Consider the following 67,664-nt stretch of genomic DNA (forward strand, 5'->3'; position numbering starts at 1 on the left):
AAAATTCTTAAAAAAAATATAAATAGAACTCAAGTTTATAGATTACTTCGAAGTACTTTTTAGTAAACTACTAAACCTAAGTTTTTTTATTGATAGGTTTACGCTAAATAACAATACATGTACACAGGAGTGTACTAATGTCTACTTTGAGACATTCATCTGCCTCTGCCACTAGTTGGCCCGTCGATCCCGAGGACGGTGTGGATTTGAGGGAGCAGGTGCTGCTCCTCACCCAGAGCCTTTACCAACAGACTTAGCAGTTGTGGGAGTCTGAGGAGAGGTATCAGACGATCCTCTCACGTATGACAAACACAAATGACCTCATGCTGGAGTGGAGGCAGGAGCTGGAGTGACTTCAGCAGATGGAGTAACACATGGCGTCGTACGAAGATCTGATGTGCACTGGTGGCAAAGGCATTGTTGGTGGAAGCGGCACTAATGGAGGGGCACAAACATCACCGCCTAGGCCGCCGCCTCAGCAGCGGGACGACGACGACGATGACTTTCAATGACTAGGATTTTTTTATACACTGTTTAATTGTATCATATCCTCTGTTATTTAACTTTTTATTTTATCTGTACACTTGGTAATTTAACATATTTGACTTCTATTATTTAGAATTTGACTACTAATTATGCAAAAAATAAATTTAAATAAAAAATTTAAAATTTGACCACTAATTTCATCAAAAAAATATATGAAAAGAACTGAACTTACCGTGGGATTTTTCGAAGAAAATATCCGACAATAATAATGCGGGAACAAAACAGTTTGGCGCCAAAGTTGTCATCGAAAAAAATCCATTGGTAACTGACACTAGATATATTCATAGCTTAAAAAAACTAATTCTATCGCAAGTTACAGGTGAAGAACAAAATCCGATGGTAAATATTTATCGGCAGATTATTTTTGTTTTTTTTGTCGATAAATTCGATGGTACTCAGTGATTTTTCTATAGTGTGGAATGCTCCCTTTAATGTAGATGCATTGCTTCTAAAACTTTAGACTTGAGTGGTGAGAGTGCCAGGTATGGTCAAATTGGCGGGTTCTTTCTCTTTGCTTAAATCTTTGGCTGGTTACTCCCTTTTGTATGGAATAATGCCTCTAAAACTTGATTACAGGTAAGAGTCAACATCTTAAACAATAAACTATCTAAGTTCTTCTTCTTCCAAAAAATTGAAGTAGAAAATTAGGGTTGAAAATTAGAGTTGAATAGCGTAGAGGAGATATGGACAACAGCGGTGATTGTGACAAGGTCATAAGACCTTTAGCATGTTTACAAAATTAACACCTTTAATCTTGTACTTTAATCCCAAATTTCATTTCAAATTCTTGGATGTGAATTAGAAAAAGCAACTTCTATTTTTCTTCTTCTTACTAGAATGGTGTTTCTTCTCTAAAGTAGTTTTAACAAGTTATTGTGTATGCACAAAAATGATAAATTTGCTTTACCTTTTTCTTCTGAATATTATTGACTTAAAAATTTAATTTTTGCTCTATTGATTTGACTTAGTGATACGAGCAAACCCACTCATAATGGGCCGAATACAGCAATGGCAGAACCGACAACTCATGATGGGCCAAATGTATCAATTGCAGATCCAACAAGCAAAAGAATAAGAAAACCACCTGTGTGGATGAAGGATTATGATGGGTGATATGAGGGTACATCACAGGGGATTCTTATAGTATGCTGAGGTGGAGAGTTAGTTACAACAATAGAGAGAATGCATGTGTATAAGGAGAGAGGAGTGTAATGAGGGAGGATATGTATATTTCATATGGAAGGTTGCTATAGGAGGTTTCCCTGAGTCAGGGGTGCTGCTGTTGTTGATTTACTACAATTACATTCTCACTGTTTCAATGATTACTTGATATTTTCTTACATTGTTATATATCTTCACTTGCTGCATTTGTTCTGGTGTGTATTGTCTTTTGGTTACCTATTAATTGGTGCTTTCATTGAGAGAATCGGAGCCATGGCGGAAGGATCACGTTTGAACTGATTAGAGGAGCTCACTTTGTCGAATAAGCAAGAGGTCACCACCCTTAGCCGCGGTCTCGTGGAAGCTAACGAAAGGATCGCCGATACGCAAGCTCAGCTCACGAACATAGACTCTTCCTTACGATCCATTGAAAAACTGCTTCGTGAGAATTTGAAATTGAAGCTTAAGGTGAATAATTATGGCTTCAATGGTGACGACACCATGGAAGGTGGTTCAGGGGCAGGGTCTGTGAGTGTGGGGGCTGAGCAACCGTGGCCCCGACTCAGAGTGAAAGTCTCCGATCTACCAATGTTCGACGGTGAGGGGGTGGAGGATTGGGTGTTTCGAGCCCACCAATACTTAGAGACTTTTGAGATACCCATGGAACAACGAATCAGGGTATTGTCATTTCACTTGGTAGGGGCGGCTTATGCTTGGTACCGGCGGGGATCAACAACAACATGGCATATACATGCGAAGCGTTTCTGGAGGCGATGGTCCTCAGATTTGGAAAGAACCTCTATTATGATCCCCGAACCGCCATTAAAGAGTTGAAGCAGAGTGGATCGGTGGAAGAATATCAGTGCCAATTTGAAGAATTGACCAATCGAGTCAACGGATTGAGTGAAGAATGGATAATCTCACTCTTCGTAGCCGGACTCAAAGAGCCATTGAAGTGTGAATCGCTCTTGGCCCAACCTACCTCTTACGTACAAGCTGTCTCCATCCCCAAACTACATGAACAAAAAAATGCGGTAACTGCGGGCCTAGCTAGAAGCACTGGTAGTAAGCCCATTACTCAACAAGCCCCAACCCGATTTGCACCCAATCGCACTCTCAACCCCATTTACACTAATCAGAAAATTCAAACTAACCCCACCTCTACCAACCCTGCAAACCCTACGATTCTTCATTCCACCAACACTCCCACCAAGACACCCCAGCCACCATTCAAAAAATTAACAAGTGCTGAGATTCGGGCTAGACGAGAAAAAGGATTATGTTACTATTGTGATGACAACTATGCACCGAGACATCGTTGCAAGGCTTCATATCAATTGCTCATTGGGGAAGAGGAACTTCAGGAGTTGTTGCAAGGAACGACAGAGGGTAATAGAGAGGTACATGAGTCAGACACCGAAGAAGAGGAGGAAGAGGGTGAACAACAGAATCCGCAAATTAGCCTCAATGCTTTTGAGGGCGAATTTTACCCTGAGACCTTGCGTGTGAAGGGTACCCACGCCAACAAGCAACTGCTGATTTTAATCGATGGGGGTAGCACCCATAATTTTATTAAGAGGTCCATAGCTAAGAAGCTCAATTTGTCTCTCACTCCTACACCTGCATTAAAGGTAATGGTGAATCCATAAACTGTGCTGCAAAATGTCGAGACCTATCACTATTGGTGCAGAGATACAGATTCTCCACGGACATGTACGTCTTGGACCTTAAAGGAGCAGATGTTGTGTTGGGTGTACATTGGATGATGAGATTAGGCACCATCCGAATTAACTACATGGAGCTGTTTATGAAATTTAAGGAAATGGGGACATGGATCACATTCAAGGGTGAACGATTGCTGCGAGAGACCGAGCTTAATTTCAAGGAGCTACGAAAACTCAGCGGAAGTAGTAACATTGCTTCATTGTTTCAATTGGCAGCGATTCCATCGATGGAAGAGCCCGTTCTGGAGGTAGAGGAAGTGGCTATCCAAACAGTTATTGAGGAATTCAATGATGTTTTTGAAGAACCGAAACAACTTCCCCCGCATAGAGCTATTGACCACCCCATCAACCTTACACCGGGTGCATCGCCAGTAAGCATTCGACCATATAAATATCCCCATTTCCAGAAGGAGGAGATGGAGCGGTTAGTGTCGGAAATGTTACAAGCGGGGCTGATTAGGGATAGCCAGAGTGCATTCTCAAGCCCAGTATTACTAGTAAAAAAAAGGATGGTGGTTGGCGATTCTGCGTCGATTATAGAGCTCTGAACATGATAACAATTAAAGATAAATTCCCAATCCCTACTATTGATGAGATTCTCGATGAGTTGCATGGAGCTAGGTTTTTCTCCAAAATTGACCTCAGGAGTCGGTACCATCAGATCAGAATGCGTGAAGAAGACATAAGCAAAACAGCATTTCGTACTCATATGGGTCACTATGAGTTTGTCGTGATGCCTTTTGGGCTTACTAATGCACCTTCCACCTTCCAAGCGATAATGAACAGGATTTTCCAACCATACTTGAGGCGATTTATTGCTGTATTTTTTTATGACATCCTGGTTTACAGCCCGTCCCGAGGGGAGCATCTGGATCATTTAGTTCAAGCTTTACAAATCTTGAAAAGAACCAATTCTTCGCCAAGCGTTCTAAGTGCACCTTTCTGCAACAACACATTGAGTATTTAAGGCATGTGATTTCGGGCGAAGGGGTTAAGGTGGATCCAGCCAAAATCGAAGCAATTGTAGCATGGCCTGTTCCTAAGTCTTTAAAACAATTAAGAGGATTCTTAGGGCTGACGGGGTATTACAGGAAATTCGTGGCACAGTATGCGCAGCGAGTGTTTCCATTGACAGAACTTCTCAAGAAGAATGCATTCCAATGGAATATCGCTGCTGATCAGGCTTTCCATCAATTGAAGCAGCTGATGGTTCATACCCCAGTGTTGGCTCTCCCTGATTTCACACAGCCCTTCATAGTGGAGACTGATGCCTCGAGTACTGGCGTCGGGGCAATTTTATCCCAAGGGGGACACCCCATAGCCTACTTCAGCAAGAAATTGGGAGCTCAATTATCTCAAGCATCTGCATATGTCCGAGAGCTCTATGCAGTAACTCAAGCTGTGGCGAAATGGCGACATTACTTATTAGGGCGGAAATTCTTAATCAGAACTGATCACCAAGGTTTGCGGGAGCTAACGACGCAGGTGATCCTTACCCCGGAACAACAACACTACCTCTCTAAATTGCTTGGATATGAATTTGAGATTGAGTACCGCCCTGGAAAGTTTAACAAGGTTGCAGATGCGCTATCCAGGCTAGGGGATGATGAGCATCACACACAGCTCCAAGCATTCACAGCAGTGCAGTCCAATCTTTTGCCAACCCTGCTCCAGGCTAATAACGAGAGTGAGGAGATGCTTCAGTTGCAAGAGAAGCTACAGAGGGGTACATTACCTTCTGAATATGTATTCAAAGATGGGTTGATGACACACCGAGGTAAAATTTGGGTTCCGAATGTTGCTAATATACGCGAGACGTTGTTGCACCAGTTCCATTCAGCCTTGACTGCAGGGCATGGGGGTATTTTGAAAACGTATAAAGGGTTGGGTGAGCTGTTTTTTTTTTTTTTTTTTTTGCCAGGGATGCGCCAAGATGTGGTTCGATTTGTCAATCGTTGTGTGGAGTATCAATGTACAAAGTATGTCACTGATAAGCCACAGGGACTCTTGCAACCGCTTTCGGTTCCGGCAAAGCCTTGAGAAGAAATTAGTTTAGACTTCATCACCAAACTACCAAATTCCAATGGTTTTACTGCAGTGTTAGTGGTGGTGGATCGGTTCAGTAAAACAGCTCGGGTTGCGCCGTTAAAGATGGGGTTCACTGCCAAATTGGTCGCTCAGAAATTCATCAATTCCGTGGTGAGGTATCATGGCTTCCCAGCCACTATTGTCTCAGACAGGGACCCTCTTTTTCTTAGTCGTTTTTGGAAAGAATTGTTTTAGCATTGTGGTACTAAGCTGCTCTATAGCACGACTTATCATCTTCAGACGGATGGGCAAACCGAGGTTGTTAATAGGACCCTGGAGCAATATCTGCGTGTGTTTACACATGCTCATCCAACCAAGTGGTCTTCCTACCTCAATTGGGCAGAGTTCTGTTACAATAATTCTTTTCACTCCACCATTGAAATGTCACCACATGAGGCCTTGTATGGGTTTGCTGTCAGAACTATACCTGGCTATACTAGTCGCTCTTCTTTGGTCCAAGACGTGGATGATCTATTGCGAGTTAGGGAGATTCTTGACATGGAACTCCGATTTCGCCTCCAACAAGCCCAAGAACGCATGAAACGCCAAGCTGATTCTCATAGACGCAATGTTAGTGATTTAGTTCTCTTAAAGCTTCAACCATATCGGCAGGGGTCCGTAGTGATGCGAAGACATTTGAAGCTTGGTAAGAAATATTTTGGACCATTTAAGGTGCTCCAAAGAGTGGGAACTGTCGCTTACAAACTGGAGTTACCAGTTGGAAGTGCCATTCATCCCGTTTTTCATGTTTCACTACTGAAGGAGTTTAAGGGTGAGTCCATTATGGCAGGGGGCATCAACGAGCTTCCTCTTTCTCTGCCTTTTGAACCAGTGCCGGTAGCCATTATTGATAGTAGAACCTTGTAGCTTGATGATGGGTCTCAAGATGTTCAAGTGTTGGTGGAATGGCAAGGAACACCAAGAGAGGAAGCAACATAGGTGAGTTGGGCTGAGTTGGTGAGAATGTATCCTGGGGAAGACCTTGAGGACAAGGTCATTGTAATGGGGGGAGTGATTGATACGAGCAAACCCACTCATAATGGGCCGAATACAGCAATGGCAGAACCGACAACTCATGATGGGCCAAATGTATCAATTGCAGATCCAACAAGCAAAAGAATAAGAAAACCACCTGTGTGGATGAAGGATTATGAAGGGTGATATGAGGGTGCATCACAGGGGATTCTTATAGTATGCCGAGGTGGAGAGTTAGTTACAACAATAGAGAGAATGCATGTGTATAAGAAGAGAGGAGTGTAATGAGAGAGGATAAGTATATTTCATATGGAAAGTTGCTATAGGAGGTTTTCCTGAGTCAGGAGTGCTGCTGTTGTTGATTTACTACAATTACATTCTCACTGTTTCATTGATTACTTGATATTTTCCTGCATTGTTATATATCTTCACTTGCTGTATTTGTTTTGGTGTGTATTGTCTTTTGGTTACCTATTACTTAGCCTCCAATCTTTTGCTTTTCCCTTCTTTTCCTTTTTGGTACTTAATCAAAACAAGCACTTTCATTTCAGCTTGAATCACTTCTGAACTTGCTTATTTGCTAGTGAAGTATAGCAATGTTGGGCATAGTTCAGCAACAATTTATTTTTTTGCCCCAAAACTAGCAGCAATAGACCTTTTTTAAATGTCTTTGTTGGGCAAGATAATCCAGCAACTTGTTCTTTTGTTTAGTGTCCAAAGTTCAGCCAAATATTTTTAACATATTAATACCTATTATGGGCCTGCACAATAAAACACACTTCAAATAATTTTGGATTTTTAATCCAAACAAAAATAATGTGTCATCACAAAAAATATGATTATTGTTTTCATAATTTCATTTACTTTAACGAGACATTAATCTACTACTAAAGGGTATCTAAAGAGAGTGCTATGTATTGTTATTAATATCCTAGATTGCAAGCATATTTTAATAGAATTCATCTCTTTTTTTTTTTTTTATTCTCTCTCTTAGTCTCTTCTTCTCTAAACCATAATGTTTATTTTTATAACAATTATTTTATTATTTTAAAAAAAATTTATTTTAGAGATTTAAAAAAAAATTGAATAAAGAAAAAAACTCAAAAAAGAAAAAACGAATTTGAGGGACGGAAACACGGTGTCGTTTCAAGAAGATCCCTTTCCTTTTGAACATTTCGTTCCTCAACTATTACCACGCCACCACTCTCTTTGCGCTCTCTGTCTCTCTCTCTCCGAAACTCCGAAGGCAATGGCGTCCGTAGCAGCAACCGCAGCTCGCCGAGCAGCATCTCTCACTCGTGTTTCTATTTCCACTTCCAGAACTCCGATTCAACCTTCCTCTCTCGTACCCCGCCGCAATCTTGCGGGAGCCGCCGGTAATTTCACATTTCTCTGCCTTCTAGTGCCTGCTTGGATTTAGCCGTATAATCAAAATCCCTCTCTTTTAAGCGATTATTTCTCCGATCTCATTTACCTACAGCGCTTTGATAACAATATATCAATAATGCCCCCATTTCTCTGCATTGACGCACCACTACAGCTTCCGGTTTTAAGTTTCATGTATGGCCAGATTCTTCGATATTTACGTAGAGTGAAATCGAAAGTGCGGAACTTTTGGTTTCCCATTCTATTGAGACCACTAATTTTTAGGGATATCTAGGAAATTATTGGGTAAATTTCACTTCTGTGAGATTTTGGAGCTATAATTTTTGGGAGTATTAATTGTGAATTGAACATTAGGTTAAGTAGTATGTGTGTGGTTTGGTAGTGTTATATTTATAAAAAATGGATGAAATTATTCTATGGCTCTAGGTGTCTAAATTTTTGTTTACATATCTCGTGATGGTAAACAAGGGCTTTGATGCACTCTGGCTTAATGAACCTAAGTGAACCTCATTGAAGGGATAGATGTTTGGTTGATCCTTTATTCTATGTCATGTGATGAAATTGATTTTCTAGGTGTCTAAATTTTTGTTTACATATCTCGCGATGGTAAACAAGGGCTTTGATGCACTCTGGCTTAATGAACCTAAGTGAACCTCATTGAATGAATAGATGTTTGGTTGATCATTTGTTCTATGTCATGTGATGAAATTGATTTTCTACTTGTGTAGAATGTTTGTATGCAGTGCAGACTTCTGACATTTGTGAAATGGCTCTATGATCGTTTGTTTACTGCAGATCACCATGGTCCTCCAAAAGTTAATGCCTGGGAAGACCCGATGAGCCCATCTAAGTGGAAGGAAGAGCACGTGAGTAGAATTTTTGGGCTTGAGGATGAGATGATTGGATCATTTTCTTGGAAACCAAATGTGTTTCCGGATATTCTTTTTCTGACTGGTTTATTTTGCACGTGCAGTTTGTGATTGTCAGTTTAACTGGGTGGGGACTGTTCTTCTATGGGACATACAAGTTCTTCACAGGAGGCAAGGGAAAGAAAGAAGAGGTACTTTCAATTTTCGATTCCTTTGTTACAAGAGTATCATTATTGGCTTGTAGTTAAGATCATTGTGAATCTGCATGACCTTGTTTGTTATAGCTGTTTCACTATAAGTTATGCAAGGCCTTTCTGTTGGCAGTGAGAGGCATCTTTTTTCCATTTCCTTTCTCCTTTACCATTTTTGAAAAATTGCATGGAGGTCATTGGTTAACACCTCCAGAATTATTTTTGGGTTCCTTATTTCCTGTTGAACGCTGATGACAATGCTGCATTTTTCATTTGACAGTCAAGATCTGATTGTTTCATTAAATTTTTGGTTTCATGTTTCTACTTAGTTGTCACTGAAGACAGTTTGTTCTGTTAAGAAATAATTATTGCAAGATGACTATCATATGAGGTTGGAATAATTTAATGTAGTCGGAGAAACTGATAGACTATACTTCCTCCATCCACTTTTAAGGGTATGTTTGGTTGGGAATAAAATTGTTAGCGAAATTTTCATGGATGAAATCCATGTGTTGCACGTTCAAATTCATCCATTAAAGTTTTCAGCCTATTTCTTCCTTCCAACCAAACTACTCTAATTTCATTTTTGGAATGACACTTATAAGTATGTTATTTGTACAATGTTCAGGTCTTTTAGCATGTTACAATGATTAATTTAGAAGAAACGATTAATCCTTCCTAAGATATATTACTCTGCAACATCCTACTCATTACTAAATTAAGAAAGAGTTGATTGCTTTTTAAAATTTCAATACATTAAAGTACCTATGGTTTACTTCATTTCAGGAGGATGTTTAGAACGATTTTTGCAATGTTATCTTTCACAGTCTAGTGTCATGTCAGTTACATGTGTATTATTTGAGTGGTTTCGAGCTTCTAGTCTTTGCTCACTGAATGTTCTGTATATTTGCAGAAATTGGCGGAAGCATCTCATTGAGGCTTGGAGCATGTTAGTTTACATCCGAAAGTTTTCCCCTTAATAATTCGTTGTGCCAGGAATTCTCTGGGACTCTGTTATTTGCTGGTAAACAAATGTTTGGGCTAGTTATCCATTGTTCCTTGAAGAAATATTTGGGATAGTTATCCATTATTCCTTGAAGACAGTGAAAGTTGGGAGATGATGATGATGTTTTTTTCCAGAAAAAACGTGTAAAATTTTATTTACATTTAACATTAGCTTGTGTTAAGCCAGTTCGTGAATTCCTCTACATTTGCAATCAATAAGTATATTCGCAGGATCTTTATCGGTATTCAAATGATTCTCGTACTAAGACGACCAGAGCAAATAGTGTTATTTCCAGCAACTGTTTCCTGTATAATAGCCATTTTCCAAAAGTTGGTAGAATATTTTACACATTTTAGATGTTAATGGACACTATATCATATTTAAATCTGAAAGCAATAGAATACGTAACAAGATTTTATCATTTGGTTCAACTTTGGCAAGATACATGAGTTGAATCCCATTGGGAATGCTTGAAAATTTCAAGCATCGATCCCAACCGGGATGGCAAACTTGTTAGATTTAGTGGCAATTGATTTGATTATTTAAACTGATATCAGCAAGCTAGCAGCTCCAACTTCCATTGATAATGCAGAGTTTGTGTAGTAAGAAGAAATTACTGCAATATAAAACGAAAATTTGGTGACTAAATAGAGAGGAATAAAGTTCACCGAAACCTACTTGCTACTTGCTAAGATGTTACACACTTGCACCCTCTCAAGCCAGTGATTTGAAGTGTTCCTACTTCCTACGAAACCAAACACACTACTCTAATTTGCGTATTAAAGATCATGCAAATACAGCTAAATCACAAATCAGGCTGAAACTCTGACTCATCTATCTCTTCCTTGTACTCCTCCTTATCATCTTCAACATCAGATAGGGAATCCCTGAAGAATTCACCATTATCTTCCTCATCATCATCCCTGTTTTGAACATCTGAAATCTCTATTGCTTCTTGCTCTTCATCTAACAGCTTGGATTTTGATTGTGCACCATCCTTGGTAGCTTTGTTGATATGCCTCCTGCTCCAGTTTTGTTGAGCAACAGTGTCTTCATTATTTTCTGTCAGTCTTTCTTCATCCACTCCCTCTTGTTCCGGGTTGATGCCCGTGCCGTTGTTGTTTGTCACCTGATGATTTGTATCATTCACTATCATGTTTCTAACATCTTTGCTGATTTCATGATTTTCAGGCTTAAGTAAATTGGCTTGTTCCTTCTCCCTTGCAGCATTTTCCTTCAACTCACCTTCCACTTCTACATTAGCTTTTTCGTTGCCTTTGCTTATCTCGGCATGACTTGCAGAAATTCCATTTCTCTCCATTAACTTGTTCTTCACGATTGTTTTCCACCGTTTCCCCTTCATTCTACTTACACGTACGTGTTTCTTCTTCGTTCCGGCACTGTCTGCCAGTTCCCTCACCTTAGATTCCTCATCTCCAGCATTTGCATTGCTCTCAATTTGTCCTGGCTTCTCTTCTCTGATTGCGTTCTTTACTTCACTATCCACCACTTCAGCTTCAACATCTTTCGTCGTGACACCGCCACCATTATCATCTCGATGGCCCTCGGTTCCTTCCCCTGCTCTCTCAGTATTCTGAATTTCATCTTTTACTTCAGTTTTAACATCACCATCCCCAGTTTTTGTAGTATCAAGTGAATGTTCTTCCTTCTCAATTTGATCCTGTGCTTCTACTGTTCCATTTCCTATCACAGTTTTCCTAATGATGCCTGGATCATTGAGGGTCTTAGCAGGGATCTCAAGACGGCCTTTCAAGTTCTCTATTTCTTCCTCCTTCTTCTTCAGATCCTCCCTCAGTGCTGTTACTTGAGAGTTCCCTCCTCCTAAATTGATCCCCTTCTCCTGCATTGTTCTGAGCTCGTTCTGCTTCTCCTCGAATGCCGATTCCATCACTTTCTGCTCGTCTCTCAGGGAATCCATGGTGGATTGCATCTCCACAACCTTTCTATCAACCTCCATCTTTTGAATCCTTAAAGCGTATAGTTTACCCTTCATTTCTTCATTCTTATTACTCAGTTCTTTGGTGTGATCTCTTTCCTTCTGTGTAATTGAAAACAACCAAGGTTCACATAACAGACTCATTGCACTACTAATATCAATGAACCACACTTCCTACACATAAATCAATTCAAATTTCAAATGGAACTAAAACGTTAATATCTATCATCCTCATCCTATAATCAGCAACATTAATTAGCAGATAGTTCAAGAAAATTTGATTCAGTTTATATTGCACCCCAAAAAAAAAAATCCTTTTTTTAACTAAAAAAAGAAATTTTCATATATTAAGAATTTAAGATGAAGTTTTAAAGACATTTAGAAAAAGAGGAAAAAAAATTTTTAAGAGACTAAAAATATTAGCTTCTCGGTTCTGCTTACTACCAAAATTTATTTTATATGATTAAACAAATTTGGTCAAAGTAGAAAATGATTTAACGAATTTGGTAGGTAGCTAGAAAAGGTTGCTTCATCTTGGTGCAGCTTTGGAGCTTTTGATTAATGCATGTTGATGTATACGTGTGATGAGGACTGCACGACACGTGTATATGAGAGAGAGAGAGAGAGAGAGAGAGAGAGAGAGAGAGAGAGAGACCTGCAAGAGAAGCTTGAGGGAAAGAAGTTGATGATCTTTGTCTTTGAGAATGAGGGTGTAGATGCGCCTCTCCCTGAGCTTGTGAAGGAGCATGACACCAAGAAGTGCAGCCCCAAATGCAATGAGCAGCATCAATGCATATGGCCTCCCTCTATGACTATGACTGTGACTCCCTCCTCCTCCTCCTCCAATGTTTCCATGCAACCCTTTATTGTAAGCCATCATATGATCTCTCTTTCTCTCTTCTGATCAACAATACCTACCAATGACGGAACATTAATGAATGAATGAATGAATGAATGGCTTTTATTATTCTTTCTTTACTTTGTTGCTTCTCTCTATGTTTCTAGAGATTTGAGACTTTTAGAGAGAAGGGAGAGAGAGTTAAAGTGGTGAAGGGTTTTACGGGTTGGGTTGCTTGTCATGCAAAAAGAGCATGACACCTACTCCGTCATATATACCTGGCACTCTCTCTCTGGTTGCGGACTTCACTAAGCTCACTTGCTCACTTACCTCACCATGCGCCCAAAAATGTATTAAAAATATGTTTCCACAAAAAAATTAATTATTATATATTTTTGCATAAATATATGTATTATTTCACTTGTCAATTGTCATTCTCCCCCTCCCCTCCAAGGCTCCACTTTTTCACTTTCCCTTTCCCTTCGTTATTATTCTCATTTTTTCATACTAATTTAACACTAATAATAATGCTATAATTAGTTTGTACACTTGTTAAATTTAAAATCAGAGACACTAAATGAGTTAAAGTCGTGAGATTCACAATCTACAGTTAATCTAATGATAACAACATTTGTATGAAGGAAAAAAAATATTTTCTATTTAAATATGCATATTATTTTTAATAAAATTGTGAAAGAATAAAAAAAAGAATAGATCAAGAAATTTTATTGATTGTTAATTGATTAAATTGTACTGAAGTGAAGTTAAATTAGAATAATTAATCAACCTAGACAATTAATTAATTAATTATAAAACCTTGCTCTAATAAGCATCATCATCAAGAACAGGCAACGAAAACCTGAAAATAGCGGCAATACCGGTGAGTTGCTGCAAGCCTGCAACTGCTCTACCAGAACATTCATGGAAGAGTACACCAAAGCGTCCCCACCACTATCCTTAACCGCCTTCATCAAACAACCGTACCTCTTCCTTGTGGCAACCTCATCGCTCCGATACAGCTCATCACTGATTAGAAGCGTTTCAATGGCTCCCATCTCCTGAGCACTCTCCACGCTCTTCAGTCCGTAGCAAGCGCGATCCGAGTCACTCGAAACCATGTCCCAAACCTTCCTCAGTACCATAATCTGCAACCCTACCTTGCTGTCCTTCATAAGGTTCATATCCGTGCTTTCTCCCAAAAGATCCTTCAAATCGTCGTTGCAACCACCACCAGCAGCCACCACGATCCTTCCTATATTCTCTTCTACGCTTCTCATCTTCATCCTCTTTGCCTCCGATATCATAAACCTTCGAAACTCATCCTTTTTCTAATCCTCGCTTGCGATCACAGTGTTTTTAACCTTGTTCAGATCCACGTGCTTTATGAACGCCGCGAAAACCTCGCGGAAGAACACGTTCTTAGTGTTTGAAGAAGGAGATGAAGATGAAGGCTTTCTTCCTCCGATCCTCGAAGAAGAGGTTTCAACCTTGGAAACCATGGCAGTTACGCCTTTTCCAATCAGATAAATCTCAGCATGGTCTTGTTGAAAGAGAGTTACTGCGAGTTTCGCGGGACAAACTTTGTGATTCTCTCGTTCTTGGAGATCCTCGATGACGTCGTGCTTCCAGACCTTCTTGTGGAGCTCGAAGGGTTTGTTGCACTCCAACGTGAGGGTGTGGAAGGATCCGACGGCGACGTAACTGTTGGGCTCGAGGTTGCGGCCTTGGATGCGAAGGGTGGAAGAGTCCTTGTCGAAGTCGCGGCAGGTGACCTTGAGGCGGACGGAGAGCCTGACACGTGAGGCGGTGGTGTTCTTGCCGTCGTTGAGTTGGTGGTGGACCTTCCGGGAGGTATCGGCCGTGACGTAATCGCCGGGGTTGATGATGTTGTAGAGGATCCATAGGTCGTCGGATTCTTCAGGGATTATGGTCACTCTTCCCATTTGGTTCACTGTGAAATCTTTTTCCTTCAGTTTCATTCTTCCTTCTTTGCTTAGCTCACAATTTCTGGTGAATATTGGAACTTTTTTTTGGTGAATAATGTGTGTTGTGAACTATGAGGGTAAAACTAAATATATATAGAGCATTGTCCTATGAAAGATAAAAGCAAATAAAGATAAGATAAGAACAACTAAAGATAAGATAAAGATAAGATAATAAAGACTAAAATTGTAATTGAATTTATGTATTCTGTTGGGTTGAATTTGTGGGCCACGAGACTTCTTTATTGTTGTCATGGACTAAGGTGGAAGAGTAATTTAATATGCCCCCGCAAGCTGGTGGATGGAAGATGTCAATAATCCACAGCTTGGATAAGTTCCGATGAAATTGTTGAGAAAAGCGCGTCTGACGTGGTGACGCGGAGGAAGATGCGTGTGGCGGAGCTTGAGCTGTCGGCGGCAAAAATATAAAAGGAGATGCTGTGCTTGAGCAGCGATCTTCAAAAAATGCGTGCGGTGGAGCTTGAGCTACTGGCGGCAAAAATATAAAAGGAGATGCTGTGCTTGAGCAGCGATCTTCAAAAAATCGTGCGGCGGAGCTTGAGCTGTCGACGGCAAAAATATAAAAGGAGATGCTGTGCTTGAGCAGCGATCTTCAAAAGAAAAATGAAAAAATAAGTGCGTAGAGCGCAATAAAAGAGGGCGCGTAGAGCGCGATAAGAAAGAGGGCGCGTAGAGCGCAATAAGAGTGCAGATGGAACTGCTAAAACAGAATGCAGACGAAGCTGTCGGAAAAAATGAGGCGCAGACGGAATTGCTGGTAAAGAACTGAGGTAACCAAAATTGGGGTAGGATTTTCACTTGGATGCATTTAACAAAGATTGGTTGGATCTTGAACTGAATTGGAAGATTGATTATTCATTGTGAGAGGAGATTGAAAAAGAAGCATGGTGATTTCTCACCGAAAAGATGATAACTTATATATCCTCCTCAAGGAGGATACCAAGACTCTGATATCATAATAAAATTGTAAAAGAATAGATCAAAAAATTTTATTGATTGTTGATTGATTGAATTGTACTGAAGTGAAGTTAAATTAGGATAATTAATCAACTTAGACAATTAATTAATCATAAAACCTTGCTCTAATAAGCCTCATCATCAAGAACAGGCAATGGAAACCTGAGAATGGCGGCAATACCGGTGAGTTGCTGCAACTGCTCTGCCAGAACATGCATGGAAGAGTACACCAAAGCGTCCCCACCACTATCCTTAACCGCCTTCACCAAACAACCGTACCTCTTCCTTGTGGCAACCTCATCGCTTCGATACAGCTCATCACTGATTAGAAGCGTTTCAATGGCTCCCATCTCCTGAGCACTCTCCACGCTCTTCAGTCCGTAGCAAGCGCGATTCGAGTCACTCGAAACCATGTCCCAAACCTTCCTCAGTTCCCTAATCTGCAACCCTACCTTGCTGTCCTTCATAAGGTTCATCACCGTGCTTTCTCCCAAAAGATCCTTCAGATCGCCGTTGCAACCACCACTAGCAGCCACCACGATCCTTCCTATGTTCTCTTCTACGCTTCTCATCTTCATCCTCTTTGCCTCCGATATCATAAACCTTCGAAACTCGTCCTTTTTTGAATCCTCGCTTGCGATCACAGTGTTTTTAACCTTGTTCAGATCCACGTGCTTCATGAATGCCGCAAAAACCTCGCGGAAGAACACGTTCTTAGTGTTTGAAGAAGGAGATGAAGATGAAGACTTTCTTCCTCCGGTCCTCGAAGAAGAGGTTTCAACCTTGAAAACCATGGCAATTACGCCTTTTCCAATCAGATAAATCTCAGCATGGTCTTGTTGAAAGAGAGTTACTGCGAGTTCCGCGTCGGGACAAACTTCGTGGTTCTCTCGTTCCTGGAGAGCCTCGACGACGTCGTGCTTCCAGACCTTCTTATGGAGCTCGAAGGGTTTGTTGCACTCCAACGTGAGGGTGTGGAAGGATCCGACGACGACGTAACGGTTGGGCTCGAGGTTGCGGCCTTGGATGCGAAGGGTGGAAGAGTCCTTGTCGAAATCGCAACAGGTGACCTTGAGGTGGACGGAGAGCCTGACACGTGAGGCGGTGGTGTTCTTGCCGTCGTTGAGTTGGTGGTGGACCTTCCTGGAGGTATCGGCCGTGACGTAATCGCCGGGGTTGATGATGTTGTAGAGGATCCATAGGTCGTCGGATTCTTCAGGGATTATGGTCACTCTTCCCATTTGGTTCACTGCGAAATCTTTTTGCTTCAGTTTCATTCTTCCTTCTTTGCTTAGCTCACAATTTCTAGCGAATATTGGAACTTTTTTTGGTAAATAATGTGTGTTGTGAACTATGAGGGTAAAACTAAATATATATAGAATATTGTCCTATGAAAGATAAAGCAAATAAAGATAAGATAAAGATAAAATAATAAAGACTAAAATTATAATTGAATTTATGTATTCTGTTGGGTTGAATTTGTGGACCACGAGACTTTTTTATTGTTGTCATGGGCTAAGGTGGAAGAATAATTTAATAGTTTTCATTAATAATTATTCTGAGACATATCTAAAATAGACTATTAACTGATTTGGACTTAGCAAAAAAATCAGAGATAATGACAAAAATATTGAAGATGTTTTCACGTCAATTTTAAAATAATAGTGAGATTATCTATTATTAAAAATTCCAACGCTTAAATTAACAAGAATTTTAACAAATTTATATAAATTGTAAAAATAAAAAAATATTCGAGCGTGATAGAATATTTATGAAAAAGAATGATGACTTGATCATTATTTCTAAACCTTTCCATTTACAAATGTAAGTGATTTCTTTTTTTTATTATATGAGAAATTAACCCATCTTGTATAGATGTTTTTTTTGTGAATTAATAATCGAAACAGTAATTTATTCTTGAAATCAAGTTGGGCATGGGTCATGATACCTGTGCCCTAAGCAGGTCGGGTGGAGTGACCTGCACTCCTCTGAGCGCTTTTTTGGGCCAACTTCTTTGTTTCATTGAGCCTCTAGTTGATTGAACAATTCCTTTTGAACCATAACCTTTAAGTATTTGGAATATAGTATATTTTTTTGGTCAATTATATAATTGCGAGGAATAATAAAAAAAAAAAGAATATACTATATGAACAACAATATATGTGATTATTTATATATGTACTGATTCAAGAATAAAAAAACATAAATTATTTATTAAAATATATTATTTAATATTAAGTTATAATGTAATGTTTCAGTTTCTAATTTGCTTAATATTGTATAAAAATTCAACATAAAAAAGTTTAATAAGGATTATATTAAAATATGATAATAACAAATACATATTGGATCACAAAAAAATTAATCGAAATAATAAATATTGTGAAAAATTGTACATTGATTAATAAGATTAATATTCGTTTGAGATTTTGCTAAAAGATATTATCACTTTTTAAATTATCAATAATCATTAATATTATAACAGTGTTTAAAATGTTGTTATTTAAGTTATAATATAATAATTTAGATATATTTCTCCTATATTAGGAGTAAACCTATTGTTTATCTAAAATTTTAGTGTAAACTACTCTGACTATTTAATTTGACATTGTCAATAGTTTCAACGGATATCCCAAAGAGTACAAGCGCCCTTCAATAATATATAGTTTGTAAAGTGATACAGTAATTAAAAGGTTAATTCAATGATATTATTCTTGACTCAGATTCAGGTCAAATTCAATGAAAATAATTTAGCATTGGAGATACTTTCGGCTAACGAAACCACCATATGCATGTTGCTAATGTGGGAACTTGGATGATGAAGATGATGAATTGATGATGCGAGTACAGCTATTCCGCTGTTTATTTATTATTTAACGTGTTTTAGCTATAAGTTATTAATTGATTGATTAATAATCGATGTTATTTTAATCCATTTTCATTCTGGGATTAGTTATAACTTGCAACTTGTATACTACTTACTACGGTATATGGGAACTCCTTACTGTTGGAATAAATTAATTTCCATAATCCAGATCATTCATATTGAATCACCAAAAATATAACATAATGCAAAAGCGTACCTTTATTCATAAGAATCAGAAATTGATAGAAGGATTTTGATCTTGTAAAAGCGTACCTTTATTCATAAGAATCAGAAATTGATAGAAGTATTTTGATCTTGTGATTCTTTTGATCTTTTTTAACCAAAGTCTTCTGTATCTTTAGGTGGCTGAATTGTGACTCTTTTGATGGGGAAAGAGCAAAGACGACTTTGATATATTGGAGACCAAAATTTAAAGGCTTATTTATATTTGAGCATAGCACCTATAAACCCTAAAGCCCAAATAAAATAATATCTAAAGTCCAAAAGATAATATATCTAAAATGCAAAAGATAATTATCTAAAAAATAAAAAATAATATCTAATTTTATTCTCATTTAATTCCAATTTAAAAATAATAATGACTTATTCAATTTAATATTTATTGTTATAAATGAAATCACTATTATATAAATTATTTAATTTAAAATAACATAATTTGTGATTATAATTAATATATGTATTGCCACAAACAAATTAAGAAATTAAAATAATTTCCTAATACTTAGGGTCAGTTTGGTTAAACTTCTTAAATAAGTTCTTTTGAAAAAGGAGCTTAAAATATAAGGACTTTTATTAATATTAACTTTTAAATAAGTTATTTTGAGTTTGGAAAGTTATTATAAAAGTTCTTATTTTAAAGTTGTGCATTAAATAGAAGTGATAAAATAGCTTTTGAAAATGGGAGAAATCGCATTTTTTAACTTTTTCAAAAGCTCTTAACTAACCTTTTGAAAAATTAAAAGTTTATCTAAAAAATTATACCAAACACATTAATATAACTTTCTATAAATCAAAAGTTAAAAAAAATAATTTTTTAGTGTTTCCCAAAGGGACCCTTATTCATCACGCCATTCTATGTAATTATGTATGAGTATTGAATCCTCTTTTTCATGTGAATGCCGGAGTTTTTGTCCAATATAATTCTTGCATTCATTACAAAGTTTATGCCAATTATGTTTAACACGTTACCCTTAATAATAATAATAATAATTAATATGATAATATTTTTGTTACTATAAGTATCCATCTTAAAAATAATCTAACTCTTTTATAGTTTTCTTAAAGAAATTTAGAGAATATATTTGTTTTTTTATTCTACTTTTATTTCATGGATAATTAATAATATTAAGAGATATCGATAATGAAGTGAGATTAAAAGATAAAAGTAATTTTAAATCAATTCAAAAGCTTATTAATTCCATAATCATCCAATTGAATCATGAAAACAAGATTAAAAATAATTTAATATTTCATATGCATGTGCAGTGAACAATTATGCACTCAATTAATTAATAAGTATATTCCTCTCATATATCATAATTAGAGTTCTAAGGAACTCAAGTCAACTCGATGTTAACTCATTGACAATTTGTTAAGTTGAGTTTATGAGTTCGTGAACAAATTTAAGTCTCTATTTAAGTTTATATATTAAATGAGCTAAGTAATAAAATTGTGAAAGAATAAGAAAAGTAAAGAAAAAAATTTTTATTGATTGTTGATTGATTGAATTGTACTAAAGTGTGTGTTGTAAACTATGACAGTAAAATTAAATATATATAGAGTATTGTCCTATAAAAGATAAAAGCAAATAAAGATAAGATAAAGATAATAAAGACTAAAATTATAATTGAATTTATGTATTCTATTGGGCTGAATTTATGGGCTGTGAGACTTCTTTGTTGTTGTCATGGGCTAAGGTAGAAGAATGATTTAATATGCCCCGCAAGCTGGAGGATGAAAGATATCGAGAACTCCAAGCTTATTGAGATTAAGATGGAAGGGTTGAGGAGACAAAGGCTTTGTGAAGATGTTAGCTAATTGCCCAGAAGAAGAAATGGGGAGAAGTTTCATCACTCCAGCTTGAGCTTTTTGTCAAACAAAGTGACAATCGACCTCTAAATGTTTGGTCCGTTCATGAAAAACTGGATTAGTAGCAATATGAAGAGCACTTTGATTATCACAATATAAAACTGGTGGGCGGATAGGAGAGATACATAAAAATTGTAACAGATTTATTATCCATTGAAGTTCACAAGTTGTGTTGGCAAGTGCACGATATTCTGCTTCAGTGGATGAGCGGGCAACGGTGGTTTGTTTCTTGGTCTTCCAAGAGACTAAAGAGTTGCCTAAGAAGAAACAATAGCCTGTTAAAGATCGCCGAGTGTCAGGACATCCGGCCCAATCAAAGTCATTGAAGCCGAGAAGCTAAATTTCTGATTCTCTTGAAAAAAAAGTCCTTTGCCGGGGCTAGTTTTTAGATATCGTAACACATGCTTGGCAGCTTGAAGATGAGATTTAGTAGGAGTTGCCATAAATTGACTTAATTGTTGAGTGGCATACATGATGTCTGGTCGAGTAGTGGTAAGGTAGATAAGACGCCCAACCAAACGGCAATACACAGAAGGGTCAGATAGCAAGGGACTTTTGTCTTGATATAATATTGTGGAACTATCCATTGGAACAGAGGCAGGTTTAGCACCTAATAAACCATAATCCTCCAAAAGATCAAGACAATATTTTCTCTGAGATAAGCAAATTCTCTTTGCTGATTGAGCTACTTCAATACCCAAAAAATATTTTAAAGGGCCCAAATCTTTAATTTGAAAGTGCTGGTGCAAAATAGACTTAATGGAAGCAAGTTCAGAAATAGAATCGCCGGTGAGAACGATGTCATCAACATAGACTAGAAGTATAGAAATTTGAGCACCAGTAAATTTAACAAATAGACTATAATCAGATAAAGTCTGCTGATATCCATGGGATAGCAAAAGATGAGAAAGTTTGTCATACCACATACGACTAGATTGTCGTAGACCATATAATGACTTTAGTAACTTGCAGCATTGATTTGGGCGTGGAGATGTGAACCCGGGTGGCAAAGTCATGTAAATATCTTCAGAAAGATCCCCATGTAAGAAAGCATTATGGAGTGATGTGGACTACCAGAGTGACGTGGATACCCTGGTGGGAACCCGTGTTTCGAATAACAGACTTCAATCGTGTGGCCACTACGACCGCAATGCGTACAGAACTTAAAGGAACCATCACATCCCGCGCTGGAGGGAAAACCACCGCGACCATTGCCGGAGGAAAAGCGACCGCGACAGCGACCGCGACCGCGACCTTGTGAGGGGTGCCGCGAATCGACGGCGGCAGTGATGGAACGTGGATCGTCTAGAATCCCAGCGGTAACTTGTAGCTGTCGTTCATGTTGGATAACCAATGCAAAAACTCTGGTTACTGGAGGTAATTGGTCTAGGAGAAGTATTTGAGATCGCACTATCAAAAACTGTTCATCCAATCCCTTAAGAAAGCGAATTATAAAATCTTGTGATCTGTGAGATGTTGCTGGACATGAACAGACCGGGAGAGGGCGAGAACTGTCGAGTTCCTCCCAAAGAGACTTCAGTGATGTGTAGAACTCGGTGACAGACAGAGTGCCCTGCTTAAGTGCATAGATTTCTTCTTGCAACTCAGCAATTCGGAGAAGATCACTCTGAGCAAATCGTTCTTTCAAATCGGTCCAGACAGAGGAGACAGTGGCAAAATAGAGGACACTTTGAGTTATAGAAGGGGACAAAGAATGGAATAACCAAGATAAGACCAAGTTGTTGCAACGTTCCCAAGTCGAGAAAAGAGGATCCCCAGGTAGAGGAGAGGAGATAGAACCAGTAAGAAATCCATATTTATTTTTAGAAATAATAACCATAGTGAAGGATCTATTCCATGAATGGTAATTGTTTCCTGTGAGAACAGAAGTAACTAAGACTGAGGTAGGATTTTCGCTTGGATGAATATAATAGGGATTGGTTGTATCTTGAGTTAAATTGGAAGGTTGATTATTCATGGTAGACCGGGGAGTTGAAGGAGTTTTAGGATCTGAATCGGTTGGTTTATCCATGGATATCAGCAGAGCTCAAGAAGAGCTCTGATACCATAATAAAATTGTGAAAGAGTAGGAAAAGCAAAGAAAAGAACTTTTATTGATTGTTGATTGATTGAATTGTACTGAAGTGTGTGTTGTAAACTATGACGGTAAAACTAAATATATATAGAGCATTGTCCTATAAAAGATAAAAACAAATAAAGATAAGATAAGAATAACTAAAGATAAGATAAAGATAATAAAGACTAAAATTATAATTGAATTTATGTATTCTGTTGGGCTGAATTTGTGGGCTGTGAGACTTCTTTGTTGTTGTCATGGACTAAAGTAGAAGAATGGTTTAATACTAAGTTTAAATTTGAATAAGTTTATTCAATTTATTGATTTATAAGTTAATTTGATTATATTATATGATATTATATTATATATTTGTGTTAGTTCATGATGAGCTTGTGGTGAGTTAAGATTGAGTTTTACAAATAGAATTGATTGTTGATGAGTTAAACTATGAGTTTCTATTTGACAATCAAGAAGTTTTGGTGGAATCATTCTCGGAGCATGCTAATCCTATTTGCGATGTTATACATATTTGACTACACCATGAGTTAGGATGATTGTCGCAGCACTGGATCTGTCGCAATGTGTTTAGGGCTCGCCAAAGTATAGGTGTTACATGGTTGTAATTTGCATTTTCGTTATTACAGATGTTTAGGCCACTTATGTCGATGCTACCTGAATGGTGAATTGTTTTGGTTTGGTTATTGTTATTCGATAAGTTAGATTGTCGATATCTATTAAAGAGGAATAAAATTTCGATTAGTGAATCAGACTATAAATATAGGTGTGATGAATCGACATTGAAGATGAAGTCGATATGGTGGCAGAATACATTTTTATAGAAAAGTGGGCGTAGTCAAGGGAGTAGTTATCGCAAAATATTTTGGGGTAAACGGATTATTTTTTAGTCATAAGTGGATTAATAGGTGGCAGCACAGGATTGATGGAAGATACATATAACTAGATAAAAAGTAAGTTTGTGTTAAAGTTATTTATGTTTGGTAATTTTTATATCAAAATAGATTATAGTAAAGTAAATATTGTTTGGATTACACTACTCAAAATTACTTTTAGATAAAAAATTACTAAAATAGACATCAACTTAAATAAATTTTTTATATTATTCTATTATTTTAATTTAGATATTTAAATAGATATTATTAATTAATTTTATAATAAAATTAATATTTACTTACTAAAATAAAAATAATGTATAAAAATTAGCAAAATATATTTTTATATCAAAAGCAAAAATAATATATGAAAAATACATCAAAATATATTTTATTATATTATATTACTTATAAATTTTTAGTATTCTTGGTACTCTTTTATTTAATATTATTTTAAACTATAAATTTTAATTATTTATAATTTTATTCTTAGTTATAATTAATATTTTATTTACTTTATTATTTTTAATGGGATTAATAATTTATATTATAACAAAATTATAATAATAAATTAATATACAAGAATTATATTTACAAATTTTAATAGTCAAATAAAAAATAAATTTTTTTATACAAACTCAAAAGTAAAAATTTAATAAAAAATATAATTATATATTTAAAATATTTGAATACTAAAGAGATTACAAGTAAGAAAATAAATGGTAGAATTGATAAAAAAAAAAATTCAATACTAACGTGATTTTCTAAACGAAGAAGTTACAATTTCTAGTTTCTTGTAAATGCAGGTTAAGAGGCAAAATCACTTATGGGTTCAGAGTTTCAAAGAATTGCCAAACATAAAGATCATACGTTCAAGGCACCCAAACGAGCTTCTCTCTTCTCCAACGTGAACTCCAAACACACCCTTAGTGGTTGAAAATTTTCTTCAAAAAAAAAAAATACTTTTACAGACATCTTACTTTCTGATATCTCTATACGTTTTCTTCCATGATTTCTTATTTTTTCTTTTATGATTTCTATACTTTATTTTTATGTAATTTATTTTTTTAACAAGTTCAAGTTCAGTCATTCTACATTCGAAGTTTGTTTTTCATTCTCTTTTATTTACTTTGCAACAAACTTCATATTTCAGTCAAGTTCATTTACTTTTTTGAAGTATTTCAATTTACAAGTCAATTTCATTTTGATTTCTTAGTTCCACATTTAAAGAAAAGAAATATAAAAAATCTTTGCTTCTTCATCATAACAAAGATGAGAGACTTTGATGCATAATAAAAATGGTAACCGCAAAAGAAGAATAGGTTTTGCTCTTAGATATTAGATTTTGAATCATCTCAGATTCTTTCTTGCAGCGAATAAATTCTTTAATTCAAATCGGCAGAAAATTTGTTAAATGAATTGGCATGTACGGTGGGACAGTTTTTAATGTGTCAAAATAAAGTTGTTGATTTTTATACATGATTCAATTGTACGTAGTGCATGCAATTACGAAGTGGTAAGGTCATTAATATGTCTGAAGATGTTCCAAATAGCATTGTGGAATCGAACACTTCAGTGGCGGTTGCACAAATTTTTACAAATGTGATATGACATACAGAAGGAAGCACCCAAAATCTGGAGAAAATGTTAGTACAAATACCGAGGATAATGGGCAAAATACATGCCCTAGAATAGCGCTTCTATCAAATCAACCTCTAGTAATTGCTGAGTGGCCTCCATTTGACCTTCCTCCTGGTTATGTGCCACTTTCCAGGGGTTATGTACCTTCGATTCGATTTAGGAGTGTGCCAATTACGATTAGTAATCAGCCTAATTTTTTTCATTCTGAAATGAGTCGAGATTATCAAGTTGGCTCTACGTCAAATAGCTCCAAGTCACTAGCTGTTTTCGATAGCATATTGATGAGAGTCATCATGATTTAGTTAATTTGTTAACCCAGCAAATGACTACTATCCTTAATCTTATAATGGTTGATAATAATGATAAGTATGATCAGCTAGCTAGACAAGTCAATAAGATTGCTAGCATTGTAGATTTTGATGTTGGCTATGATGATCAACTTCAAAATTTAGGAAATAATAATGAGGAAGGTTTTCCAAATGATCATAATGAGGAGGGTCATCTTCATATTGTTTGACGAGGTCAAAATACTGATAATATTTTGAATAAAGTTTGAGTAAATAGGTGGGGTAATCAATTTCAAATGACGCAGATTGTAGAAAATGTACTTAATCGAGTGGGTATTAATGTAGGATTTATGCATCGGCCGTATTTTGGTTCAGATTTTTCCGAAGTCATGCAAATGGCTAAAGTGCCTAGTGGAGTGAAAAATCCTAAGATACTTACAAAGTTTACTGGAGAAGTTGGAGAATCAACTATTGAGCATATTGTTTGATATTTTGTAGAGCTTGGTAATTTGCCAAACAATGAAGATTTGAAAATGAAGTTTTTCCCATCCTCCTTAATGAAAAATACTTTTACTTGATTTTCAAATCTTAGGCCTAATTCGATTCAGACTTGAGTCTAATTAGAGAATGATTTTCATAACAAGTTTTATCGAGGAGAATTAATCATTACTTTGACAGATCTATTTACATTGAAATGCGAAATTAATGAGTTGATTGATGATTATATGATTCGATTTAAAAATGCTCGTAACAAATATTTTGTGTCAATTCCTGAAACTGAAATTGTCAATATGGCTATCAATGGTCTTAGTTTTGATATGCATCAAAAGTTAGTGAATGTTTATATTCTTGACTTTGCCCATTTAGCTGAAAGAGAAGGCAAGTTGAGTTGATTAGAAAAGAAAAAGAAGCTTTTAGAAAGGAAAATCAAAGCAAAATTTATAAGCCTTTGGCTCGAAAAGAAAACGTTTCATATGTTGAAAAGGAAATCTTGAGTGATAAATTAGAGCATGATTGTATTGAAGTTGATTTGGCTGAACTTAAGAAAAGCCCACCTTATATTTGTTCTTCATTAAAAAAAGATAACTTCTGAAAAAATTAATGAAGCAAAATATAAGTGTGGTCAAAAGCATAGTTTCGATATTACAAAATCGGATCAAATATTTTATATTTTATTAAAAGATAAGCAATTGATTTTACCCGAAGAGAAAAACATATCTTATGTTACAGATCTTAAAGGAAAGTCATATTGCAAATTTCATCAAGCAATTAATTATTCATTCAACTAACAGTTGTGTTCGTTTCAAGGATTTTATTTAAGATCCTTTAAACCGGAGCAGGTTGTCCCAACTCTTGTATAACTTGTTTGTTTCTCTTGAGAAAGCCATGTAAAATAGTCTAGGCATTTTGGAACTGAAGAATATTATAGGCATAGATAGACCTTAGCCATATGCATTATTAGCTTACCTATATAGATAAGAGTTTTTGTATAAATCTGTAAAATCAACTCCCTAACTAAGTTATTGTGCTGTTGTTGTAACTTCCAACATCCAAGTTGCTAGGTTATATCCGTCCTTGATTTTACTCACTCCTTCAATGCTTTGGAGAATGGAAAATATTGGAAAATAAATAATTGATATTGTGAATCATAATAGTTCAGTGAAGTTTAATAATTCGTGATGTAAATTTATAGTTAAATTCAAATCGCCCATCACTACACCAAAAAGAAAGAAAGAAAAAACATAATAAATCAGCATCATTACAGCAACACCAATCAACCATTAACAAAATTTATAATTAGCGAAACTAATTCATAAATTAACAAAATTCCTGCATCTTCAAATTCATATTCATAAATCAATTTAGAAACTAATTCAATATTTCGATTCAACCACCACCATATTTATTTCTAATTAGCTCATAAACCAATCAACAATAAAATTCATATCAATAACATCAAGGAATCAACCTTAAAAAAAAAACTGAAAAAAAAAATATATGTTGTTGTAGAGATAGAGCGTGGACGACAAAGAGCAGAGGAGCAGTTCAGGCAATAAGGGAGGGACAGAGGAGTGGCGCGGTGATTCGCGAGCAGTGGAGCACACCAGGATTACGAGCAACAATGGCGGACGAGCCGTGAACGAGGCAGAGGGTGACGAGCATGTTAGGGACGACGAGCACGCCATCGATGGTGACCACGCCAGGGACGACGAGAATGTGATGGACACCAAGAATGCGATGGACGTCGAGTAGAGGAGACGCGACGACACAAGGGCTCAGCGAAGAACTTAGAACAGGGTGTGACTGTGGGACAAATTGCTAAGAATTATTTTGCAATTTTCGAAATATGAAGGTGTTCTCAATTAGGTCTTTAATCTTAATAGTAAAAATATTTATTTTTTAATAGAATATTCTACGTTTTTGCCACAGTAGAGACTAAATTGAAAAAAATTATATAATACAGAGACCTAATTGAAAAGAAAAAATATAGAGATTTAATTAAAAAATCGGTAAAATTATAGAAATCTACAACATAATTAAACCTTTAAATTACTATATAAGTATTTTAATTTATTAATTAAATAGTTAGAAGACTAATTATATTTTATAATAATAAAATATAATTATAAAATTATTATCATATTATATATATTTTGTCCCACTAATGAAATTTTTTAGATTCGTCACTTCCAGCAAGTTTAAGTTCAGTCATTTTACATTTGAATTTTGTTTTTCATTATCTTTTATTTACTTTACAACAAACTTTATATATGTTTCGTCAAGTTTATTTAGTTTTTTGAAGTATTTCAATTTGCAAGTCATTTTCGTTTGATTTCTTAATTCGTCATTTAAAGAAAAATATAAAAAATATTTGCTTCTTCGTAATAAAAATGGGAGACTTTGACACATAGTAAAATTGATAAGCGAAAGAGGAGTAGGTTTCGCTCCTGGATATTAGATTTTGATCCATCCCATATTCTTTCTTACAACGAATAAATTCTTTGATTCAAATTTGTAGAAAAATCTATTAAACAAATTGACACGTCTGCTGGGACAATTTTTAATGTGTCAAAATAAAATTATTAATTTTTATACATGTTTTAATTGTACGTAGTGCATGCTAAGGTCATTAACATATCTAAAGAAGTTCCGAATAACAATGTGGAATCAAACATTTCCGTGGCAGGTGCACAAACTTCTGCGAATATAATATCATATACAAAAAAAGTACTCAAAATTCTGGATAAAATGTTAGTACAAATATAGTATTTAGTTAGAAAGTTATGCAAACATTATTTGAAATTTAAAATTATTATATAATTCAATTATTATTAGAATTTAAATATTTAGTTAAAATTGAAATGTTAAATTTATAGTGGATTTTAAATTTTAAAAACTTAAATTTTAAAGATGCAATCACATAACAATTTAAAATTTAAAGTTATTTAAATTTTTAATTAACTTTTGTATAACAAACAAAATATTTTATTTAATCTGTATTTATTAATTAAAGAGTTTGAACTTAAAAAAATAAAAAATACTAACAACAAAAAGATATTAATAAATTTTAAAGTAATGTTTGAATAATACATCAAGATTGAAATTATAAATTATAAATTATAAATTATAAATTATAAATTAAATTTCATTAAATATGTATTATTATTCTTGTCATAGTGTTAAAAAAATATTAGATCAGGCCTAATATAATTTAATATATGATAATCTAATATATTATACGTTGTCATAGTTTGATTTTTCCCTTTTCCTTCTTTCTCTTTTAACACAGTTTTGTTCTTCCTTTCTTTTTTAAAATGCATTTTCTTCTTGCCCAAACTAAGATTTATATTATATATGTTTGTGATAAAAAATTTAATCTCCTCTGCTCTATTTTTTTTTTTATTTTCTCTTTCTATTTATACTCTGTCCCTTTTTCTCATGCTCTTACTCTCTACTCTTTCATTTTGCAGATATTTTATGTGAATTAGTTATGCGTATTTTGACAATATTTTTACATTATGCATATTTAAATAATTAAAATATTTTTTTTATATAAATAAAAAGCCACAAATCTAAGTTAAATAATTATTGTATATGCTTCCATTCATTGTGAATCAAATTTGGAAGAAATTAGGGGTATTGAAATTAGAATGAGGTTGGAAGTTATCTACTCAGGTTGTATTTTGAAGAGAATGTGAGAAATTATTCATAGATTAAATGGACACTTTCTTTAGGGTATGAAGTCGCCACTTCCTTTTAATTCTATTTTTTTATATTTTCTTCTAAAATTATTTATAATCTTTATTTATCATATCGATATTTTTTAATACTTTTTTGTTATATCTATAAGGATTGTGGATATTTTCAAAAAAAAAATAATTTATAACTAAAAAAGGACGACGATATCAATTTGAGAGTGACATTATCATCTTTTACTTTTTTTTATATCTTCTTATTTTTTGGTTAAGAGTGAAAATTAGGAGCCGTGTATTTTTATTATTTAACTTCAAATTGCTAAAAATTATAAAATACATATCATCGAGGTGTATTATTGAAAAATTTTAAAATATTCTAAAACATCAGTATTTTAGTCATTTTTAGTTATTAATTTCAATTAATATATATTATATGTATATGTATATTCTATAATTGAGATTAATTGTTAAAATTACTCGAATACCAGTATTTAGATTCTTTCACTATTAACCCACTTGAATAGTTGTGAAAACGAAACCTATCTGTCTGGTTAGACCTAAAACCGCTTACCCAACCACCAAATTAGGCCTAGTTGTTATTAGGACTAAATTTGTGTCAAAATTGGTGAAAAGTAATTTGACTGGTATAGATTTTATGAAAAACCAATGGCTCGGCTGGTTTATAAAAATTAGAGTAAATATCCTATCTGACCCTTGACTTTTTCTTTGTAAGACATAGTGCACTTTAATCATCTTTAAACCTTAATTAGGCTCCACCGTTAAAGAAAATGGACATATCGACTCCTGTTACCAAATGGCAAACGGTTGCCTGCTGACATGTCAGATAATAGTGTCAAGTGTCAACTGCAAATTATTATCAGGACTAAAAACCACTCCTCCTCCCTACCATAAACAGTTTCGAACACAGGAACAAAACAGTTGAACACTATCTTGATTGAAAAACACTAAAGTCTAATTCTTGCATATAAATTTTTACAATCCTAAAAATCCAAACACCAAATACTAAATTTTGTACCAATGCATTAACAACTGAACTCATATCAACTATAGAATCAAGATCATGTCTCTTTTTTCTTGCAAAATACTAAACTTTCAAACACAAAAATAACAATGTAATAGATCTTTTTTTCCAGTACAGTTTTCTAGCAAGAAAAATTCTTAAACATCAATAAAAATGTTAAAGAATTAGAACAATACCATATTAAAATCAACAACTAAAGATCAAACAAAATCAGAAAAATGAACCATACAGATCTAAAACTCTAGATATAATCGAACAAAATTAAAATAAAATTGAAATCAATATTTCTTGGAAAATGAATAATACTTGGATTCTCGAACATGAAAGTGACGGTGTCGTTGCCATCATCACCCTTAATGGTGATGATATCATCATTTTCGACGAACTGTAGAATCTTGGCCATGTTGTTGAGGTTCATCCCATCGAGATGTTGCAGTTGCACTACCTTTGGACCACAGTAGGAGCGCCACGAGAGCAACGTCGCTTGAGTCCATGGCTTTGAGTGAGAACCCAGTTGCAAAGCAATTGAAGTTCATATTGTTCACGAACTCCCTGATTGCTTCTAAAACCTTCTTCAGCAGAGAATCTTAAAAATAGGGGTTTTGGTGGAAAAAAGAGGAAAGGGGGGGGAGGAGGAGAAGGAAGAAGAAAAAGAAAGGTAGAAAGGGGAATTTTAGTCCTGTAACTATTTGAAGTTGACACTTGGCACTGTTACTTGACATATTAGCAAGCAATCGTTTATCATCCAGTAGCAGGTTCGATTTGTCCATGTTTCTTAATGGATGGGGTCTAGTTGAAGTTTAAGAATAATTAAGGTGCGCTATATCTTATGAGGAAAAGGTCAGTCGAATAGAATATTTACACTAAAAATTAAAAACCTTCTCCGATACATTGCCGTTTGCGTTTATTAAAAAAATAAGAGTAAAGTGACAATTAGGTCCCTGAGAATTTCGCGTTCAGACAAGTTAGACCCTGAGAAAAAAAAGTAACAATTAGATCTCCCAAGAAATGAAATGTTGGACATGTTACATCCTTCCGTTAGCCCATGTAACAAAACGGAACGGAGTTGCTTTGCTGTCCCGTTATATGAACTGACGTGTCCATTTCTGCCACATCTGCAGTTGGACGACGTCGTTTTGTAAATTCCCTTCATTTATATTTGTTTCACTTTCCACTTAACCTCCAGTTATCCTTTGTTTTTACCTATTAACCCTAAGGGAGAAGCTGAAATCAAAGAGTCTTGGCTCTGCAGTAACAAAAGTCACGATTCTTCCTTCAACGAACGTACCAGTAAGGAAAAAGACGTCGTCATGGAGACCGGTGTTAGCGGAGACATCCTCGACTCAGGTAAAAAATATTGATGCTTTTGTCAGTTAGTGTATCCCTTTGTCAATTTCTTTCATGGTAGTCCCATTGTTTGGAACGAATTGTTTAATCTTCTACAATGAATGGTGGTCCCATAGTTTTCAACTTATGTTATTGAGCATGACACATTTTTCCACATTTAGAATTATTTATGCATTTGTTGTTACTTTTTGGGACTTTCGCTTATTTGTTTATGGTTGCTGAAACTAATGATTAGCAAAAAGACTAGTATCACTTTACGTTATAATAAAAAAAAAGACAAATATGTTTTTGATTCTTTAGTTAACTGTTGTCCCAGTTGATTCAAATAATAATTGTGTTTCTACTTAGTAGATAGAGGAATTTGCTATTCTTATATTCCACCATAGGGGAAAATTTGTGAGGAACAAACTGGGAGAGTTGAGTTACTGGGATGAGTTGGTTGAGAGGTTTCCAGAGATAGATCTGGATCTTATGAACTTCTTTGACTTGAAGAAATTGTTCAAGAGCTTGGGATACGATAGTTGCAAAGCAATGATATGGTTTGATCCGAATGCTGCTAATTTTGAAGCCAGTTTGCATCTTATTTTTGGAGATTCAGAGATCAATGCTTTAAGGGAGCACAAAATGCAAAACAAAGAGTGTGAGGAGTTCTATATATATTTTAAACATCATATTCTTACTGGTGAAGATGCTATAAGATGTGATGAAGCTGGTGATCTTCCTATTTCTGATGATGACAGTGATGATGATGGTTACGAGAGCGCTAAAGATGAGCTGTACAAGTCCCTACCTCTTGGTTTTGATCAATCAAACACTGATATCAAAGAGGAGCATGCAAGAGTGATGGAAAAAAAAGGCTGCAGACAGTAACCGTTCTCCAAAATCCACAATGATTATGTGATCTCTTTCTTTCATTTGATCAATGTGAACATCATATTCATTAATACCAAAATCCATTATAGATCATACAATGATTCAAAAATACTTATTCATTACTGCATTCATAATAATACAATTATAAATACTACTACATTCATGTATCAGCTATCTAATTTGATTTACTCAAAATTCTTGCTTCACACATTCATAATAATTGCAATTAAAAATATCCATAAAATACACAATATTCTTGAATCTACTACCAGTAATTTTGCTTGGAGTTTTCTGATTTCTACAATCCATTTTCAATCTCACAATTCTCTCCTCCAAATCAATTAATCTATCCTCCACTCTCTGCTTAGAACTTGAACCTCCACATCTCCAATAATATCATTCAATCATCTAAAGAACTTGCAGTATGGCAAATTGTCATATAATAAGAACAAAAAACATACCATGAATGACAGATATGAATTTCAATTCAATGGAACACTCAAAATTCAAAAAATAAAAATAAATTGAATTAACAATTATTCTATAATTTGGACACTCTAAGAACAACCTATCTAAATTCTCTACTGTTGCAAACTTGTATATTATTGCATATAGCTAACAGTTACACTTGGGAGCGATTTTATTGCTGAAATCTCTTCCATGTGTTGAGTCACCCCTATAATTCCAACCGCTGCCTTTATTCCTTTTCCTTTGGCACCTATTGTGCTTCTGGAGCTTTCGATGCTATTCATTCTGTGTTGTGCTAGGATTTTGTTTCAGGGTGAAAATAATTGGGAATTCTTGACAATTAGGGTTTGGGACATGTTAAAGTCAAACAACATTCAAGAACCAATTTGTCCTCATCATTTAGAATAATTCCAATGTGACATTTAACGGACACCTTAATCACATTAACAGTTCACGTCAAGGCACCATTAGTCTTACTAACAGAAAGATGTAATGTGTCCACGTTTTATTTTCTGGGAGATCTAAGATTGCATTTGTTTTTGAGAATATGACAAGACAAGACACTAAGAACAAGACATAAATAATAGAGACACTGAATTTAGTGTTCTTGTATTATGTTTGGTGATAAAGTAAAAACAAATTATGAAAATTTAATTTATTCTCATTTTTTTATTTAAAAAATTTGAGAAAAAAATATAATAATAAAAAGTATAATTATGAAAAATCAATAAGAATAATGAAAAAAAAAATGAAAAATAAGTTGTGTCTCTTGTTAATGTCTATGTGTCCTTCCAGTCAAGATGGACACAAAATATACTAATTTAGTGTATTCGGACCATAGTTTTAAAAATCGGACCGGATCGACCGGTCGAACCGGTTCAACTGTGAACCGACAACTTTAACGGTTGGTTTATTGTCCAAAAGCGGCTAACTAAAAACTGGATGTGAGCCATTGAACTGGCCGAGAACCGGCCGGTCGAACCAGAGCCGGAACCGTCCGGTTTCAGTAACACGACGCCGTTTCGTTAAAAATGGAGAAATGCCAACCCCCTGCCTTGTTCCCCCCAACCCCAAGCCCCTTCCTTCAGAAATCAGATTTCAGAGAGCAACAACAACGAACTGCTGCCCGCAACCCTAGCTTCCACCACCGCCTTGTGCCTCTATTGCCGCCACAACGTCCGTCGCACCGACCCCTGTTCGCTCTCAGACTCACCAGTCGCAGGCACGCTTTTCTTCCTCGAGCGTCCGACGTCTTCGTCTTCTCACCGTCATGCTAGCCGTCGTCTTCGTCTGCTGACTCTGCTCGCCATCGTGCTCGCCGTCTCAGACGGAAGGTCAGTGCTCACTGTCACCTGATCTTCATTCTTTTTAATGCTCTGTTCGGAAATCAAATCACAGGATGATTGATTATTGAATGTTTTGTGATTTTATTGAAGAAAAACCCTTCCCCATTCCAGTCTCCTTCCTTCGCTCCATTCCAATCTAGTGCTTGCTTGTTCTTCGTGTTTCTTTTATTGTCTGTTCAGAAATCAAACCCTCTTCGTGCTTGTTCTTCGATGGTCAGTGATAGTCGTTTTGTAATGCTCACTGCTAGTGTTCTCACTGCTGGTGTTTTGTGCTTTCATTGATTGATGATGATTAAGTAATGTGTTGCTATTTTTTTTTTTACTCTGTGCTTCAGTTAATTGGATGCTCTGTCAGTGCTTAGTGCTTGTTCTTGGTTGATTGGCTTTGCTCACTACTCTAGCTTGTTCTGGCCTGTTCTTGACTGATTAATCCTGTTACTGGCTTATTGATTGATGATAAATTGATACTAATAAATTGATTACTGGCTTGTTCTTGCTGGTTCTTACTTTTTTTTTTCTGTTGTTAAATTTTGTTAGTGTTTCTTGATTTTGTTGTTAATTATTGTGCTGAGCTTGTTAAAATTTGGTTGAAAATTTTGTTAATTTTTGTTAAAGCATGTTAATTTTTGTGTTAACATTGTGAAAATTATGTTAAAAATTTGATGGTGCATCTTTTAGGTATCTTTTATCATTATCTGAAAACACATTTGATTGGATGCTTGGAAAACACTTAATACTATCAATGTATTAACTATTAAACAAACATGTTTTATAATTCTATAATACAGCAATAAACATGTTCTATAATTTTTATTGTGTTGATGATTTATTGATTGTTTTTTATTGGGTTGATGAGAGTCGTTCTATAATTTATTTATTATTTTATTTTAAAATGGTTTTTCCGGTTGGATCACGGTTGGACCGGTTGAACCAATAAACCAATAAATCAGTGACTAGAGCGGTTTGATGACCGGTCTGGTTCTCAAAACCTTGATTTGGACACAATGTCTTTGTCCATGTCTTATATGCCAAATACGATTTTGTGTCTCTGTATCCCTGCCTCAGTGTCTTGTTTTTGTAAACAAATGCAACCTAATTGTTACTTTTTTTTCCTCGGAGTCTAACTTGTTCGAACGCCAAATTTCCAGACACCTAATTGTTACTTTACTCAAAAAAATAAAAGATAGAAAGCCCTATTTAGTAATTTCCCAACGGCAAATCCCCAACCTGAAGTCACTCTCCCAAGAATCACAGATTCACATTCACTCGCTCTCACCTCTCTACCTCATTCATCGCGGTTCCGCATGGTCACCGCCGAACACAACCGCGGCCAACGACGGAGGTCGTCACTTGTCACTCCCCTCTCTGGCTCCTCTGCCTCGTTCCCGCGTCGCCAGTGTCTGCTCGCCTCTTCCTTCTCCGTCTGTGTCGTCCTGGCCGCCTTGGCTCTGCCGTGCCTCGCCTGTCTCTGCCTCCACCCTCGTGCCTCGTCTGCCTCTGCTTCCTCCGTCATCATTCTGCACTGTAGTGTAGGTGAGTTTTTTTTTTCTGGTTATTCTTATTAATTTGTTTTTTGTTGTTTTAATGTATTGATGTTAATTGTATTTGTAGGTAAAAGTGATTGTTTTAATTTGTAGTAGGTTTAGATGAATTGTATTTGTATGTAAAACTAATTGATTTAAGTTGTTCTCTTTGTTCTTTTTCCATTCTTGAGGCTAGTATACTAAAGTTGGAGAAACTAAGAGAGATAATAGGACAGAAAACATTTCATTAACACTACAAAATTTGTCTCCTAGCTTGATAATCAAATGATGATGATTCAATAAAGGGTCTTTCTTCTGGTGTTGTGTAGCACTCCTTAATTTCCTTCATGGATTAATCACTTTGCAATAGTTTGATTTGGAGGTCAGTGGTAATAAGAGTTTGTTTTAAAAAGAGAGAAAATGGGAAGGTTTACAATTAGAGGACTTGTACCGTGAAATATTAACTTTGAAGGATCTTTGGCAAAGGAATTGGACTGATAGAAAGCTAGAATCAGGGAGGACATGAGGGTGTTTTGGTTTACATCTGTAGGCTTTAGTCTTTGCTATGTGCTTATCTGTTAGTTTTAGTTTGTTGTTTATGTTTTGAGGACTGTTTTCTGTTTGTATCTTATTGCTGTGTTTGTGACCGGGTGTGTTTGTGCCTGGATTTGTTGATTTTGTACTGCAACATTCACCCCCTTTCTATGCGTTTCTTTGTGAGTGGGTTCAACTATCGGATAAAAAAGAGTTTCAACAGGGAATTTTCATTTGAGTTGAAGTTTTTTTTTTGTTATATTTGTCTTGTTTTTCATTCAGGAAGGGTCTTCTATGTTCTGTTCTTTGGCCCTTTTGTTATGCTTTGCATGTTTAGAACAAAGATGCTAAAAAGTGGAAAAAAAAAAGATTGTGTGACAGTAGAAGATATATTGTGGCTCATAAAAACATAATTACAAGTCACAGTCACACACTTAGGCTTTTCTAGAGGAATGTTCATGTTCACAAAAAAAATATTGGAATGCTGCTATATTAGTTTATTTTCCAATGGAATATATTTCCTTGAAAAACAAAAAAGTCATAATTTCAGCCTTTGCATTGTTACTTTAATTTTCAGTGTTTTCTTTGTCTTGATTAATCTCTAGACAATTGATTATCTAAGTGAGACCGGGTCAACCGGTGGGCCTAGTGACCCAAGAGTATGGCCAATTCGATTATCAGTTTGGTTCTAATAACTATTCCCACTTGTAATCGATTGTTTCCATTGAGGTTTAGTTATGAAAAGTGCATCAATCTAAAGGGTTATTTTTCTTCCAACACTACCAGATTACACCTCTACTTATAACTAACTCCTGCATCATCTCTCTTTTTCCAGGACCATAAAAATTAAAACAGAAATCTTGTGAACTGCAGTTAATAAATCGAAGTAAGTTCTTTTTTGGCCAAAATCACTGGCCATGGACGACATATTCGATTCTTCGCTGAACTTGGAGGAGACCCACTACAAGGAAGGATACAACCAAGGCTATTCCGAAGGTCTCGCCGCTGGCAAGGAAGAGGCCAGGCAGGTGGGCCTCAAGGTAGGCTTTGAGGTCGGTGAGGAGTTGGGCTTCTACAAGGGCTGCATTGACCTCTGGGTCTCTGCTATCCAGGCTGACCACGCAGTGTTCTCTTCTCGGGCCCAAGCAGGTATCCGGCAGATGGAGGAGCTGCTCCAGAGGTACCCCATGATGGACCCGGAGGACCAGCACGTGCAGGAGATCATGGATGAGTTGAGGCGCAAGTTCAAGATGGTATGTTCTTCGCTGCACATCAAGAAGATCGAGTATGATGGGTACCCGAAAGCAGCTGCTTCCGACGCCAGCAGTCTTGAGTTTTAAAGGTGTTTCTTCTTTCTACTGTTGTAGACTTGCAGCATCTGAAATTTAGTGAGGATTTTCCTTCTGGGGCTGAAAAGTTAGTGTTTGGTTCTGGGTATGAAAATGCCCCATGGATAGGTTATGAACTTATGATCATCTTTAGTAACATCAGATCCTGCTATGATCTAAATTATATATATATATATATATATATATATATTCTGAGGTAAATTTTTAATATTAGAATATGTTTAGTAGTATCTTAGATTTGATGTAATTATTTCTAAGTGTTATATTTCTAATTATTATATTATTAATTTTATAGTTGAGTTAGGCTCTTGTGGAGTTGTTAGATGATCACTGTTGGGCTTATGAGATTGAGGTTTCAGCATAAATATTATGCAAAATTTTCACATCTTGTCGGATTAGTGTTGTGATTGCTATATAGCTTCATTCTAAACATTATTGACTACACTAATCTATGAGTTGAAAGTTGCCCATGAACATGATATACATATCTGTATACATATCTGGCTACTTACAAAACTATGCATCACAATAATAGAGTGGGACTTAGACATCACAAAAGCCATGCCACAGGCCCACAGCCATGCTATGTCGATGTTGCTTCTTAAAACTGTACACATTGTGTGTTCTGTTCAAAATTTCACGTTTCAATATTTACATTATCTCACTATTATATAATAGAATGGAAATTAAAAGTGTTACATCATATATATAGCAGGTGATATGAGTATCTACACAACATCAGAAAAGAGGGGAATATAGTATTTCTACACAACATTATATATTTTAATGTTGAAGAGGGTGGTTATGACAGAAAATTGTCTAAGACTTTATCCATAATAAATAATTTGATAATGAATATAAAGTCCACATGTGAAATTTAATTTCCTTTTGTAACCAAGAAGGTAAAAATATGGTCATTGCCTAAATGGTTGGTTGCAATTGCAACCAAAAGTCAACTAAACCGAAACAAGAACTTTAAAGTTTAAAACTTCTGTTGTCAGTGCTTGTTGCTTTTTACTGTGAACCTGCATTGAACACAAAATTTTGAGCTTTTACATTGGATATGTATATGATCTATAATCACAATTATTTACACTTTGACATTGCCCTACTTGGAAGGTAACCTCTTTGTCACAAACACCGTTTGCTTTTATTTTCTTCAGAAACCAATATTTGAAGCAGCTCCCGTAACCTTTCAGCACCGGGGCCTGGCCTAAACACCGTATCGTTACCACGTGTAGAACAAGGGTCTGCCTCACCATCTGAGCTCCCAACACACCATGCCCCGGGCGGAAATCTATGTGTGCGGCTCAGAAGTTCTTTGTCAATCTTGTCTAGAACGGGATCATCCTTGGGAAACTTTCGGGCAAAGGGGGCATTACTTGTTACCATTTTGTCGAAGTCTTTCATAGTTAATGAGCGGGGATGCTGCTTCGGGGGATTGTCCCAAGCAATGTAATGAAGATCATGGCTTATTGCTGTATGTCGGAATTCTTCATTGTTACAGATGACAGTATGAAAATATCCCTCCGGCGAGGACACAAAATTTGCATAATACATAAGCATCGTGCGAGGTAAGTTATCCCATCCCCATATGCAGTACTCCACGAAGGACCGGGTCAGTACAACCCAAGCTGAACCTGTTCATCAAAGCATATTTAAGAAAATTATAGGGATTCGCCAATAAATGTAACTCGGCAAGTTAACTACATATTTGACAACCTTCGCAATGCTAAACCTTGAAAGGGAATTTAAGTTTATATTGGTAATGGAAAATAAAGCAATAGAGCATAAAGAAATACACAAATTTAGACATACCAGTGAAAAGGGAAAAAGATGTGGGAAGTGTTCTTCGCTGAGTAGTCCATGCTAAATCAGATTTCCTTGATAAATAAAGCGCAGGATCATAGATGATTGGTTTTGCTCTTTGATTCCTGAGCATAAAAGCATTTATAACGAGAAATCCGGATCAACAAATACAGTACACCAAGAAAGAGTGTGTGGGGGGATTATAATATTATATTTTACAGTAGAGATTTTACGAAGTGCAGCGATTTTCTTACAGTTTCCAACCAGCAAGGCGAGTGTGTTCAATGAAATTGAGATCTCTTGACAGATTAGAGAAAACATGCAGCAAATCTGCAAAAGCAGGGAGACACAGATTACTTCACAGTTCAAAAAGGTTCTTAGAATGTTCAAGAAGGACTAAGATAGATCAAACAACCATGAGAATGTAAGGTGCATTACCTTTTAATAAATGCAACACATGGAATGGTACAAAAAGGAATAAGATATCCTCACAAAGATTCAAAATCAATGACTAAATTCTACAAGGAGAAAACTATGTAGACCTCAAATGGATAAAACCATATAACAATATATGTCAATCCCTTTGAATATCAGATAGGGGAAAACAATTAAACTGATCACATGCCGTGCTTTGGTGATATTTAATCCCTGACCAAATAGTTATTTGAATCAAAATTAACTTTGGATTTGACAATTGCTATTGCTGTGACACCTCCATTGGGACAATGGTTCTTGTAATTAAAAGATAAACCTAACAATCTTACAATACATAATTTAAGTTGTGATTTTTGATAAGATTCAGCAACCGCTAAGATTGAAGTTCACAAAGTTTTGTGGAAAAGGAAATTCATACCTTTCAGGAAACAATGACATCATGCAAAAACTAAACCAAAGCCAGTAGCAATGAGTTCAATATAAAAGTAACATGAATGGCGCCGAAGCAAGATTATGAAGACTGACATTCCTTTTAGACTGTACTAACTTTTATCCTTAAGCACTCAGAGTGCCAACATAGCCAATTGATTTTTGTCTACCAAGGATATTACTTATCTAAATTACTTAAGAACGCAACAAAATCAAGACAACCGATAGCTACTTAATAGAATGCAAATTTCCTAAAATTTGTAACAAAATCAAGCAACAGACTTGCGGATTGTAAATCAACAAATTATGAAACAAATGGAAATTCATTGTTAGCTCAAAGTCCTCAAACTAGTCCACACTTAGTAATCATATATTATCGACAGCAATACCAATATGTAAGGAGAAGCAGAGACAGCACATTATGACATACCATAATCCCTTGATTCAATAACCATTCCTGTCCTAGTAACATTAGGCCCAATATTTCTAACCTTTTCTGTCCTCAAAGATCAACATATACCCAAATGACATAGTTTTTCAAAATTTTAAAACCGCTGAGAAACAGTATCAAACGTTTAAACTGAAAGAATAAGTCCATAAAGTTATATCCCCACAACCAATAAGGCCAGAGCTTAAGGAAAAGAAATTCACAAGAACAACACCATAATAACATCAAAGAGGTAAATAAAGAATTGATTACTAACCATCCTGTGTCATAAGAGGATAATCTGATGCACTGAGGTTTATAAACCAGTCCCACCCGGAACTCTCTTTCAATAATATGGCAATGGCTTGGAGGGTACAAGCAATCATTGTTGGACCCTTATAAGTCACCAAATTGGATTGGGACATAACGCGCACATTCTCCACTTCACGAAACATTGGATCTGCTTTCACTGCATTTGCCACTTCCATCCTTTCACGGGGCAGAGCCTCAAGATCTAAATGCAAAATGTACTGGTTCCTTGGGTGGTACACTGCCTCTAATGTTCTCAACATCCTTTGGCTATCACCCTTGGTTCCTGAAATAAGATATGCAAACCTAGGTGTCTCCATTTTCATAACCACATTATCATTATAAGGCCTTTCCAAATCTGATTCCACAAAATATCCACTTGAATCCTCCGATCTTATGAGCTGATCTCCCCTGCCAGCAGAACTCGGTGCCCCCAGCATAGCAGTCAGGATCAGACTCACAGAAACCAGTAAACTTGCGAAAAAGGGTATAATCCATTTCCTGTCACTAAACATCCTTCCTGAATAAGAACCAGCATTTTTCCTCATACTCTTTTGTACAACAGCTCAAAATCCAAATCGAATTCCAGAACCGTTTCACCTCAAGTGCAAGAACAAACTTTCTCTGTCTATAAATTCACCTCTTTCAAGCTGCAGATGAAACCGAAATAGTCGAATCCCCGGAAGAAAAATGATTTCAGCAAAAGAACTGAAACCACTTGTTAACAACTAAAGAGAACCAGATTACCAAAACCACAACCTCCTTAACATGCATTTAAGCAAAAAGGGTGCATGTTTTCTGAAAGATAGAACATGATTTTCAAGCTTAAGATGTCTACTTTAAATCGGCATCAATCCACACCAATGCCAAAAGATTATGATTTGGGAGCTACACGAAACATAAACAACCTATGACACATGAATTGGGACCCACATCCAGTTGATAAACTCAGCTCATAAACCATTAGACATTAGTCAATCAATTTCACTCCCCCATCAAAAAAGCAACCATTTTTTGATGAAGGAAAAGGTGGGAGCAAACTTCACCATAAGTCATCAATCAATCAACCTTCTCTTCTCTTATGTCTCTTTATCAGTAACTGCTATTGATTTTGGAACTCACTACACAAATTAAAATAAATAAATAAAAGTGCAGCTTGTACCTTATGCTTTAATCTCTACCCTTTTTTTCGCAAACTGTATCAAAGGCAAGATCTATGTCAATTCCAAAACCAGGCTTTGTTTAAGGAGAAGAACACACTTGAAGTTCAAGCCTTTTGGGTAACTTCAGATTCAAGAGAGGACTAGTTCCAAGGAAAATGGTCCAATCCAAAGATGAGAGAGAGAGTGGATTCAATGAAGATTCAAAAGTGATGGGGTTTTGTAATGAGAGGAACAGAAAACGGTGTTCTACTGTTCCGCTTTCTTTTTTTGGTATAGTGTACGCTTGTTCTTATGTACTGTTGTTTGGAATTAATTGTGTTTTGTTTTTCTTAGCTTTGAATATTGGCCAGCGAAAGATTAATTATGTTGCCAGAAGATTAAGTATTGACGTTTGTCGCTTTAACAAAATTAAGGAAGTTAATTATGAATTTATTATGATGCATTTTCATCAGGTTTCAATATTATATTCATAACCATTTCTATATGTTAAGGGTATCCATTTTTTATAGTTTGGATAGGAGATTAATTCTTTTTTAAGTATATTCAGAAAGAAGATATTAAAAGAATATATTTTTCTTCTACAATAAATATCATCATTTTTCTGTAAGATTTTTGAAAATAGTCAGCATTAAAGTTAAATGCTTTGTTAGTATAATCTAACTAATTAATATTTATCATCCAAATTTCTTGTTACTGAATTTCCATTTAATAATGGATAAACTATTAAAATCATTTTCAATCTTTGAAATGCTGACAAAATAATTCACATTTTTGCTAACAAAAAATTATCATTAAAATATTTTAAAATATAATAAAAATATCCAACATTAAATATGAGTTCTCAAAAAATATTTAGAGAATAATTTTTTATGCAATTTTTTGTAAAAATGATTAGAATTTTTATATTTAAAATTTAATAATTTTACACTTGATAGATTTGTTTTACGATTTTATTTTGTTGATGGCCAAGCATACTTTTAAAAAATGAAAACAAAATCTAGAGATTAATTTTTTATTCAGTTTTTTGTATATGCGTTATAAATATTTATTTAAATATTTTTACAAAATTTTAAATCAAATATATAAACAGATTGTCAAATAAAAAAATTATTTTTTATTTATAAAAAAAATATCTTTTGTTAATTTTTATCACATTTAATAATATTTTAAAATTATTTTTGTCTTTATTAAAAGTGGAGATTTATTGTCAGTATATATTTAAAAATCGGGGGTAATTTTAGTAGTTTCAATTAATTAATTTTCTTTTTCTTCAAATAATAATTTAAATTCTAAGATAGTATGTATATGCAACAGCCAACAAGTGTTTTAAGATTTTTTTCAATTTTCTTTTTTGAAGTTTTAATATTAATAAGTCTCTAAAGTGTCATTAAAGAAATAGTGAAATACTACTTGTAGTTGTTGTAATGAACACGTTTTACGTTAACGGTGGTTCGTTTTTCACGTTAGTTTTCTTGGAGGTGAGTATTGTAATATTTGTTCGGAAAAGTTTAGGATGTCATCAATTTTTGTGTTTTGTGGCCAGCACTTAACCATTAAAAAAAAAAGTAAATGATTTTTTATTATTGGATGTAATCTCATACCATTAAAAAAATTTTTAATAGTCAATTAATGATTATAAAACACAAAAATTACTGACCCCTATCACTTCTCATCCTGTTCATTGTATGTAACGGAGTCCGTTGAATATTGTCGTTGCCCCATACGTTTCCATTTTCTTGTTTCTCTTTCCTCCTCTGCTCAGCATTTCTCCATCTTCAACTAACATGCATCATGACATGGAAAGAGTAATTTATTGAATTTTATTTGTAACCTTATTTCTTATTATTTTTTATATAATTTATTTAAGAAAAAAAATATAAATGATTATTAAGTTGTGTTTGACATATTTAATTTAAAATAAATATAAAGACTGAAACAAATATAACTACTAAAATACTATTTAGTACTAAAAATAAAAACAAAAAAAAAAGATTTAATGATTTATACATGTTGCTATGCTATATCAAGCTATAATTGAAACAATTATGAATTCCATGAAACCATACATTTCGAGTCTCTACACATAAAAAAACTTACAAAAATGTGAAAAAACTAGAAAATTGCTAGATCATGAAAGGATGTAAAGAGAGATCCTTAGATTCATTCTTATTTATCAAAATCAACGGTTATAAAATTCCCCAACCACGACAGAAATAGAACAAAACGTGAAAGATAAAATACAGCACGATGGCTCTGGCAAGCTTCGACAACCTTCTCTGATGACACCACGGGCAGAGCATCTTGGCGATGGCAAAGGTCGCAGCAATGGCCGCAACATATATAGAGAAGGCCCCTCACGACCTTCTTCTCTCTCTGTCTTTCTTCGAAATCTCTCTTTTTGGTTCTCTCTCTGCTTCCCTTCATCTCTGTTTTTTCCTCTATTGCTTGACGGTAGCACGAAGACCTTCCTTGCTGATGTCCTCCTCTTCTTCTTCTCCGCGATTTGTCCTTTTCTCCTCAATCACAAATACGGTGGCGACGATAGTAGCGGTGGCTCCCTGCCATATCGCTTCTTCCTTTCTCTTTCTCCTCTTTCTACCGTAATTTGTTTGTCCTAATTTGTTCTTTGTTTAGTATTTACACTAAGAGGGCAGATTGCAAATTATCAAAGTTGAATAAGGGTATTTTTGAAAAAAAAAATGTTATTAAAATTTCAGTCTTTACAAATTTCAGTCTTTTGTGTCTTTATTTTTTAGAGGGATTAAAACTTTGTGTCCTAAAACTGAAATTTTAGGTTAAATTTTTTTGTTACTAATCACGAGTGTTCTAAAAATTGAATCGGACCGGTCAGTTCAACCGGGTTAATCGAAAATCGGTCATCTGATCGGTTTGGTTGGGTGTAAAACTGTTCAGCAAAAAATCGGATTAAGAACCGGCCGAACTAGCAGTTAACCAGTAAACCACTAGAACCAACCAGATTTTTTTCAGGGTTACCGGTTTATATATATATAAGAGGAGTGTTAGGAACCAGCAACTTTTATAATTTGTAGTCATCAAGTAGCCATCAATGATGTTTTTAAAGGTTTGAGATTTTATCAAATGGTGTGGAATTACTCATTTTTCTTTTGCTGATTATATGCTGGCCAAAATTTAATAAAGTTGCTGGCCTCCTAGACTTTTCCTATATAAAAACCCAACCTACCAGATACCCAACCCACCCCACCCCACCCCCACCCCACCCTTACACTCACCCCACCCCCTTCTCTCCCTCTTTGAGAAACCCTAAACCCAACCGCAATCACTCTTCCACCCTCCCTCTCTGAGAAACCCTAAACCCAGCCGCAATTACTCTTCCACCGTCGCACTCTTCGTTGTCTCTTCGGAAATCTTTCTCTGTCGCTCTCTTCAAGGTCAACACCTATTACCGTCACTCTTACTTCTCCTCGACGTTGAGTTTGAACTGTTGGCATCACCGTCGCGAAGGACTGCTCCATCGTCGTTGCTGCTCGATTTTTTGGTATCCATCTCTCTTTTCGAGTTTTCTCTCTGTCTGTGGGTCGGAGCTCAACGTCCTTTCTCACTGCATTGTTTATTATTGATGCTGAAATTTTTTTATTCTATGTTATGCTATGATTTTTATTCTGAATTGATTCTGCTGATTTATCTACTTTGTTGATTCTGGTTGCTGGATTTGAGTTATTGATGGTGTTTTGTTGATTATGGGTTGCTGGATTTGAGGGGAAATATTGTTTATATTGGAATCTGATTTTCTGTTCATGATTTTTTTCTGAGGTTATTGTTTGTTGAGGAACCCGCGCTTCTCAATAGAACTTATGCATACTCCAAAATCTTTCTTTTATTTTTTTTACCTCTCTAATCTTCCTTTCTTGAGTGGAAAAAGAGGTGGCAAGGCACTGCTTTTGAGCTGGGTGCAAATTGAAACATTAATCATTGGTCTAATTCTAACAGTAGCTGACCTTGTTCTCTCTAACCCTTTCTTATCCTCTTCACATGCTGCTCCTTATGATTATTATTATTATTATTGTTTCTGATGATCCTTCACATGCACTTCACATTATTCAACATGTTTGTTAATGCATATTTAGTTATGAATAGTTGCAGTTCAAGTGAACTATGCTTCTCGTTGAGTAATAAAACTTTGATTTTGATTGATATGATCGTTGCATGTTATTGTGTAAATGGAAGCAATTTGAGTCATTTCTTAGGGGAATGGTTTATTATAAACTTTGTTGATTGAAATTGTTTGTGAATTTTTAATATTAAATTATGGATAATTTATGAAATTATGAAATTTTAAATTTTATTAAGTTAGAAATTATTATATTCAAAATTATATATAAATTTTTTAATAATTTTATTTAATATTTAATTAAATCGATTGAACTTCGATTGAATTCCAGTCGAACCAATAAACCATTAAACCAATAATTTTATCAGTTTATTAATCGATCTGGTTCTCGCAACCATGCTAAACACAATATTAAGTCCAAGGTTGCGAGAACCGGACCGGTCAATAAACCGGTGAAGTGACTGGTTCATTGGTTTAATGGTTCGACCAGGGTTCAACCGGGATTTAACCGATTTAATTAAATATTAAATAAAATTATTAAAAATTTAATATATAATTTTAAATATTTAAATTCAATAATTTCTAACCTAATAAAATTTAAATTTTCACAATTTTACATAATAAATTAGCCATAATTTATCAATAAAAATTCATAAATAACTTTAAACATCAAAGTTTATAACTAAAACATCAAAATTTATAACTAAATAGATCAAAACACATCTAAATAACAAATACATAATGTTCTACCACCAAATCAAACAACATTGACAAACAATTTTTCAACTAAACAAAAGACACTGATCATAAAAAATCATAATCATAATTAAGTGCTTCAAGAAAATAGCAACTCAGAAGACAAAAAAAAATCAGAAAAAAAGCAACTTAGAATTACAGTAATAAGTAATAACCACTAATAATCAAAACTAACCAAAACTCAGAATCACAGTAGCAACTCAAAAATAGCAACTTAGGATTTGTAATCTAATTATCAAAACTAACCAACAAATTAGTAATAACCACTAACTATTGAATTTGAAAACAGAATCACAGTGCTAACTACTGAATTTACAAACAAACAGACTATGAAGTATGAAATCAAACTGCAGTAACAAATTACAGAACAAAAGCATAATTTGAAACTTACAGAAACAGAATTACAAAAACTGATTAATTCATATAAATAACAAAATAAAAAAAATAAAAAGAAGATAGTAATCAACAGAAATTAAATCCAGAAGACAGCAATCAAAAACCAACAATTAACCTAGAAAAAACAACATGCAACAGTCAACATAATTAAATCCAAAAAACCAACAATTAACTCCCAAAAATAAAACTAAAGCAGTGTATGGATTGAGGCTTACAACTCAGAAATTCAGTAACCCAAAATAAGCAGAAATTAATAGACTCAGAATCAGAAATAAAAAAAACCAAATAAAAGTGACTCCGGCATAGAGGGGATCGAAGACAGAGGCTTGATGTGCGCGAGAGAGAGAAAGATCGACGATGAGGATAGAGACACGATTTTAGGGTGGCCGACGACGACGAGGACAGAGGCGGCGACGCTAACAGCAGCTCCGAGCATACCTGGCGATGCGAGGTGAAGGGATCTAGGAGAAGAGGATAGCGACGGCGGGGCTTGACGTTGGCTAAGGAGAAGAGTTCGTCTGTGACGGCGGCGTTGGCCGTTGGCTGCTGCTGCTGGCTGTTTGGGAGAGAGAGAGAGAGGCTGCTAGGGTTTCTTCTGTGCGAGAAAAGAGAGAGAGCGAGAGGCTGGGTTGGTTGTGAGACAGAGAGAAGGGGGAACTGGGGAAGGACTGCATTTTGTTAAACTATATTTTTCTTTTTTTTTTTTTTTCAGCGCCAAACGACGCCGTTTATGATTTGGGGGAGAACCGGTGCCTAATAAAACCCGGCCGGTTCGTCTGGTTCGCCGGTTAACCACCGGTTCAACTGGTTTTTTCACCGGTTTTTTGCAGAACGGTTTTGCAGGTGGACCAGACCGACTAAGTGATCGGTTTCCGGTTAACCCGGTTGAACCGGCCGGTCCGGTCCGGTTTTCAGAACATATTATTAAGTCACAGTCTTTTGTTGTCAGTCTCAGATCCCATATTAAATATAGCTTTAGCATACCTTTTAAATATTACTGACTAAGTATAATAAATTTTGTTGATTCTCTAATATTTTTATGTGCAAAGTGCAAACACGTGCAGATGATAATGATTACTGAATGGGAACGATTAAGAAGAGATAATGTTTACTGTTTCCGTTATAGTTAACCTTAATATTGACCTCAACGGCAATTTGATCAAAGTTTATTGGCTTTTAATTTCATTTCAGTCTGATCTGTAACGTGTGTATTATTTGTAAGGGAAACGATGAATGAGAAGAAAAAAAAGAAAGTGTTAAAACTAGGAAACATATATATATATATATATATATGCAAGTAACTTTGAATTAAAATATTGAATTTAATTAATTTTGATATATTATTAATATAAAATAATTTTATATATATATTTAATTATATAATAATACATAAATAAAAATAATTATTTTTTATATTAATTATGTGAATCTATTCTATTATATAAAAATTAGATTTCTACATTTAATGATAGAACTGACGCGGTATGCTTATAAGAGTGTTTCTTGATTTATTTTTTTTAATTCTGTAAAGCAAATCAATTATAACTAATGAATAATATCAATTAATTAATTTGACTAGAGATTCAAATCTCACAATTTATTATAATTTATATAAATTAATTATTTATAATTAATTATATCAATTAATTAATTTAGTTAATTATATTAATTATTTGATTTGATTGGAGTAAATATCAAATTATTTTAGTAAATAATAAATATGATAACGAAATACATGAATTAATTTAATTAGTTTATTTTTTTCAATGTCATCTATTTATACGAGATCATAATATGTTTTTTACTCATTTATTTTCTCTTCTCTCTTCCTCTCTCTTATGTTTAGGGTACAATTTTTATAATTTATTTAATTTTTTTTATCTCTACTTATACATTTTATTTTTTATATTTTTTAAAAAATTTGTCTATTTTAGTTGCTCATTATTAGGCGTATATTTTGTTCCTTCTAATTTTTGATTAACAAAAGAGATGTGTCTTTTTTACGGTGTTTTTAAATAATCTTACTATAATTTTATTTGTAATATTCTCTTTTATCATGTGTACTTTATGTGTTTAAGGAGTTGACTTAAAATTATAATATAATATATAAATTATAGTATAATTTACAGTATGCTAAAATATTAGGATATTATCGTATAGATATTTTTGGATTTGTCCATTAAATTGTTAATATGAAATATTAGGACTAATTTAGTGCATGATATTTAATTTTAAAGACTAAAATGAGTTACTTGATACAAAGTCAGGAATTAATTTAATATATAAATAGATAAGTAATATTAACAATTAATAAGTGTTAAATAATTTATTAATACATTAATTTTTTTATATTTTATCAGTTTCTATTCAAACGTATATATACATGAATCTAATATAATTTATTATATTCATATTATACACAATTTACATAAATTATTGACAGAGAATATATACATAAATTATTATATATATTTACCTCTTCTTCTAAGAATTAGCTATATATACATACATGTTAATTACGGAAAAAAAATAATCCTTTTGATCATCTACTAGAAGCTCCTAATTAATTAAACCTTTTACTATGGAATTTGCAATAATATTAATTAATTTCATCCGCCATATCTATGATGATATAGATGTTATCCTTTGATTTCTTTTCCTGCATAATGTGTAAAGCATCCATAAATCTAGCGAAAATCTTCTTTGAATTTGTAGGTGAGAATATACCATGCTTCCATATTTGACTTACGTTACTATAACATCTAAAATGTTGTATTTAAGAGAGAAGCTGAAATTTAAAAAAAAAAATTTAAATTAAATTTTTGTATTATGTTTAAAATAAAATATTTAAAATTCAGTTATAATTTAATATTTTTTTAGAATTTATCTTATTTAACATTTATTTCTATAGGAATTACTTTTTGAAAGAATATAGTTTATAACATTTATTTTTTTTACTATTTATTTCAAAAAAATCTTAATTACTTAACAATCTTTATTTTTTAAATTCACTATATATATATATGCAATTTTTTTTTTTTGATAAAATTCTACTTGTGATGCTAATTCTTCTAATAATGTAAATGTGGATAATTATATTTTTATTTTTTGATATAATCCATATATTATTAATAATGAATAATAATTAACCCCTCATATTTTTAATCAAAGTATTTTGACGATAGTTTCTATTTATTAATGTTAATGATTGATTATTTCTTTCAAATAAAATGCATTATAATTTTAGATTATTTTATAATTAACAATAATACTTGATTATTTCTTTAAAAATAAATTATATTATAATTTTAGGTTATTTTACAATACATAATTAATGTTCATAATACTAAATTACTCTAAATTTTCTATTTTCTATGGTTAGTAGTTAACCCCAAATTGAAAAGATTAAGTTAAATTGTTGAATAGTCCAAGTATAATTGAGGTAGTTAATTTAGTTTATTTGTTTATTAATGTATTTGATCGAAAGCATGAATGATAAATAAGATAAGAAAATAATTAGAAAAATAAAATATTAGTAATTACTTAAAATAAATAAAAAAATAAGTTATAGGGTATTATTTTATTTAAATTATTAATAATTAGAAGAACAGAAGGTTAGTAATTATTTTAAATAGACATTAAATTTAGTTTTATGGTACTAATTTATTTGAATTGTTAATAAAATTTTATAATTTTCAGATTTATATCTATTCAATTTATGTATTTTATTTTATTTTACTTTAACAGAAAATTAAAACGTGTCTTTTTAATTTTTTTTAGAAAGTATAGTGAAATGAATAACATCAATTATAATTAATTATCTATAATTAAATTAATTGATTGTGTTAATTTGTAAGATGAATGACACATAATAAATTATGTAAAATTAATTATAAAAAGTTAATAATTAATAAATAAAAAAACTAAAAAAGGCTTTTTTTTATTATCTTTTGATAGCTACAAATTTTTTCATTCACCTTTTTTATCTCTTCCTTCACATTTATTTCTTTTAATTTATTGAACCAAATCAAGTATACTAATTATTTGTATTAACTAATTAAGTATTTTTTTAATAGATTCTGCTAATTGTACCCTTGAAGCATAGACTAGAAATATTATAAACAAATATTTTATAAAAATTATTTAAAAAAAAATATTTTTAAAATGTGTCCTTATAAAATAAATATAAATTATAACTAAATAATTATATTTGATTTGATTTTATTAGAATAAATAATATTCCATCATTTAATATTTTATTTGATTTATTAAATTACATCAATCATAACTAATTCAATATTTAATTTAATTAGAATAGATAATAAATTATTTAAAATTTTGTTTGATTCATTAAACCATATAAATATTAAATGATTTAATAAATAATATATATATATATATAATAAAACGAATATTAATTAATTGATACTTAAATAAATTATTTAAACTGGTCACATATATTTTTTAATTGCTTTCTTATTAGTACAGTCCAGTAAATAAAACGAGTATTAATCATTATAGTGAACGAATATTTATTATTTTTAAATGAATTCATTTAATTCATTTAAAAATATTGAAGGATTCCAATTCTATATGCTACAATTTTATTTTGTTATTAATGTATATATACTTCTATATTATATATTCTATGATTCTTATATTCTCAAATAATATTTTCAAAATTTTTTTAGTTTAATTTATTATTTTTAGTCATCAGAATTTATTGTATTTAGTCATTATTTTTTGTCATTAATTCAATTTCTTGAATTTAATAACTCAACATATTTTAATTATATAATTAGAATGTGCTTTCTATCCATTTTTTTCTCTCTATTCTGTGCTTTGAGTGTAATGTTTGTAATTTTTTTATTTTTATTTTTTCTATCTTAATTTTTATATTTTTTTATAATTTTGTTTTATATCAATTATTTTTTTATGTATTTTGATTAATAGAATTATTTTATTTAAAGGCATTTTAATTTTTTTATGATATTTTTATAAAAGTTGATTAATAGATTCTTCTTCAACTTTTTTTTCTTGAAATTTGTTTAATGAGATCGTATTTTAATTTTTTTCTTTTATCTTTTATATTCATTGATTATATTAATCTTCCATTATAATACATTTTTTATTTATTCCATACATTATTTATTTTACCTTTTTTTACTTCTTTTAATTGTTCTCTTTATTTTATTTTTACTCTTCATATATAAATTTATTATAATTCATTATATGCACGTTCTTTTTTAATTTAAGTGTTTTTTTACGTTATATTTTACCATTGATGCTATATGTTGTATAGTGTGTTTGTTTTTAATTTTTTAGTTATCTGTAAATATATTTATAAAAATATGATTTCATTTTGTCCAATATTTACTACTGCGTTTAGTAGATAAATAACAAAATTTTTATTTATTGTTATATTAATTGAGTTTGAAGATTTTATTTCTACTTTTATACATTTGTTTATATTGTATGATTTGTATTTGTATGTGTTGTACTAGAACAGAGACTGAGAGACTGAAATTCAATATCATGTTTGTTGGCTCAAAGACTGGTATTAAAATTTCAGTCTATATTCCAAAAATTTCAGTATTTTAGTACTTTCGAAAAGTGGAGACAGAGGACTGGAATTTTTTTAGAATGAAAATTGAACTTTAATAACATTTTATATCTAAAATATCTTTATTTCAATTAATTAATTCCAACTTTACTCTTTATGCAAATTAAATTAGAGTTCATTCTTATTTCAATATCTATCTCTTACTTTACACCAAACACAATACTAAAACTTATTCCAGTCTTAGTCTCAGTCTCTCAATCTCTGTCTCTCTTCCAAATGCTACCTTAATCGGTTCATACATTTTAATATTTGTATAACAAATCTTATTAATTGCTTTTACAAGTTATAGTTTATTTTTGTTTTATTTGGATTTTCAATTTTTAATAATAATTTTTATTTATTTATAAATATATTATTTCCTATTTTTATCTAAAAAAATTATAAGATAGTAAATATAAATTTTTTTATTTTATCCTTAATATTTAGTTTTAGTTTTATTCTTGATATTTCAATATGTTTCAGTATACTACTAGATAAATAACATTAAGTATAAATAATTAATTATACTAATTATTTGATTTGACCAAAATAAATATTAAATTATTTAATAAATAATGAATAAAAAAATAAAATAAATGAATTTAATTTAAAACTTTCACATATATATATATAATTAAAATGTACTTTATACTTTTTTTTCTTTTTTTTTTACTTCTATTATAGTCTTTGTAATTTTTTTATTTTGCCAAAATTTTCTATAATTTTGTTTTATATATTTTTTTATGTATTTTAATTAATAGTTTTTAAAGATGTTATTATTTTTTATTAATATTTTAAATTTTCTGTAATATTTTTTTTAGAGCTTTATTAATAATTTCTTCTTCATAATATTTTTTTGAAAATTTTTAATAGAAATATATCTTAATTTTTGTCTTTCATATTTTATATTCATTGATTTATACTAAAATTTTTTTGCAGTAAATTTTTTATCGACTACATGTATAGTCTTTTTTATCTTATTTTTAATTATTTATTTAATTTTTACTCCCAATATGTTTATATATTTCACTTCATCTTAAACTCAATTTCATGGTTATCTTTCAATTGTGTAAAATTAAATTGTTTCTTTCAAAAATACTTAAATATATTATCTATTACAAATAATTATTATAATAAACAAACAAATATAAATTGAATATATAATTTAATTTTAATTTTAATTAAAAATTAAACAAATTATAAAAAATATCAACAAATTTTATTTTTAATTTCTCTATAGTTTTATTTAATGATAAAAATCTCTTTATAGTCACTAACATTGTCGATACAAACAAAAAGTTTCTATCAAGTAAAATAAAATACATATAAGATAAATAGTATATATGTAATTTTATTATTAATCATAGACTATAGACAAATTTCTAAAAACAAAATCTTAATTTTTTAATATTTTTTATTTTTTTAAAATTGTTCAAACTTATCAATATTTTATAATATAATTTCACAAGTTATAATATGTGATATTAGCCATTGTTATATATATGAAAAATGTAAATCATTTAGTGTTTAACCACTTATTTTCGATTAATATTGTTATAGCAAGGATACATGTGATTTTATGAGAATGATATGGTTATCTAGGAATTTACTAAGTGGCTAGAGTAGTTTTACGTCATGAACCAACAAATGCTAGCAATTGGAATGATATAAAAACCCAGCCAAACGGATATTCGCTAAATTACTTGCAATTTGGGATTAATTAAATGGGATCTGTGAAATATTTACGGGTGAAGACCTGTTTTATATATATATATATATATATATATATATATATATATATATATATATATATATATATCTTAAATTTAGTAATCCTAATTTCTGTTTCTAATTTAAACTCTTTATTTTCTTCTAGACTCATCCTTAGCCTTAATTTTGTATCTACTTTTTCTCTAACTCACTTTCTTTACCTCTTAAGTTCGTCATTCTGCCGCTTAGTCTCGCCCTAAAATATTATATTATGTTAAAAAATATTTTTATATATTTTTTTAAATATTATTTTTTACAATGAATATATTATGAGTTGTGTTAAATTATATTGAATTGATTATTTTATAATTATTATATTATAGTTTTTTTTGTTATTTTTTTCAAAAATTTTCAAAGGATATCCATAGATAATCGTGGGTAGACATTCGCTGAGGCGATAATTAAATAGGCGGACTTACGACGAAGATGGAGAGAGGATAGGGGATATATATTTTTTTAAACGGGAGTGAAGGACGGAAAAAGGGGTCCGCTGTGCCCACACGAGTATCTATTACTATATCTAACTAACAACGGAAATTCAATTTGAGCCGATTTGGGATAAGACACATGAACTTTATCTGCATTGGATTTTAAGACAACGAACCTAATTTGGATTTAGGATCCTAACAATAGGCCTAAGTTGATCTTACTCATCACTTGAGTTAATATTTTGGATCATTGCTGTAATAAATACTATACTATTAAATATAATTATATTTAGTATATATAAAAGTTAGGTATACCTATAATAGATTTTATAATCAAACTAAAAAAGTTTAAATTATCTTTTCTTTTAATTTTAAATATTATTTACTGTCTTAATGAAAAAGTGAATAATAATAATTACTCACATAATTAAAATAGATCATCCTAATATATACATGACACTACATATATCAAGGATTATTATATGTGATAAATTATTTCTTTATTTTTCTAAAGATAACTTATATAGAAATCAATTAATCTTTATAACATACGATCTATGGCATAATTTTTTTGCTCTTGGATAAATGATGAATTTAATATATAAAATATAATTTATATTATTTAACATACGAAATAAGTAACTTAAACTATTATCTAAGACAATAAATATAATAGTACAAATACCTACATATTTATTAGTATTAAAAAATATACAAATAATATAAACATGATTCTTTTGGTAGAAAAACAATAATAAAGGTTATTATTAATTAAGTTAATTACATATTAAAAAATTATGAATAATTTTTTAATAATTTTTTCACATACTACAAAGTTTATAAAAAAATTTAGATAATAAATCAATTCTTAATAAATTGTACATTAACTCTGTTAAAAAAATTAAATTATATGTTAAATATTATTATTTGTGTACTTATATATATATATTACGATTATTAAGTTATAATTAATTTCTAACTCAATTTTTGATAATTAAAATTTAAATGTTGAATATTTTACACCTAACTAATTTTATTTTTGCTATTAATTAAAATTTAAAAAAATGTGAGTTATTAATCAATTTTGAATTCAAATTTAAATTTAAATTTTTGTAAGAAAATATTTTGAATTTTTTTCACTAACCAGAATTAATTTTAAAATAAAAAATTATTTTGTACATCATATTATAAGATATTATAATCATTCATTTTTTTAATCACAATTATTGTCAAATAAAATGATATAAAAATAGAGAAAAATATATTTACCAATCTAGGAATAATAATTCATTTTTCAATAGAATAAATTATATATTGAATAACAAAAGTTATTATAGTTTCTTTTAACACAAACTAATACTCAACAACGGTAGTTTGGTAATATTATTAAGAAATATTAATAAATCTAATAGCTTTTGCAATGACATAAGTTTATAAGTTTAGAAGTTTGAAAGTCATGTTATAAAATATAAAATTTTAACCGATAACAACGTTGATCATATTGTTTGACATCATTTGAATGAATATGATACTAATAAAAAAAACTATCACAGTTAAATTTCAACAAAGGCAAATCTCTATAAATATGCTATCATCAATGAGAATTGTTCTACTTTCAAGACAAATACTATTTTTTTTTACTATATTTTCTAACTCGACAAGTCGAAAACAAATCTTTCACGGATTGAAGTTTCATTTATTAACGGTCTGCCGCTAGCCAATGAGTTGTCACCATGGTTTGAAAATCGAACCGGATTGGCCGGTTCAACCGAGTTAACCAGGAACCGGTCCTCTAGCCAGTTCAGTTGAAGTGAAAAATCGTCTGGCAAAAAATCGATGAAAAAATCGGTCAAACTGGCGGTTAACCAGTGAATCGCTTGAATCGGACGGTTTTTTACCGGTTTTTAGTTAAAATATATATATATAACCTTCCTCCCTTCTCTCTCGCACACACCCACAACCCACTAACTCAGTCACCACTCACCACCCAGCCCCTCTCTCTCTGTCTCTGATCTCCACACGAAACCCTAGCCGCTCTCTTTCTCCCAGACCGCCAGCAACAGCAGCCAGCGACCAGCGCCGCCGTCACCGACGAACTCTTCTCCTCAGCCAGCGTCAAGCCGCGTCGTCGCGATTCTCTTCTCCTGGATCGCTTTACCTCGCGTCGCCAGGTATGCTCGCTGTTGATGTCACTGCCTCTGTCTTCATCGTCGTTGGCCACCTTGAAATCGTGTCTCTGTCGGTCCATCCTCATCGTCGATCCCTCTCTCTTGCGCGTCAAGCCTGTCTTCAACCCCCTCTGTGCCCGAGCTCACTTCCCTTCTTCCATCGCCGTCACTTGGATTCCTCCTTCGCCACCGATCTTCAATTTACTTTTGCTTGCTTTTGTACTTTTATTTGGTTTCTGATTTCTCATTCTGAGTTTGCTAATTTCTGCTTAGCTTGAGTTTCTGAATTTATGAGTTTGTAAGCAGATCCCTACCCTGCTTCAGTTTTCATTTTTGGGAGTTAATTGCTATTTTTTGGATTTGATTATGTTGATTGTTGTTTGTTTGTCTGGGTTAATTGTTGTTTTTTCATTGCTGTCTTTTGCATTTGATTTCTGTTGAGTGCTGCTATCTTTTGCTTCTTTTTTTTTTCGTCCAAATGCACTTGATACCCTAACAATTCTTGGATCCTTCAACCTTAGCCATTGTGATGATGATGATGAAAAAGCCTTCGCTATTGTTGATAATGCCTTGTCTTCTGCTTTTTAGCTTTTTTTTTATTTTGTTAATTAAATGAATTAATCAGGTTTTTGTGATTGTATTTTTGTAAGTTTTAAATTATGTTTTTGTTCTGTTTTTAATTTGTTACTGTAATTTGATTTTATATATTTTTGTAATTCTATTTGTTTGTTCCAAATTATAATTATGTTTGTTCCAAATTTAAATTATGATTATGTTTGCAAATTCAATGGTTAGTGGTTATTAGTATTACTGATTTGTTTGTTATTTTTTATTATTAGGTTATAAATTAAAATTTTAAATTTTAAATTTTAAATTTTAAATTTTATGAGGTTAAATTTTATTAAAATTTAAATATTTAAAATTATATATTAAATTTTTAATAATTTTATTTAATATTTAATTAAACCAGTCAAATCCCGGTTGAACTCCGGTCGAACCATTGAACCAGTAAACCAGTCACCTCACCGGTTTATTGACTGGTCCGGTTCTTGCAACCTTGGTTGTTACATACATAAGATGGGATTCAAAACTCTAATACTTTAGACGAGTGAGATGACTACTCAACCAATCTAAATAAGTTAAGACAAATACTAATTATTTTTAATATTTTTAACATTAAAAATAATTAAACTTTAATTTTAATTATAATTTTATAAAATATTATATTAATAATTATTATATATATTTTTTGTTTAATCTCTTTTAATAAAAAAATTTATATATTTGTAGTAATTATCCCATACAGTATACGAGAACATATACTAGTTATCATTAAAAAATAGTTGTGATTAGATGATTATATAAAACTTTTTGCACTATCAAATATCAAAACTAAATTCTAAAATGTTTTTGTAAATATATTATAAAAGTTTTCGGCCCTTTTTTCATGACTAATAATGATCTAGGAGAAAGAGCGAATACTTGGAAGAAAACTAAATTCTTCGTAATGAACAAAGTAATCGAAGAATAAATCGCCATATTTTTTACCATCAAAGATGCAAGCGTAGACAAAACTAACCATAACAGACTAAAATTAACTTAGTGTCCATGAAAGATCAGGTGTGGTTGACAAGACTAACAAAAACCTTAATCATAGGTTAATTTTATTTAAAATGCCTTTATTACCCTTTACTCTTTCATTTCCCCTTTCTTTTTCTTCTACCTCTTCCTCTTCTAAAATTCTCTAAGAATCGCTGCCATTATCATCACCCAACATACATAAACCCTAAAATTTTTAAATATGAAATTACACTTAATCAAAATAATTTTGCAGTGAAGCTTAGAATCTACGACTATGAGAAAGTTAAAAACGAAGTTAGAACAAGAACAAGAAAACGAAGAACAAGAGGAAGAGGAATAGTTCAGCTTCAGTTTTCCTATCCCATGATTTCACCAGTTTCCGCCGATGATGTATTCGATAATGGCCAGATCCGGCCAATGTATCCCGTTTCGATCATAATCTTATTTTTATTTTTTGGACGAGTACAAAGCGAAACATAACTACGGCCCCGTTGATGGAACAACAACATGGCGAGACTCCATTTTCCTCATCGTTAGCTTTGATGGCTGCAGTACCAAAGAGACCTTACCATGAGTTGTTGCTAAAGATAGCAGTGAAGATCCAAAGTTATTAACTTTCGGTGGTTAATCTCAATGGGTTTACTTCAATTTCATTTTCTGACATCTCCAGAGGTGAGGAAGCTAACTCATTAATAGAATAATAGTTGCATTTGGATGATAAGTAGCAATCATCAAAACTATGTTTCCACAAACCTGAACCTGACCATGGAAGCTTTTAGCACAAAGATGTTAGTTGAAGTCCAAAAATTTAAACTTTGAGAAGCATTTGATGATGGGTGTTCACTGTTCAACGAAGTTTCAGTTTCGGTTCATAGCTTCCAGTTAAGTCTTGGTACTTTTTTGCATTTTTTCAAATTAAAAGATGACTTTGGGATTCAAATTCCTATGTCTCTGGAACCAAGAGGTTAATTTCATTGTTAGGACTTAGGAGTGATAGTTGTTATAAATTTAGTGTTTAGTGGTTCAGTATTCTAAATTTCCATATAGTGAATTTGTAATTTCCCTTGCTGGCAAGATGACTAATTTCTCAATGGATGCATCTATGGTTAAGTCTAAATTGGAAGGTAATATTGTTAGTACACATACAAATGGTTCAACTCTTGCATCCAATTAGATCAAGATTGGTGGGTGTTATGATGTTCAGGGAGAGAATTTTGATTTCAGAAGAGGAAGAAGTAGAAAGAAAATGGGAAAGGAAAAAGAGTGAAGGGTAATAATGGTATTTTCAACAAAATTAACCTGTGATTAACGTTTTTGTTAGTTTTGTCAAGCAGATGTAGGGTGTCTTTGGGGTTCACGTTGGAGAATAGAAAAGCCCGTTTGAGCGTCTTGAACGTTCCATTATCATGTTTGGCAACTTTTTGGAATCCCTAACCCAGAAGTGCTTTCACCTCTGAACGTTCCATTATCATGTTTGACAACTTTTTGTAATCTTTTGTGGATACTGAGTTAGTTTTAATCTGTTATGGTTAGTTTTGTCAGCATTCACATATTTGATGGTCAAAAATGGTGATTTACTCTTATTTTTTGATAATAAAATATTATGATTTAGTTCATAAGATTTAGTTTAAGTTTGGCTATTTTAGAAAATATGTCATTTTTATTATTAGGATAAAGTATATTTTTTGTCTCTAAAGTTTGACAAAAATTTTAAAAATATTCTTAAATTTTTTTTGTTTCAATTTTGTCTTAAAAGTTTTCGATTTGTATCAAATATACTCTCGATGGCTAAATTTTTTAAAAATTTAAGACCAATCTAACAATAATGCATAAAAATTATACTTGATTTGTTTGTGTTGAGGGTTGTTCTTATGAAATTGTTGTTGAATCGGTCTTAAATTTTTTGAAAAATTAGCCATCAGGAGTGTATTTAATGTAAATCGAAAACTTTTGACACAAAATTGAAACAAAATAAAATTTATGGATATTTTTAAAACTTTTCTCAAACTTTAGGGATAAAAAGTATACTTTATCCTTATTATTAATTTATATTTCTTCGTGAAATATAAAAATATTATTTTATAGTCGTCATCAACAGAAAATAAAAAAGCATATTGAATTTACAACTTAGCTTATTTTGTATGTTAGAATATTTTACAATTATTATTATAAAATATGCAAACAATTTTTTTTAATAGAATTAATATTTCAAATACTTCGCACGTATGGAGAAATTATCTCTAAATAGAACATCTGTTACGACATATTGCAAATTGAGGTCTAACATGTATGTCGCTCCCTCAAAGGCTCAGAATAAATTCGATTTAGACTCAACTCCTCTTAGGCCAATGTGATCACATCTTCAAAATAGTTAAGATCGAATGAATTCGGGCATAATTCGTTGGTGATCGACTTGACTTAGTGACCAATCCATTCTAAGTAGAATTTTACATGCACAACTCAGCGATGATCACCCAAATTTAGCCCTCAAGCCAAATAATCTCTTAGTGTTTAACAAGGTCTAATCGAAGATGAGACTTTAGTGACTTAATTCCAAACAACATTGAGCTCATCTGCTTCTCTATAAATATTACCTAAAGTATGACTTCACTCTTTCATCTAACACATGCTTACTTTATTACTAATTTAAGCATTAAAATTCCTTGCTATTAAGTACGTCTACCAAGCTTTCTAAATGGTAGGGCTTATCCAACCAGCAACAAAATTCTTTATCTTATAACAAGGTCTATCACCCACATATGTTGTTCAAGATGATCATTCTTTACTTAGCACTCCCCTTTTTTAAAGCCTTAAGGCACGTCCTTCATGACATTGATGTCGTTGCTAGGGACCCAAAACTCAACTGTGACGGTAGACAACAACTGCAACAATGGGTGCATGCCCTCTGACTTCAAATCTAGGAATAATGTTGGAAATTGGAGCCACTGTATTCATTTTTCCGTTAGACCACCTACCATTCCCCAACGAATAAACTTACAAGTCCACATTCTTCAACCAGAGAACTAGGAACACCACGCATCCAAGATCGTTAGTCCTTTGCTTAGACACAACGATTGCTTTACTCAACTCAAGTTAGAACTAACTCGATGACCATGTCCAAGCCATTTTTTATGGTTTGCCTGAAGAATATAGTGGTTATATTACAAGTGTTATGGCTCGATTAGGCAATTTCTTTGTGAATGAAGCTGAATCTTTTCTCCTAGCATATGAAGATATGATTGATAGGTTCAAGCAACCATCACAAGGAATTGTTATTGCTCATGTTTCTCATAATTTCTTCCTTGGATCCTTTCGTGGAGGAGCACCGAGACGTGGACAAGGCGGACGATTTCAATGTTAGATTTGTGGTCGTGGAGGACATGGAGACTCGAATTACTATTTTCGCTTTGATAAGAATTTTCAACAAAATAATCGCACCAATGCACAACTAACACAGGTTCCCTACTCCAATTCCATGCCTCCACCACCCTCTCCATCATTTCATCAACCTCGGGCTTATTACACAGCTCCCCCTTCTATGAATGACACTGCTTGATTCCCTGATTCTAGTGCTAGTCACCATGTCACTCATGATTCTTCCAATTTGCTATCCTCTACACCAAGCATCCCAGACTCAGAAAGGCTCTATATAAGTAATGGTACATGTATAAAAATTCACAACTCTAGTTCCTCCTGCCTAATTGATAAATCCAACAATGTGAATATAAGTTACTCACCATGTTGTATGTTCCTTAAATTACTTAGAGTTTACTCAGTGTCTCTAAATTTTCTGCTGATAACAATGTGTTTTTTGAATTCTGGCCTTATAGTGTGCTTGTCCATGATAAGGTTTCCAAGAATATGCTTCTCAAGGGCTAAACTAAAGGGGGGCATTTATGTTTTTGATAATCTGTTTGTTCCTAAAACTGCTATCTTGAATAAAGAATCTTCTTACAATAAAGATCTCAGAGTCTGTAATGACATAGCTACACCTAGGAAATCTTTCAATTCTACTTCATCTTCTTGTAATACTGTACTTTCTTCTGGTTCAAATAATACATGTTCAACTTCTCTGAATCCTAATAATACTTCTTTCATTTCTACTTTTACTGTACCCTTTCTTGAATTTGGTTTTTCCTCTACGTCTAATCAAAATAATACAGCGGTAATGCATTCTACTCATCATAGATATGATTTGTATGAACTATGGCACAAACGTTTAGGCCACACTACCGTAACAACTGTCATCAAGGTTCTTAAGCAATGTGGTTAGCCTATGACACCTGAAGATGTGCCCAATAGAATATGTGAGACTTGTACTAAATCCAAAATGCATGTTGTTCCATTTTACTCTACTAAATCCCAATATATTGCTCCATTAGAATTGGTTTTTGCAGATAGTTAGGGACCTTATCCCATCCTTTCTCGAAGTGGTTATAGATTTTATATTTGTTTTATCGATGCTTATACTAAATATTTCCATTTATTTCTTTTAACAAATAAATCTCAAGCTCTCATAGCCTTTGAAGTATATAAAAATTAGATGGAGACACAAACAGGTAGCAAAATTAAATCAATATAAACTGACCATAGTATAGAATTCAAATCTTCAACTTTTACTACATTTTTACAAAATCATGGAATAAGATAACGGTTTTCATGTCCTTATACTCACCACCAGCAAAGTAGTGCTGAGAGAAGATACAGAAGTATAAAAATAGGACTCTCTCTATTTTCTACTGCTGCATTACCCATAAAATTCTGGGAGGATTCTTTTTCAACTGTTGTTTACTTATTAAATAGGTTACCTACCAGCATTCTCAATTATGTCATCTTTTGAAAAATTTTACAATAAAAAACCAGATTACACACTGCTTAAAATCTTTGGTTGTGCTTGTTTTCCCTTCCTACAACCATACAATAAACATAAATTACAATTTCGATATGAGAAATGTCTCTTTCTGGGATATGATAGTAGTCACCATGGGTTTAAATACATGACTAAATCTGGTAAAATTTATTTATCAAGGAATGTGTAATTTGATGAAAATAATTTTCCTTGTGCTGAACTATTTGAACCTCATAATACCTCTCTTATACCTGCTACTATCACTCAAGATAATGTGACTACTAACTCCTCTTTTCCTCTTATCACCATTAATTCTTTTTTGAATCCTATTATGACGCAAAATTCAACCTCTACACACACTCGACCTCCATCCTTAACTCATAGCAAAGAACAACAAAATAATACTATTGACAGTGACAATTTCACACACCATACATAGAGGACCTCTTCACCTACCCGATCCAACATGACCCCAATCCTAGGAATTAAGATATCTTCACCCTCTATTGTTGATACTACCAGTAATCAACATCCAATGATAACAGGTCCAAATCTAGGCTAAGAAAACCTATTATATGCAGTTTACTATTTCTCATAATTTGACACAGAATTTACCAAATAACGTGACACAATCTTTACAGTGTGATCACTGGAAAGCTGCTATGAATGCTGAATATCAAGCATTAATGCAGTGTAGAACATGGGAATTAGTTTATCCACCTCCAAATGCTACAATCATAGGCAAAAAATGGGTATTTACAATCAAGAAAAACAGTAAAGGTGATATTATATGGTATAAAGCCAAGCTTGTTGCCAAAGGCTTTCATCAAGTTGAAGGGATAGATTATAAGCAAATCTTTTCTCCTGTGATCAGACCCACCATAGTTGGAATTGTGCTCAGCATTGCTCTATCTCATGGATGGGTTATGAGGTAGTTTGACTTCAATAATGCTTTCTTAAATGGTGTTCTCACTAAATAGGTGTATATGACACATCCTCAAGGCTATGCACATTCAAATGGTAATTTAATTTGTAAATTGAATAAAGCTATTGATGGCCTTAAACAGGCACCAAGAGAATGGTTTCTCACTTTAAAATCCACTTTGCAATACTTTAGATTCAAGAATACAATTTCTGATTCTTCTCTTTTCATTAGACATACTCCATCCTCTATCACTTATATGCTAATCTATGTAAATGACATTGTGGTTACAAGTAACAATACTCAAGAAATCGAAGACTTAATAGTTAGCCTTAACACCATTTTTCTATTGAAAAATCTTGGGAAATTCAATTTTTTCACTGGCTTTGAGGTTACTTATCATGATGACGGCAATGTCCTTCTGTCTCAAGAAAATTATGTTTTGGAATTGTTAACTAAAACTAGCACGATGGATGCGAATCCTATGCCAACACCAATGCTTTCCAACCTGAAATTATCGATCCATAATTATGATCCTTTTGATAACCCAAAATTATATAGGTCAATTGTAGAAACTTTACAATATTTGACTACAACCAGACCTAATATAGCCTATTTTGTTAATTGTGTGTCTCAATTTTTGTAGCATCCTATAATACAACATTGAAAAGTTCTCAAATGTAAACTTAGATATCTCAGAGGTACAGTTTCTCATGGTCTGTATTTACTAAGTGCTCTAATTTCCAAATTCTGGCCTATGCAGATGTAGATTAGACTAGTGATTTCGATGATCAAAAATCGATAACTGGGTCATGCATCTACTTGGGCAACAATTTGGTGTCTTGAAAGTGTAAAAAACAAAGCAAACTGAGCATAAGCAACCCTAAGGCAGAATACAGGTCTCTGGCCTCTGCTCAAACCGAGATTATTTTTATTCAACAACTTCTCAGTGAAATACACATTCCTCAACTACTGATTTTTCCAACCATCTACTATGACAATCAATTAGCCTATTTTCTTGCAGCAAATCCTATTCTACACAGCCGCTGCAAATATCTTGAACTTGATCTACATTTCCTAAGGAAACTTGTCAATAAAAAACAACTTTACATCGTGCATATCCCTTCCTTAGAACAAGTTGTTGATATATTCACAAAACCTCAATCTATCAAGCTTTTTGACAAGTTTCGAATCAAACTTAGAGTGAGTTTTAACCCTATCTAAGTTTGAGGGGGTATTAAGGGTAATATAGACAATAGACATTAAAAGTTGTTATTATTTCTCAGCTCCTATATGAGTCAGTTTTAATTCTATTACCTTACCACCTCTAGAAGCTTCCTCATACCCTTATATAAATACAGGCTTTCTCTACTCTAAAGGATATTAAAATGCATACACACTTCACTTTCAGAATACAGTGAATTCTGTTTTGATCCTTTTGTGCCTTGTGCTGCTCTTGTTGTAATAGACACAAACACTTGACGAATTTTCAACCTACTCAAAAATCAGAAAATTTGACATCTACAAAATGAGTTCCATTATCTGTAACAATTACCTTTGGAATTCCAAATCTCTTCAACACATCATGCCATATAAATTCCGACATTGAGCTGCTGTTATTTTTGACAATGTCATAACTTCAATCCACTTGGTGAAATAGTTTATTACCACTATAAAAAATTTAACTTCTCTGGGTCTTTGAGGGGATGGTCCCAAAAGATCTACTCCCCATTTTGCAAAAGGCCTTATCAGAATGATGGAGACGAATTCCTGAGGTGGGCTTGATGAAAAATCCCGTGAAGCTGACACTTCTGGAATTTTTTCACATAATCCATCGCATCTCTTATGATTGTTAGCTAATAGTATCCAGCCCTGACAATCTCCTGGGCCAACGATTTATCCCCTATGTCATGTCCACAACATCTTTCATGAATCTCCTGCAACACACACATTGTTTGTTGGGGTTTTAAACATTTTAATAGGGGTTGTAAAATGCCCCTTTTATATAATTGACCATTAATCATAGTATAATTAGTTTCATTCATCCGCAACCTTTTAGCTTCTTTAGAATCATTAGGTAGAATCTCATGTTCCAGATACATGCAAATCAGATCTAACCAAGTATCATGATTACTAGAATGTGAAATCGTGACACTGGAGATGCTAACAGAAGGTTCTTTTTAGAACCTCCTGTATCAGACTATGATTGTCACTTCCAGGTTTAGTACTTGCTAATTTTGATAACACGTTAGCCCGTATATTTTGTTCCCTAGGTACATGC

General features: G+C 33.0%; 5 protein-coding genes and 2 pseudogenes across 8 annotated transcripts; 3 read left to right on the plus strand and 4 right to left on the minus strand.

Moving 5' to 3' along the window:
* Positions 1 to 2,208: 2,208 nt before the first annotated feature.
* LOC148570008 (uncharacterized) lies at positions 2,209 to 5,471 on the plus strand. The gene is made up of 5 exons (XM_088506780.1): positions 2,209 to 2,325; positions 2,385 to 3,338; positions 3,398 to 3,919; positions 4,281 to 5,208; positions 5,353 to 5,471. The coding sequence occupies exons 1-5, from the start codon at positions 2,209 to 2,211 to the stop codon at positions 5,469 to 5,471; spliced, it is 2,640 nt and encodes an 879-aa protein (XP_088362906.1).
* A 2,097-nt stretch (positions 5,472 to 7,568) lies between these two features.
* LOC107629897 (uncharacterized) lies at positions 7,569 to 10,190 on the plus strand. The gene is made up of 4 exons (XM_016332840.3): positions 7,569 to 7,870; positions 8,676 to 8,746; positions 8,854 to 8,940; positions 9,854 to 10,190. The coding sequence occupies exons 1-4, from the start codon at positions 7,744 to 7,746 to the stop codon at positions 9,875 to 9,877; spliced, it is 309 nt and encodes a 102-aa protein (XP_016188326.1). The 5' UTR covers positions 7,569 to 7,743; the 3' UTR covers positions 9,878 to 10,190.
* A 309-nt stretch (positions 10,191 to 10,499) lies between these two features.
* On the minus strand, positions 10,500 to 12,987 carry LOC107629896 (uncharacterized). The gene is made up of 2 exons (XM_088508089.1): positions 12,559 to 12,987; positions 10,500 to 12,005 (listed from the first exon to the last, which is right to left on the minus strand). The coding sequence occupies exons 1-2, from the start codon at positions 12,781 to 12,783 to the stop codon at positions 10,752 to 10,754; spliced, it is 1,479 nt and encodes a 492-aa protein (XP_088364215.1). The 5' UTR covers positions 12,784 to 12,987; the 3' UTR covers positions 10,500 to 10,751.
* Positions 12,988 to 13,563: 576 nt separating this feature from the next.
* Positions 13,564 to 14,720, minus strand: LOC107632649 (protein PELOTA 1 pseudogene; annotated as a pseudogene).
* Positions 14,721 to 15,777: 1,057 nt separating this feature from the next.
* LOC107634253 (protein PELOTA 1 pseudogene) lies at positions 15,778 to 17,039 on the minus strand (annotated as a pseudogene). Its single transcript, XR_015907678.1, has one exon. The product of XR_015907678.1 is annotated as a protein PELOTA 1 pseudogene (transcript).
* A 17,527-nt stretch (positions 17,040 to 34,566) lies between these two features.
* LOC107629894 (uncharacterized) lies at positions 34,567 to 38,614 on the plus strand. Of its 3 annotated transcripts, none has more exons than XM_016332836.3 (3): positions 34,567 to 34,831; positions 35,992 to 36,376; positions 37,736 to 38,614. In XM_016332836.3, exon 3 carries the CDS (start codon positions 37,818 to 37,820, stop codon positions 38,238 to 38,240), a length of 423 nt encoding a protein of 140 aa, XP_016188322.1. In that variant the 5' UTR covers positions 34,567 to 34,831; positions 35,992 to 36,376; positions 37,736 to 37,817; the 3' UTR covers positions 38,241 to 38,614. The 3 variants fall into 3 exon arrangements, with proteins under 3 accessions (XP_016188322.1, XP_088365644.1, XP_016188323.1); XM_088509518.1 differs by having other exon boundaries at positions 36,098 to 36,376; XM_016332837.3 differs by lacking the exon at positions 35,992 to 36,376.
* Positions 38,615 to 39,051: 437 nt separating this feature from the next.
* On the minus strand, positions 39,052 to 43,145 carry LOC107629893 (beta-glucuronosyltransferase GlcAT14A). Its single transcript, XM_088509516.1, has 5 exons — positions 41,627 to 43,145; positions 40,313 to 40,388; positions 40,068 to 40,183; positions 39,362 to 39,889; positions 39,052 to 39,274 (listed from the first exon to the last, which is right to left on the minus strand). The coding sequence occupies exons 1-4, from the start codon at positions 42,204 to 42,206 to the stop codon at positions 39,381 to 39,383; spliced, it is 1,281 nt and encodes a 426-aa protein (XP_088365642.1). The 5' UTR covers positions 42,207 to 43,145; the 3' UTR covers positions 39,052 to 39,274; positions 39,362 to 39,380.
* Between the last annotated feature and the right edge of the window lie 24,519 nt (positions 43,146 to 67,664).

The sequence above is a fragment of the Arachis ipaensis genome, chromosome B3, assembly GCF_059453495.1.
Source record: "Arachis ipaensis isolate K30076 ecotype BB chromosome B3, ASM5945349v1, whole genome shotgun sequence".
Classification (NCBI taxonomy): Eukaryota; Viridiplantae; Streptophyta; class Magnoliopsida; order Fabales; family Fabaceae; genus Arachis; species Arachis ipaensis.

What these genes read in the sequence shown, in the direction of transcription:
- LOC107629897 (XM_016332840.3), top strand. Translation starts at nt 7,744, where the DNA reads ATGGCGTCCGTAGCAGCAACCGCAGCTCGCCGAGCAGCATCTCTCACT. An exon ending in CAATCTTGCGGGAGCCGCCG is followed by an intron (nt 7,871 to 8,675) that starts GTAATTTCACAT and finishes TGTTTACTGCAG; the next exon opens with ATCACCATGGTCCTCCAAAA. An exon ending in GCAAGGGAAAGAAAGAAGAG is followed by an intron (nt 8,941 to 9,853) that starts GTACTTTCAATT and finishes GTATATTTGCAG; the next exon opens with AAATTGGCGGAAGCATCTCA.
- LOC107629893 (XM_088509516.1), bottom strand. Translation starts at nt 42,206, where the DNA reads ATGAGGAAAAATGCTGGTTCTTATTCAGGAAGGATGTTTAGTGACAGG. An exon ending in CGCCTTGCTGGTTGGAAACT is followed by an intron (nt 40,184 to 40,312) that starts GTAAGAAAATCG and finishes TTTTATGCTCAG; the next exon opens with GAATCAAAGAGCAAAACCAA. An exon ending in ATCTTTTTCCCTTTTCACTG is followed by an intron (nt 39,890 to 40,067) that starts GTATGTCTAAAT and finishes TTTGATGAACAG; the next exon opens with GTTCAGCTTGGGTTGTACTG.
- LOC107629896 (XM_088508089.1), bottom strand. Translation starts at nt 12,783, where the DNA reads ATGATGGCTTACAATAAAGGGTTGCATGGAAACATTGGAGGAGGAGGA. An exon ending in CCCTCAAGCTTCTCTTGCAG is followed by an intron (nt 12,006 to 12,558) that starts GTCTCTCTCTCT and finishes TCAATTACACAG; the next exon opens with AAGGAAAGAGATCACACCAA.
- LOC148570008 (XM_088506780.1), top strand. Translation starts at nt 2,209, where the DNA reads ATGGAAGGTGGTTCAGGGGCAGGGTCTGTGAGTGTGGGGGCTGAGCAA. An exon ending in GTGAGGGGGTGGAGGATTGG is followed by an intron (nt 2,326 to 2,384) that starts GTGTTTCGAGCC and finishes ACAACGAATCAG; the next exon opens with GGTATTGTCATTTCACTTGG. An exon ending in AGAGTGCATTCTCAAGCCCA is followed by an intron (nt 3,920 to 4,280) that starts GTATTACTAGTA and finishes CCTGGTTTACAG; the next exon opens with CCCGTCCCGAGGGGAGCATC.
- LOC107629894 (XM_016332836.3), top strand. Translation starts at nt 37,818, where the DNA reads ATGGACGACATATTCGATTCTTCGCTGAACTTGGAGGAGACCCACTAC.